The sequence below is a fragment of the Manis pentadactyla genome, chromosome 12 (genome assembly GCF_030020395.1).
Source record: "Manis pentadactyla isolate mManPen7 chromosome 12, mManPen7.hap1, whole genome shotgun sequence".
Lineage (NCBI taxonomy): Eukaryota > Metazoa > Chordata > Mammalia > Pholidota > Manidae > Manis > Manis pentadactyla.
Window position 1 is genome coordinate 15,532,880 of NC_080030.1, and position 72,089 is coordinate 15,604,968.

At 40.8% G+C, this 72,089-nt stretch overlaps 2 protein-coding genes and 3 pseudogenes across 2 annotated transcripts; 1 reads left to right on the forward strand and 4 right to left on the reverse strand.

Moving 5' to 3' along the window:
- Nucleotides 1-10,690: 10,690 nt before the first annotated feature.
- Nucleotides 10,691-11,434, forward strand: LOC130679737 (olfactory receptor 18-like). The gene is made up of 2 exons (XM_057489175.1): nucleotides 10,691-10,781; nucleotides 10,878-11,434. Exons 1-2 carry the CDS (start codon nucleotides 10,691-10,693, stop codon nucleotides 11,432-11,434), a joined length of 648 nt encoding a protein of 215 aa, XP_057345158.1.
- Nucleotides 11,435-18,737: 7,303 nt separating this feature from the next.
- On the reverse strand, nucleotides 18,738-19,665 carry LOC118921089 (olfactory receptor 18-like; annotated as a pseudogene).
- A 7,211-nt stretch (nucleotides 19,666-26,876) lies between these two features.
- On the reverse strand, nucleotides 26,877-29,400 carry LOC118921039 (olfactory receptor 7E24-like; annotated as a pseudogene).
- A 9,626-nt stretch (nucleotides 29,401-39,026) lies between these two features.
- On the reverse strand, nucleotides 39,027-42,109 carry LOC118920885 (olfactory receptor 18-like; annotated as a pseudogene).
- A 10,886-nt stretch (nucleotides 42,110-52,995) lies between these two features.
- LOC118920890 (olfactory receptor 7E24-like) lies at nucleotides 52,996-53,976 on the reverse strand. Its single transcript, XM_036902397.2, has one exon. The coding sequence runs from the start codon at nucleotides 53,962-53,964 to the stop codon at nucleotides 52,996-52,998; it is 969 nt and encodes a 322-aa protein (XP_036758292.2). The 5' UTR covers nucleotides 53,965-53,976.
- Between the last annotated feature and the right edge of the window lie 18,113 nt (nucleotides 53,977-72,089).

The following is a 72,089-nucleotide window of genomic DNA, read 5'->3' on the forward strand; positions in this document are numbered from 1 at the left end:
TGTTCATTATGATGTTAGCTGTGGGTTTATTGTATATGGCCTTTATTATGTTGAGGTACTTGCCCTCTATAGCCTTTTTGCTGAGAGTTTTTTTATCATGAATGGATGTTGAATTTTGTCAAATGCTTTTCAGCATCTATGGAGATGATCATGTGGTTTTTGTCCTTCTTTTTGTTGATGTGGTGGATGATGTTGATGGATTTTCGAATGTTGTACCATCCTTGCATCGCTTGGATGAATCCCACTTGGTCATGGTGTGTGATCCTTTTGATATATTTTTGAATTAGGTTTGCTAATATTTTTTTGAGTATTTTTGCATCTACATTCATCGAGGATATTGGTCTGTAATTTTCTTTTTTGGTGCGTCTTTGCCTGGTTTTGGTATTAGGGTGATGTTGGCTTCATAGAATGAGATTGGGAGTATTCCCTCCTCTTCTATTTTTTGGAAAACTTTAAGGAGAATTGGTATTATGTCTTCTCTGTATGTCTGATAAAATTCTGTGGTAAATACATCTGGCCCAGGGGTTTTATTCTTGGATAGTTTTTTGATTACCGTTTCAATTTCTTTGCTCATAATTGGTTTGTTTACCTTTTGTGTTTCTTCCGTGGTCAGTCTTGGAAGATGGTATTTTTTTAGGAAGTTGTCCATTTCTTCTAGGTTTTCCAACTTGTTAGCATATAGGTTTTCATAGTAGTCTTTAATAATTCTTTGTATTTCTGTGAAGTTTGTCTTGATTTTTCCATTCTCATTTCTGATTCTTTTCTTGTGTGTTGATTCTCTTTTTCTCTTAATAAGTTTGGCTAGAGGCTTATCTATTTTGATTATTTTCTCAAAGTACCAGCTCTTGGTTTCATTGATTTTTTCTATTGTTTTATTCTTCTCAATTTTGTTTAATTTTTCTGTAATCTTTAGTATGTCCCTACTTCTTCTGACTTTAGGCCTCATTTGTTCCTCTTTTTCCAGCTTTGATAATTGTGATGCTAGACTATTCGTTTGGGATTGTTTTTCCTTCTTTAAGTGTGCCTGGATTGCTATATACTTTCCTCTTAAGACTGGTTTCACTGCATCACACAGAATTTGGGGCTTTTTGTTTTTGTTGTCACTTGTTTATATATATACCTTGGTCTCTATTTTAATTTGTTCGTTGATCTATTGATTATTTAAGAGCATGTTGTTACGCCTCCATGTGTTTGTGAGCCTTTTCGTTTTCTTTGTAGAATTTTTTTCTAGTTTTATACCTTTGTGGTCTGAAAAGTTGATTGGTAGAATTTCAATCTTTTGGAGTTTACTGAGACTCTTTTTGTGACCTAGTGTGTGGTCTTTTCTGGAGAATGTTCCATGGGAACTTGAGAATAATGTGTATCCTGTTGCTTTTGGGTGTAGAGTTCTATAGATGTCTATTAGGTCTATCTCTTCTAGTGTGTTGTTCAGTGCCTCCGTGTCCTTACTTATTTTCTACCCAGTGGATCTATCCTTTGGGGTGTTGAAATCTCCTAAAATGAATGCATTGCATTCTATTTTCTCTTTCAGTTCTGTTAGTATTGTTTCACATAAGCTGGTGCTCCTGTGTTTGGTGCATATATATTTATAATGGTTATATCCTCTTGTTGGACTGAGCCCTTTATCATTATGTAATGTCCTTCTTTATCTCTTGTTACTTTCTTTGTTTTGAAGTATTTTGTCTGATATTAGTTCTGCAACCCCTGCTTTCTTCTGTCTGTTGTTTCCCTGAAATATGTTTTTCCATCACTTGACTTTTAGTCTGTGCATGTCGTTGCGTTTGAGGTGAGTTTCTTGTAAGCCGTATATACATGGGTCTTGATTTTTTATCAATTCTGTTACTCTGTGTCTTTTGATTGGTGCATTCAGTCCATTTACATTTAGGGTGACTATTGACAGATATGTATTTATTGCCTTTGGAGGCTTTAGATTCGTGGTCACGAAAGATTCAAGCTTCACTTCGCTAGTATCTTACTGCCTAACTTAGCTCGCTTATTGAGCTGTTATATACACTGTCTGGAGATTCTTTTCTTCTCTCCCTTTTTATTCCTCCTCCTCCATTCTTTATATGTTTGTTGTTTTATTCTGTGTTCTTTCCTGTTTCCTTTAACTGCTTATAGTGGGTAGTTGATTTTATTTTTTGCCTTTAGTTAGTATTTGGTTGGTCTGCTTTCTTTGCTGTGATTTATTTTCTCTGGTGACATCTATTTAGTCTTAGGCGTGCTCCCATCTATAATAGTCCCTCTAAAATACCCTGTAGAGCTGGTTTGTGGCAGGCAAATTCCCTCAAGTTTTGCTTGTCTGGGAATTGTTTAATCCCTCCTTCATATTTAGATGATAATCGTGCTGGATACAGTATCCTTGGTTCAAGGGCCTTCTGTTTCATTGCATTAAGTATATCATGCCATTCTCTTCTGGCCTGTAAGGTTTCTGTTAAGAAATCTGATGATAGCCTGATGGATTTTCCCTTATAGGTGACCTTTTTTCTCTCTATCTGCCTTTAAAACTCTTTCCTTGTCCTTGATCTTTGCCATTTTAATTATTATGTGTCTTGGTGTAGTCCTCCTTGTGTTCTTTCAGTTGGGAGTTCTGTGTATTTCCGTGGTGTGTTCGATTATTTCCTCTCCCTATTTGGGGAAGTTTTCAGCAATTATTTCTTTAAAGACACTTTGTATACCCTTTTCTCTCTCTTCTTCTTCTGGTACCCCAATAATACAGATATTGTTCCTTTTGGATTGGTCACACAGTTCTCTTAATATTGTTTCATTCCTGGAGATCCTTTTATCTCTCTCTGTGTCAGCTTCTATGCATTCCTGTTCTCTGGTTTCTATTCCTTCAATGTCCTCTTACATCTTATCCATTCTGCTTATAAATCCTTCCGAGTTTGTTTCACTTCTGTAATCTCCTTCCTGGAATCTGTAATCTCCCTCCAGACTTCATCACTTAGCTCTTGCATATTTCTCTACATCACCATCAGCATGTTTATGATTTTTATTTTGAATTCTTTTTCAGGAAGACTTGTTACGTCTGCCTCCTTCTCTGGTGTTGTCTCTGTGATCTTGGTTTTCCTGTAATTTTGCCTTTTCATGGTGATATAGTTTGCAGACCTGGCACGAGTGATGGCTGGAAGAACTTCCCTTCTTATTGGTTAGTGGCCTTCCTATCCTGGGAGAACAGCGAGCTCTAGTGGCTTGTGCTTTTCAGCTGCGCACAGAAAGGGCTTCTGATTCTTGCTTGGGTGCTATGGAGTTTATCTCCGCTGTTGCTGTGGGCGTGGCCTGGCTTGGGCTGCTGCTTCAATGTGGTGGACCCATGTTTGAGGGGGAACGGCAGGGAGGCTTTTTATCTCCATGAGAGTCCTCCATCCTCCCTGCTGCCCAGGGGGTTAGAGTGCCCAGAGATACCCAGATTCCCTGCTGCTGGACTAAGTGTCCCAGGTCACTTCCTCTGGGCCAGTGAGGTCCCTGTACCTTTAAGACTTATCAAAAGCACTCACTTTTCTTTGTCCCAGGTGCAGCGTCTCCAGCGACCCACTCACAGATATTACTATCCTTTTCCCCTAGTTTCCAGCACTTCACGCATGCACTGTGTCTGCACTCTGGTGTGGATGGATGGGCCTGGGTGTTCAGCAGTCCTGGGCTCCCTCTCCCTCCCCGCTCTGCCTCTGCCAGGAGTGGGAGTGTTTGGCGCTCGGGTCCTGCTGGGCTGGGGCTTGTATCTTATCCACTTCGCGAGTCTCTGGGTTCTTGCAGGTGTGGATGTGGTCTGGCTGTTGTCGTCTCTCTTCTGGTCTCCCACTTAGGAAGAGTTTTCTTTGTTGTATTTTCAAAAATATATCTGGTTTTGGGAAGAGATTTCCGCTGCTCTACTCCTGCCGCCATCTTGGCACCGCTCCCCTTTGTGCATACTTTTAATTTGGTCTTTTTTCCTATTTGTTTGGAGAATATAATCTCTACCTTGAGGAGTCAAACATCTAATATAATTTTGCTTCTTAATGTTCTTGGTCAGATTATTGATCAAGTAGGGTTACTCAGTAAATTCCTGTCCAAAGCAGAGTCTTTTAAAATAGAAATGGGACACGATTAAAATTGAGTTTCGATGAATAGTTATCAACTGAGATTTTCTAATGAAAACTGGGATGCAAGATTCCCTAGGGGTATATTCAAAAGTACCTATCCTGGCAAAGGTATTTCCAAACTCCTTGATTATTCTCATTTCCATTCCATCTGCCTTCCCTCCAATCATATCTGGTTATGTGACAAAGGGACAAATCAGGTATGATCATTCCTTGGGGGTCCCTAGTGAGTCACATCCATAGAGACATAAGTATCTGGCAGAGGCCAGGGGCTGGGGGAGGGAAGAGGGAGTTAGTGTTTCACTGGGAGAGAGTGTGACATCAAAGATGGAAAGTTCTGGAGATGAATAGTGGGGATGGGTGCACAGCATGTTAATATGCATAATGCCATTGGACTGAATACTGAAAAAATGGTTAATATGGGAAATTTTCATTTATACATGTATTACCACCATAAAAACATAAATAAAAAGTAAAATACAGTAAAATTTTTGTAATTTTCTTTTCAAAGTAGATTCCCAGAGTTCCCCTAGACACTGACTAGATAAGACTGAGATAAGGTGATAAGTTATACATTAACAAAAGCACCTAGGTAATACTTTTGATAAAGTTAAATTCTGAAACATTTCCCTTTTTCTCAATGTTTCTCAAAGAGTGTCCTAGGGACCAGCAAAATTTGGAACATGTAAAAAATCCAAATTATCTGATCCAAACCCTGACCTACAGAGACAGAAACTTGTGGTGGAACACAGAATGTTTTAACAGGTCCTCCCAGTCATCTGCTGCAGCTAATGATTGAGAGCCACTACCCTAGGGAATCCTGGGGCTCTTCAATGCTCAGCCACCTCCCTGACGGCAACAAGTTAGAAAATGCTGACATTTGTCCCCCAAAAAGGCTAGAGTGATTTTTCCCAGAGGAAAGGGACCCAGGGGAGAGGAATTACAGCTTGCCGCACTGTGTGTCTCCCAGGGTTAAGGAATTGGCAGGTCAGAGTCCCCTGCCTGTGTCGTCCCTGCCCTTGAGGAGTCTGACTGGGTCAGGAATGGAAGATTCACTGACTAATTTGTCTAACAAGCTTCAAAGAGGATTCAGCAACTGGGGAAAACAAACCCTGTAACACACGCAATTATAGTCACCGAGGCCCCCACATGCACACCGAAGACACTCATGCCTTCTCTGCAAGAAGTGTTGCTTTTTTGGGGAAAGAAATGCCTTCTTCACTACCTACTCTCCATGAGAAAATGAGATTCAGGGAAGTTGACCTCTGTGGTGGGCCCACATTGTGAAGCCTGCACGGACCAGTAAGTGTTGCAGGAAATAGGGAAAAGATGTGGCCAATGGAAAGGGCATTACTATTGTGAAGCGTGTGGTAGGGAACACTCTGTGACCTCTTTGGATAAGTCACTCTAGGGGCTAATTTCTTTGGAGGGTGAAGGTATAGACCACTTGATTGAAGTCCTCATTGGTTAGAGAATTTTGACTTTGGCCATAAGGTTGATGGAGTCAGTGGCGAGGTAGAGGAAGAGGTGACATCCACAGTCCTCCCTTGACATCATAGTTTACAAATTGATGCCCCCAGGTTCATAAAGAGATTTAGACGCTTTACTGTGAAATCTTGATCTCCAATTACTCTTTTTCCTATTCCCTGGCTCCAAACCTTGAGACCCTCATATAGGCTCAGCCTAGACAAACCCTTTCCAAGGCATTCGTTGCCACTCCCATTTGCTTGTGGGAAGGTCCCATTTCTCTAAAGGACCTGGTCTTACTCCTCCCACTTCACCCTTATCCATGGATCTTATTAGAAACTCCCAAGAGTGAAGGGTCTGTGTGCCTTGGTATAAAGGGCTTCAGGGTATAAAGACTGTGGATGGCTGGGAAACACAGAAATTTAAAGGCACAGAAAGACCTAACAAACATCCCCCGTGGACATCCTACCCTTTTACTACAAAAACATCCTAGAAGGCACTGAAACTCCCATGTTCCTTCTACACAGTTCCCCTTGAGCCCACGTGGGGTTCAGTGCTCATCCTCAAGCAGCAACAGGGGCTTCTCACAAAATGCTGGAGCCATTTCTTCACTTCTTCTGGCCCTTGTTCCTCTTCCCTAAACAGTAGGTCCCCTCCCCTGTAATAATATGCATTCCCCATGCCATCCCTCTACCCTCTGTTGGCCCTGCCCAAGATCCATCTTTCACGCTGGGCACCAGGGTAAACCGTGGTACAGATCCTGTCACTCCCGTGTTTGAGGTCTCTACACAGCCCCCGCTCTTTGCCCGTTATCCCCACCAAAGCCCCCAGAGGTGTGGTCCTTGGCCACCTCTCCGCACTCCCCTGTGGTTGACCCCATCACCTACTTCATGCTTCTGCAGGGCACTGACAGTGCTCGGGCCCACGCTGCTCTGGCCAATGTACCCTGCTCTCTTCTCTGCCAGCAAAGCCCCCACGCAATGACCCCCTGCTTAGCTTCTTGTCCGTGGATCGCTTCCTTCAGGAAGTCTTCCGTGACTCCATCCCTGCAAGTCACCTCTCTCCCTGCATTCTGCCCTTCAGACTGCCTTCAGCTTCTTGTCTAATTCAACGTCTTCCAACAGCAGGTTTCTGGATCCACCTCAGCCTCTGAAAGTCAGGCTCCCTGAGGACAAAGACCTCACCATTAATCTTCATATTCCCAGCAGCTAATGCTCAGCCCATGCCAAGGAAGAACATCTTGGAAGGACGGCCTCAGGACATTTTCAATGACTGTAACAGATTAATTTGATTCTTCTCTACTTCCCGGGATGGCTCCACAAAATTGCCCGCTAATGCTAGACACTAGAAACTGAACGGGACAGTCAATGACAAATGACTGTATACCCCATTTCTAATGTCTAACCTCTGCTCCTATGGTGAAAGGTAAATGGTAGTAAGGTAAAATGTGTGCTAACTCATTATTCATCATTTCAAAACACATTTGAATCCTAAGTCAGCTGCTTCTGTAACTGCACGTGGAACTTCATGAAGAAGTTGTCACTGCAGTGCATTTGAATTCTGGGAGTCTAGGAACACACCCTGCAGCAGCCAGACCCCCTGCATGGCCAGTCAGAACAAGGTTGGGTCTCATCAGCTTCTCTCCCTCATGTCCATTGTTTTTTCTCTGAGTATTTTTTAATTGTCTCAGTATATGTGTTTGGCTGGAGGAAGCAACATTTGTGTATCCCAGGAATAATACCGTCTCTGGTCAAACAACTACGTACTTACTCTCACCAAAAACATTTCCTTTCTAAACCTGGAAGACTTGCACAGACTGTATATCACATTCTTTAGGAGCACGATGTGCGGCTGAGAACATATCCAGCTTCAGGCGCTGCCCCTTCTGAACCACTGCTCAAATCAGCAAAGGCCATGGAAGTGTTTTTGAGCAATCTCATTTCTGGTGCTCATGAAATACTTGAAGCAGACTGAATTGCACTAGGCTGTTTGAATATGAGTCCAAACGTTGATGGTCAGACATGCAGTGATGCCTAGACCGGCACTAGGAAGGGTGACAGGAGACATTTACCCAGTATCTGCCTGTCACTGACTGTCCCGTTCAGTTTCTAGTGGCTAGCATTAGTGGGCAGTTTTGAGGAGCCATGCTGGGAAGTGGAGAAGAATTCGATTAGGCTGTTTCCCTTATTTAAAAACTCCTGGGAGCCGTCCTTCCGGGACTGATTCTCTTTAGTTGTGAAAAGTGGACAAGAACATGTTGTCTGTCGGGCTCCACCACGCAGCATATCCAGAGAGGCATGACTCAGTACTATTTTATCTTCCTGGTCTGTACTGTGCTTGGGAACCTGCTCATCATCCTGGCCGTCAGCTCTGACCCCCACCTCCACACCCCCAAGTACATCTTCCTCTCCAACCTGTCCCTGGCTGTCATTGGTTTCTATTATATGCCAAATATGGAATGATAGGTAGGAATTAAGAGAAGCAAGAGGAGAGTCCTTTGGGAAGCAGGAGCATCCCTTCAAGGACTGCACAGGTGAAGGAGAGGACAGTTCATCCAGGCAAATGGAATTGCTTCAGGGTGACCAGAATTCCACGTAAGAGCTGAGAAATGCTGAGGCATGAAGCCAGAAGGCAAGAGTGGAGCCAAGATTTACCAAGGAGTTTGGATGTTTTTGTGACGTGGCAGGAGGGTGCTCTAAAGATTTTAGGGAAGGGAACGATAGGTTTAGATTTCACTTTGGAAGTTTAGGTGAGGTGGCTGTGTGCCTTGACCTAGTAGGTTAGATCTAGAAGGAAATGAGATAGCTTTCCACTTTCCTAACACAGTGGACAACATAGCTCGTGTTAGGGCTTTTCCCACACATTCTCTTCTATTCTTAAAACAAACGAGGATGCAAGAGAAAGGACCCCATTAGTTGAAAGTGACAGGAATCTCTGACAAAACCATCCTACTTTAAAGATGAATCATGACAATTTTGTAAGAATACCACTCAAGTGATCAGAAGCTGCCAGAGATCATTATAAACTGCCCATCCCCAAAGGGTCAGAGTAAAATGTTCATCCATAGCTAATTTGGGCACAATATGGCCATCCTTATCATTCCAGAGAAACTATCTGCTTTATATACTTTTCATTATTGAGATATAATTAGCATATAAAATTATCGGACTTCAGGTGTATGTGATAACGATTTGATACTTTGATTTATTGCAAAATGATCACCACAATAAGTCTAGTTCACATCCATCACCAAATAGTTACAAAATTGTCTCTGCTAATGAAAACATCTACCATGTACTCTCTTAGTAACTTTCAAATATGCAGTACAGTACTGTCACTAGAGTCACCATACCGTGCATGATATCCTCATGACCTATTTTATATCTCGAAGTTTGTGCATTTTGATCCCTTCATGCATTTTACCTAACCCTACCTTCTTACTTTGTTTTTTATATCTAAGAAGACTGACAAGTAATGACAGCCAATGGTGACCTTTTTCCTTCACAGTGAGGGGCATTATAGAAAAGTGAGTGTGCAAAAGTACTTCTAACAAGGCAAAACTGGACACTGAAGTTTTATGGCCTCATGCTATTCCTTCTCCCTGGTACTGTGTCCCATTCTCCTGTGTCTGGGTACTGGACCCTTGGGACCTGGAGCAGAGAGTGGGGGGTAGGTGAGCTCCAGATGACATATCCTCAGCCTGATTCTATCATCTTAATGTGAGCACCTCGTCGGACTCACCTTTCAGGCTTACCTCCTGGGACAATTTCTCCCTCCCCCAATTATTTAATGAGCACCGTAGAGGATACCTCAAAATTCTGGGTGTGATATTTGTAGCATTTTATGGCACTGAAATTGTTTAAACCTGGGTCTCCATTCTTTCCGTGGGCATTTTCACCAATCCTATAACTTCACAGCTGAAGAGTGTTTGTCAAGTGATGAATATCCAAGAAACCCCTGGATGCGTCCTGCAGGATGCTGATGGGTCCCCAGTGTGCTGATCAGTAAGCATTTGTTCATCTGGGTTTATGATTTAGTGAGAACATTTTCTTTTTCTCTCTTGCTTTTTGTTCCCTTGAGAAGTATACATAAATTCCACCAATCTTGCAATATTCTTTCCAGATTGTTGATCAAGTCTCTCAAATCTTCTCACTTTGGAGACCTAGTTATCAGACCCTTTTCAGTGTCCCAGTCAAGAGGGATATTCCAGATCCAGTTTCTGAAGTTCAGCAGACCTCATGTTCCACATTTGTGTTAGAGCGATGATGGACCATTCTATTTTAAGGTCCAAAGTTGCTCTTCACTTTTTATATTAGATGATTCTAAATAAAGAGGATGAGTGAGTACCCAAGACACCAATGCACAGGGATTGATCAATATTATGAAGTGATGCATTTAACAACTAACAGATGTAGGATTCCTATGTTTTGTAGTGTGAAGGCTTTTATGCCCAACATATCACTTCAAGAAATAAAAAAGTAGAGAGACTGTAGTCTGTTCAGAATCTATTTCTTTTATTAAGGTATTATTGATATACACTCTTACGAAGGTTTCACAAGAAAACAATGTGGTCTCTACATTCACCCATATTATCAAGTCCTCCGCCCATGCCCCATTGCAGTCACTGTTCCTCAGTGTAGTAAGATGTCACAGAGTCCCTACTTGTCTTCTTGGTGCTACACTGTGATCCCCATGATTCCCCCACACCATGTGTACTAATCATAATACCCCTCAGTCCACTTGTCCCTCCATCCCCACCAACCCTCCACACCCCTCCCCTTTGGTAACCACTAGTTCCTTCTTGGAGGCTGTGAGTGTGCTGCTGTTTTGTTCCTTCAGTTTTGCTTCATTGTTATACTCCACAAATGAGGAAAATCAGTTGGAATCTGTCTTTCTCGGCCTGAATGATTTCATGTTCAGTGTCTATTTTATGCTCTTTCTCTTCCCCCATCATCCAGCTGATGGGCCAGTCCCATGTAACCAGGAAATCACACAACTGTTTCAGAATTTTTCCTTCTGGGATTTTCTCAAAACTCAGAGCATCAACCTATCCTCTTTGGGCTGTTCCTGTCCATGTACCTGGTCACTGTGCTGGGGAACCCGCTCATCATCCTGGCGGTCGGCTCTGACCCCCACCTCCACACGCCATGTACTTCCTCCTCTCCAGCCTGTCCCTGGCTGACATTGGTTTCACCTCCACCACAGTCCCCAAGATGCTGGTGAACACCCAGACCCACAGCAAGTCCATCAGCTACTCAGGCTGCCTCACCCAGATGTGCTTTTTCATGGTTTTTGGAGGATTGGACACTTTTCTCCTCACCTTGATTGCCTAAGAGCAGTTTGTGGCCATCTGTCACCCTCTGCACTACACGGGCATCATGCGTGCCCATCTCTGTGGCCGCCTGGTGCTCGTGCCATGGTTCTTCCCTGATGCAGAGTCTGTTGATGTCGTGGCTGTCCTTCTGCTCCAGACGGGTGATTCCACACTTCTACTCTGCACTCGCTCAGGCCCTCACGCTTGCCTGCTCAGACACACTCATCAGTCACATCCTGCTGTACATGGTGACTGCCTTTCTGGTCATTGCCTCTTCTCGGGAATCCTTTTCTCCTATACTCGGATTGCATCTTCAATATTGAAAATCCCATCAGCTAACGGGAAATGTAAGGCCTTTTCTACCTGTGCATCTCACCTGTCTGTGGTTCCTCTATTCTATGGGGCAGGGCTTGGTGTGTATCTCAGTTCCAATGCATGTTCCCAGAAGGGCATGATTGGCTCGGTGGTGTACAGGGTGGTCACCCCCATGCTGAACCCCTTCATCTACAGCCTGCAGAACAAGGATGTGAAGTGGGCCCTGGGAAGGCTCCTCAACCGAGCTACCTCATGTCTGTGATGGATCCACCTAGGCTGAGGAGTCCTGTGGGCAACCCGGACAAAAAGTGATTCTGACGTTATTTCTCTTGAATCTCTCATACCACCTTGTCCTTTCATCCAGGCCTGAGGGATTTATGAATGTCCTGCCTTAGCTTTTACTATTTTGAAAACAACTAAAATCCCATGAACTTCTTTCATGATATTTCTATTCTAACTATTGTCCAAAAATTATGTCCTGGATCTTTATTATTTCCATGCTGGTGAGTTCTAAAGTTCAATCTGAAGCATTTACTATGCCTTTGTTTTCTCAAAGGTTGGCATCGAGGGCTTAAACTGTTGATGTCTCATGTTAATTCATTTCTATGTGTTTCACGGTAGAAGTGTGTTGTTTATGTGTGTGTATCACTGTAACTCTGGGTGGGAAACCTAGCACAAAATACCTTTGAAACTGAAATCAGGCAACGGGAGAAATAAAGTGGAAGAAACATGTTTATTCCTACAAGCAGTCATCCACTGCTGCCCTCCCACGTGTCTCAAAACTCAGCCGCAGGAAAAGGGACCCCTCCCAAGCTCTGTAGTCCAGTTGTGCCCTTGGCCATCCTTGTAATTACCCTTTGGTAAGGAGATTGGCTCCTTCTCTCCACCCCTTGGAAATACCTATTGACATTGAGATGCACTAAGGCGAGGGAAGAGGTTCTGGAAGAATTGCAATTTTGCCCACAGCCCACCCTTCCAGAAATCTCACTTCATCATCTGCTTGTTCCCCATCTTCTGGAATGGGCCTTGCTTGAGAAAACTGGAGCATTGTAACCAGACTAATAGCATACAATAGGATACAATAGCAGCAGCAGTAAAATCATAACGATCCTCAAGCCGGAGGACCCTACTAGGTTCAAAGTCCCCTGCGGATTAAGTCCATGGCCCACCCATTCCACAGGCAGGCAGTGACTGAACAGGGAGGGAGTTCCGTTCAGAGCAATCATCATGCTGATGCTGCAACCAGGGAACGGGTCCAGGCCACTGGGGCCGTAGAAGAAAATAAACTTAAGGGCTATAAGATACATGTTTTAATGACACCAGCATAGGCAAATCTTGTCCTTCAGGTAGGATGCATGAAAGAGAGGGGTCCTGTGATAGGACAGTGGCAAGAAAATGGGATCTTGTCCTGGTCTAGTGTAGCAGACTTTCACCCCAATTAGGCCAAAGAGCCCTGATGGCTGCCGTCAGCCAATGCAGAAGAGCCGGATTCTCTGAGGTGCGAGGGTCACTTTGCAACCGCAGCCTGATGGAAGGATGGGTCATCGGGGAGGCCAATCTACTCATTTCAGAACCTGACATAGCGAAGTTTTCCACACCCATATCTCAGAGACGCATAAGCCGTGTAGGCAGAGGTTCCAGTGCCGTCTGCTAATCCTGGATGCTCGTGTCCACCAGCTCGTCCTGGCTCTAGGGGCAGAGCGTGGAGGGCTCCTCAACTTGGAGTGGGGGCAGCTCCTCTCCCTCAGGATCCCACAGTTGTGTTTTATTTTCTTACTTACAACCTGGTGGGCCTTTAATTCAAGAGAAGCTGGTGCCTTGGGCAGCGGCCTCAGCAACTGATCGGTCCTTGTCTTCAGCCCCTCATCCTCTCATGACATCCCCTCTACCATCTCTGGAGCTGAAGGCACCACATTCCTCTGCCTCCCCCATGGCTTCCCGCTGCCCCCAAGATGCTCCAGCTGCCTCCTCCCTCACTGCTGCAAAGGAATCTTACAGGTGCACAACCTGTCCTGTCGGTCCCTCCCTGGCTCTGACCAGCAGATAAGGGAGGAGACACGGTGAGATGTTGAAGACCTGAAAGGACCAGTCAGGGGACCTGGGGCTTTACAGCACAAGGGTGCTGCTGAGACGGCACCCTTCATATTTATTGAAGAAATAAATGTTAACAACAATAGAATTCTGTGGGGGGCTTGATACACAATCATTAACTAACTCTAAACTCAATTCTCGGCTGTCTCCAGTCTCCTGGGGTGCGACATTCTCAAGAGTATTAAAACCATGTGAGTGCAGCCACGTCACAGAAACTGCTTTGGCCTTGATTGTTCTGTTCCTGATCACGCCTAAGAAACTACAGGAAAAATAATAAAGTCTTATATGATCATATATTTGATTTCTATACTTGATTTTTACATTCATCCCACACGTCTTCTCAATAACTCTCCCTCTTTCTTAAGGGCTTCCCATAGGTCATCTCTCAGCTCCTCCAAGCAATGCTGAAGTGTCTCTCTCTCCTCAATAACCCTTTCCACTACCTCAGAGAAAGACATCCCACAATCCCAGCTGCTACATGGCCTCCCAGGGCCTCTAAGCAGTCTTCTGTCTCACTGAGGGCTAATTCAATAGCTTCCGGGGTCTCCACCCATCTCTAGTTCTGGGAAGGCCCCACCACTGCAGGAGGTGCTTTACCCTAGACCAGTTTCAAACCAGGGCTCCCCAACTGGAAGCCCCACAGATAGGGAGATTCTGGGGGAATATGCACCCTCCACCACTGCAGCCACTGGGGCCTCCCCACCACCCACAGGGAGGGTCTGGGCATCTCCACACCATCTCTAGGGGAAGCCCACCCAAGGTTCACACCCATGTAGAAAGATTTCGAGTTCAGAGGCCCAGCCAACTACTGCCACGTGTAACTAAATGGGGAAAGTCCCGGGGCAAAATACCTTTGAAACCAAAATCAGTCAAAGGAAGAAATAAAGTGGGAGAAACTCATTTATTGCCTACAGGCAGTCACCCACTTCTGCTTTCCCCTGTTTCTCATGACCCTGCTTCAGAAGAAGGTACTCCACTCAAGCTCTCCAGCCCAGATATGCCCTCACTCTCCCCTGTCATTACCTATTGGTGTGGAGATGGACTACTTCTCTCCACCTCTTGGAAACACTTATTGATATGCACTAAGGCCAGGTGAGAGGGTCCGGAAATATTGAAATTTTACTCACAATCACCAACAGTGTTATGTGTGGTTTTTTACTGAGTAAAATAGGATTAAGATATATATTAAAATATAATTGGTGTTTCAGTGGGAATTGTATACTAAGCCTATGCTAACTGCTTTCTATTATTTAATGTAACCTTTCTCAAGAGGAATGATTACTGCCCTCATTTTGGAGGTAAGGAAATTGAGACTCTAAGAGCTAGAAAAACAACTTTTCCAAAGTTACAGAGGGACGAAGTGGCAAAACCAGGATTCAAACCAAGAAGTCTAACCATAAGCAGAAATTCTTACCTAGCATCTGAACAGTTTCTCACATGAATTTTCATGTGTTTATTTCTATGGTGGATTTTACTGCTGATTGACAATATTTCTGATCATCCAATCTTATTGAATAGCCAAGGGAATTGCATTTCCTTTATCCCTTGAAATTAAAAGTGGTAATAATATGTTTTGATTTGTTCAAGAAAATAGGAGTGATGCATCCCTTCTAGGTTAAAACAATATAAGAGCTGGTACATTATTCCTCATGGCCACTCTTTCCTTGACACAGATATTGTGGAATCAGATCTGGGAAGCAGTCAACCATGGAGCATTATAGGTGTTTTCAATATAAAGTTAGGAATCTTAAGAACAGCTGTAAGAAAGCCGATGGAACATGGAGCTTTAATGGCAGCCCACAAGGAAGAAACAGTGTGGGTCTTTCTCAAAATATAAAAATTGAACAACCATAGGAACCAGCAATTCCACTTCTGCATATTTATCTAAAGGAAATGGAAACTCTATCTTTCAAAGATACCTGTATCCCTTGTTCGCTGCAGCAGTATTTACAGTAGCCAAGACATGAAACCAACCCAGGTCTCCATCAGTGGATGAATCAATAAACAAAATGTGATAAACATAAATACACACTGGGATATTATTCAGCCATGAGAAAATTGCAGATCCTACTATTCGTGACCATTAGTGACAACATGGGTGGTTCTTCAGGGCATTATGCTAAGTGAAATAACTCAGAGAAAGGTAAATTGGTAAATTGCATATGATCTCACATATATGTGTAACAAAAAAAAAATCAAATTCATACATACAGAGAACAGATTGGTGGCTGCCTGAGGTGGGGAGGAGGATGAGAAAAAAGGTACAAACTTTCAGTTATGAAATAAGTAAATCCTGGAGATATAATGGACAGCATGGTGACTATACATAGTAATACTGTGTTGTATACATGAAAGTTGCTAAAAGAGCAAATCTTAAAAGTTCTCATCACAAGAAAAAATAATTATAACTATATGTGGTGATGATGGATGTTAACTAGACATATTGTAGAGATCATTCCACAATATATGTATAACTGTCTAATATTTATGTTGCACATCTGAAACCCCTATGTTGGTATATGTTAGTTATATGTCAACTTTTTTACAAAGGTGATCCAATCGTTCCAGGGGGTGGACTATAGTGAATCCTATGCTTTGTTATCCAGATCCTCCTTCAGGTTTAAGGAATAATTGTTCCAGGTGTAAGGACATGACAAGGAGTCCCTTAAGGAAAGTTTGATTTCTGAAAAAACCAAACCCTGGGACCAACTTTCTGTGACGTTCTTCTTTTGAAGAATCTTTGGAGATCGCATTGGGTAATTCTAAAAAATTGTCCAATGCCATGGGCATGCACTGGTAGCCTGTGCTCAGCCAGTGGCTGGGAGCAGCCCAGGAATGACCTCAGTGCCCACACCCTGGTGATACAGGGGGCTGTCAGTGGTTCTCCCACAGCATCAAGTCTGGGTGGTGTGGACTTGGGTGGGGACGCTTCCTATAGCAGAGCACAGTTTTCTAGGAGGATGGCTGAGTGCTGTCAGATGGCAGCGACTATCACTGTATTTATATCTTGGATTTCAGTTTTTTATTAGTAAAGTATTCACACTTGAAGACCATACACCCAGTGTCCTCTGCAATATTTCTCAAGCTGTTTCAACTCAATCTTCTTAGAACTTTTTCTTCACAGCTCTTCTGTATTATTCAGCTCTCTATACACACCTACTCAGGGGTACTTGAGTGAAGAATGTTAGAAGAACAAAAATATTAGAGATATTAAATCCATGATTATTTACAGTTGTGTAGCCTCCAGCACTCAATACACAGAGCTCATAATTACCCAGATAGGTTCATATTATCTCAGCCCCAAAGGATTTCCTAATACAGCTTGAAGAGTGAGAAAAGGAATGCATGTCCGGTGAAGAGCCTGGGGCTCCCTTTCCTCCCTGTACCCCTCACTTCCTTTTGCTTAAGACACATCTCAGGGCTTTCTTATTTCATTAATTTACTATTGTAAAATGTATATAACAATTGACTTTTTTAATTGTACATTTCTGTGGTATTAGATATCTACACATTGTTGTACAACCATCCCCACCCTACATCTCCAGAAATTTTTCATCACCCCAAACTGAAACTGTGTCCCCATTAATCAATAAATTCACATTCTTCCCTCCATGCGGACCTACCAACCGCCACTCTATTTTCTCTATGAATTGGACTATTCCAGGTGCTTCATAAAAGTGGAATCAAAAGCATGTGTCTTTTGTGAATGACTCATTTAACTTGGAAGAATGACTTCAATGTTCACCCATTTAGTAGCACGTGCCGGGATGTCTTTCCCTTTCACGGTCCTTGCACTATTCCATTGTCTGTATAGACCACAGTGTGTTTATCCATTCATCAATCGATGGACACGTGGGGTGCTTCCAACCTTTGGTGACTGTGAATAATGCTGCTGTGAGCAACACTGTACAGTTATATGTTGTACTCTCTTTCAGGTATTTTGGGTATATTCCCAGAGATGGAATGCTGGATAGTATCATCACTCCATTTTTAATTTTTAATTTTTTGTATTTTTAGTAATGAGTTGGCATCTTGCTGGTTTTAGTATGAGGCTCCAATTAGCCTTCCCGAGTGAGCATTTCCCCTTTTCTCTGTACCTTGTAAACATTTCCCTAAGGTTGGATTCATCTGTCCTTTGGTAAAATTACAAATATATTTTTATTCATAGGTAGGGAATTTGAATACACTGATTAAATGTCTTTATTAATAAAGGAATATATGTTTAGCTATTTGTGGTTAAGTTAACTTCCTGAGCCAGTTATAATTGGTCATCAGTTCCTGGAATTCCCATTCTTCTTCTTATATGTTTGTAAAATATTCATATTTTTGTAACATCCAGTTACTGATTTACATCTCTATATTCATGTCCCAGTTTTATTCAATCATGATATTTGTATCTTTTCTTATTTTCTCACTCAGTTTTGAAAGAGATTTATAGGTTTTATTAATGATGTCAAGAAAACAAATTTTAGCTTTATTGACACTCTCTACAGTACTCTTATTTAATCAGTATTCATCTTTAACTTCATTATTTTATTCATCTAGCTTGGATTTACTATGTTGTTATTTTACAGACTTAGATTGGAAACTCAGCCTATTGCATCCAGACCATTATTTTTCTTAGGAAAAGTAACATTATAACGTGTAGTTCTCTCTCAATATATTAAATTGTTTTATATGTATGCATAAAATATGCATATTGTGTCAAATATATACTAATAAACATACATATTACTAAAACTTATGAGCAATACATGTGTGTGCTAATATACATATGCTAAAATGTGTACATGAACTTTAATCATGTATGTAGTATGACTCGGGAAAATGCATGAAATGGGAAGGATCATTTTCATAAAAACTTGGGAAAATATGTGTGCTCTGGAAGGTCCTCTCCATCTTTCCTTGGGAATATATATTCCACTTCCCTAGATATTTCCCAGCTGACACCTGTTTATTCAAACTAAGTATTAATAGTGTCCCTTTCAATTAAAAAAAAAACCTCTTTGGACAGGAAATTAAATACTCATCTGCTCACAATGTACTCAAGAACATTAAGGGGCAAGAAATAAGTAATGTCTTGATTTGAAGGTGGCATCTATACCCTCCTAACAAGTCTAAGCAAACGAGGGGAACAGGGAAGAAGTGGTGAGTGACAAGCAGGAGAGGGCTACGGGGGGCTGGTTTCTCAGGGACACAGTGAGACTGCTCCTGACCCAGAGCCCTGGGGCTGAGGGGGTGAGAGGGGTGCACTGAGGGATGACCGACAACCCTGGAGGGCTGGGTCCTGGGTGTGGGGGGACAAAATGATGTCCCATTTTCTTCAGAGTCATGCTGAGGGGAGCACCTGTGAGAGTGGAATGCGTGTGTGCACATAAACCACGGGACCGCTGATTCAGGCGTTTGGGTGCCATGCTGGGGTTTAGCTGCCTTTTCCAGTCTGTTGAGCAGAAAGGGCAGCACGGGCCTCACCATCAGGCTGCTGTGCGGACAATGCTCCACAACGCCCCCTTGAGGTCCCTGTTCCTCAGGCTGTAGATGAAGGGGTTCAGCATCTGGGTGACCACCGCTTACGCCACCGCGGCCACCGTATTCCTCCCCGGGGAAGACGAAGCAGCCAAAGTGAAGTACACAGCTAGGCCTGTGCCATAAAACAAGCAAACCACGGCCAGGTGAGAGCCACCCGTGGAGAAGGCTTTGTACTTTCCCCCTGCCGAGGGGACTCTCAGAATGGAGGAAACAATTCTATAGTAGGAGAAAATGATTCCTGAGATGGGGATGAGCCCAGAGATGGTCCTAATGAGAAATATGGCTGTGTTACTGGTGGAGGTGGCAGAGCAGGCGAGGCGGATAAGCTGAGGAACGTCACAGAAGAAATGAAGGATTTCACATGTGTGCAGAAGCCAAGTTTGGACACCATCAAGCAGTGAGTCTGGGAGTCCAGAAGGCTGATGAGAAATGACAGCAGGACTAACAAGCCACAAAGGTGGAGCCTCATGATGGCCGGGTAGTGCAGGGGGTGGCAGATGGCCATGAACCGGTCATAGGCCATCACAGCCAGGAGTAAGCTGTCCAAACACCCAAAAAGAAAGAAGAAGGACACCTGCGTGAGGCAGCCTGCATAAGAGATGGACTTGCTGTGGGTCTGGATGTTCACCAGCATCTTGGGGATGGTGGTGATGCTGAAACCAGTGTCATCCAGGGACAGGCTGGAGAGGAAGAGTACATGGGGGTGTGGATGTGGGGGTCAGAGCCGACGGCCAGGATGATGAGCAGGTTCCCCAGGATGGTGACCAGATACATGGACAGGAACAGCCCAAAGAGGAGTGGCTGCAGCTCTGGATCCTCTGAGAGGCCCAGGAGGAGGAATTCTGAGATGCCTGTAAGATTCTGAGGTTCCATGTAGGTGTGACACCTGTTGAAAAAAAAGATATAGTAAGAATAAGCAAAACAAGGAAGAGGTACTGAGCTAATTGTGTATCTTTTATATTTTTTATAAATACACATATACCATTAAAGTATACAATATATATTTTATAAATACACAGTGTAAAATATGTTGGCATTTACATAAATTGTATATTTTGTGAAATACAAGGTGTAATAAATATTTTAAATGCATAAAAACACTTTATTTTTTTGAATTTTCTTTTTTTAATTGAAATATAGTTGATACAAAATGTTATATTGTTTTCAGGTGGACAACAGAGTGATTAGACAATTTTATACTAGCTGCACACCATCATAAGTGTAAACACCATCGGTCAACATACAAAGACATTACGATATTACTGACTATATTTTGTACACAGTACTTTCATCACTATGCCAATTTACTTTGTAATTGGAAGTTTGTCCCTCCTTAACCCCTTTACATTTTTCCCATCTCCCCTCTTCAGCCCCTACGGTAACCACCAGTTCATTCTCTTTTTTTAATGACTCTCTTTCTGTTCTGTTTATATTTTACTTTCTGCATGTAAGTGGTATCATATGGTATTTGTATTTCTCTGCCTGACTTGTTTCACTTAGCATAGTACCCTCTAGGTCCATCCATGCTGTTGCGAATGGCAAGTTTTCATTCTTTTGCATGGCTGAATAATATTGCATTGTGTATATATAGACAGTAAACTGAAATATTAGCATTAGCAAATTTGTCTTGATATGTCTTCCCAGGTAGGGGAAAAAAAATACATAACTGAAACTTTGTGTTCTTTGTCCAATATCTCATCATTTCCCCCACACCCTAGCCCCTGGTAACCATCATTTGATCTCCCCTTTTATGAGTTTAACTTGTTTAGATTCTATATATAAGTAAAATCATGCAGTGTTTGTCTTTCCATGTGTGGCTAATTTCATTTAGCATAATATCCAATTTCATTTATGTATCACATGAAAGGCTGAATAATATTCCATTGAATGCCATATTATATATATATATATATATATATATGTATATATATATATATATATATATATATATACACACACACACACACACAATATCCATCCCTACATGATTCCACTTTTAGGCACTCCAGTTGCCCAAAAGCAAACACTTTTCATGAATTTGGTGAATGTATTTTGTTTTCAATACTGCTAGAATGCATAATTGTTTTATGTGCCCATCAAATGTTGCCTTCAACCTTACCTAAATATTATCATTGTACATATATTGTTCCTGAGTTCTGATTTGCAGCAACAGTTTTTTAAGACTCTCTGTGAAGTACATATATGTATTTCAAACACTTTGAATGATACATAATATTATTTGAAAACTAAATTTAATTAATCAATTCCTTACCATGATACATGTAAGAAAATTCTTTTGCCTCTTTCTTTAGCAGACAGTGACAACTTCTGTAAGACATATACATGGAAGGTAATTGATTTTCAAAAACTGGCAATGTGCAGCTTCACTATGAATTACCAACATGTGTTTTTCCAATAGAAAAGTCAGACAAATTCCACTATATGCTCTTGTTGTCAAGGCATAGAAAGAGAAAGATCTGTCTAGTAATGAATCTGTCTTTCCATGACAGGTCTTCATGAAAATTCACATATTGTACATGGAAGAATATTTCCACACCTCAGATTTCCAAAAATGGTTTACAAGATGCATGGCTGTGCATAGAAACTCTGTGATCTGCAGCAGTTGGGCAATAAAGGTCCCTATGAACCCTTGGCCCATTCCCCTACAGGTCCCAAGGGAAAGAATCAATGGTTCTGATTTAATTTGCTCATTTACAAGTAAGGCAGGTTTGAAAAGAACATAATCACTCTGCTTTGGTGAGGGGCACAGAGCCCTCCGATGGGAATCAGGAGGCCTTTCGTGGAGTCCTATATCTTTCACATACTAAATGCTGAGTGTGGGTAACTTTCTCCAACTCCCTGTGCTGGTGTCCCTTACCCAGACACCCAGAGGCTGACTCCCAGCTCTGGGACATTGGCAGCACCTAGCGGAGGTTAGCACTTGGTAAGAATTCAGTGATGGTTTTCAAATCACAATTTGAATCATTATTGGAGAAGTAGGCTTATAGCTAAAACACAATCCCAAGAACCGTTTAATGGTCTTTTATTCAAATTACATGGCAGAGAAATAGAAGTCTATTATATCCCAGGGAATTCATTCATGGATTGACCAAAAGTCCTAAAATGTATCTCAGCCCTGCAATAAGGTTTATTTCCTTGCTCTCTCACTCTTTTTTGACACTCTCATTTTTAAGAAAATAGCCACATTTTTTTAACGGAATACTGTTGATTCCATTAAATGGAAAATAACAGGGCTCCTAGGACATCTGTGACAGAGATACATGCAGTAGGGTGTTATCTTTCGTGTAGTGCTGTGGGACATCACTGGAGGAAAGGAAGACTCACAGTGTGTAGAGGCCGTATTGAGGCTCTGTTCCAGAGAACCAGGGATGCATCTAATAAATATTTAATAGAGATTATTGTCCTTGTTGCCTACACTGTGCCAGACAAAGTTTATGCTCTGTGGAATCAGAAATGAATGAGATTCTGTTTCAATCCAGGTGCTCAGAATGTACTTGCATAAAGCTCACAAAACTAAAATGTTTTCTTGAGGATATGAAGAAAAGGAAACCTTCATAATGCAGCATATTTTACTTGATTATATGGCATGTAGTGATAATAATAATAATGTCTAAAACATAATTTACCCTTACTGCATGGACCCACCACGCATTTGCTCACATATTCCATAGTCACTATGCTTAATTCCTAAAAAGTGCTGGTGAATCAACTGAAGATCAATTCAGATGACAATGCTGATGCTCAGAGATACTTGATATCTCAAGAAAAACATGCCCTGTGTCACAGTGAGTAATAAACAGATCAGACAGATTTAAAATTACATGGATCTCTGAGGCCCACGTACTGAGTTTAATCACTCTGTGTCCGTATGTACATAGGAAGGTTTAAGCAGAGGCCCAGAGCTCTAAATTTCCCAAGGTTCGCCTTTTCATTGTTTCCTAAGAATATAACCAGGTACTCAAGCTTCATGTATCCCTTAGAGATTGGCAGCAGTTAAACTACAAGAACGCAGTAGGGAGACAGTTGGAACAAACAGAAGGAGCACAGCAAAAGGGGACTTCCCCAAATTATCATGTTCCAGCACTTTCTGTGGTGGCCACCACATATGACCTCATGTGACCTACCTTGGCTGATACATCAGGGACGACACACTGCTCTCTGATGGGGTCTAACAGGGAACAACACCCAATGGAAGAGAACAGCGATGAGTGGGTCTCTGCCTATAAAAGACCAAAAAGAGAAATGCCAAGCTGAGTGAATAGCCAAGAATATTATCACATGTCCTGTGAATGGAGTCTGACATTTGGATTCAAACCTGACTTCACTCCTTTCTACCCAAGACACACAATTACGTTCCTGTCCTTCACTGTAACATGATAATACTCCAGTGCCAGTCTTTTTTGGACGTGGTTATGCAGGTTAAAGGTAACAAGCTACATTTTTAAAAACCAGCTCAGAGCTTGACACTTGGAAACCCTGGTAAAAGATTCAGCATAGTATGCTTAATATAATCATTTCCACCATCATGACCCCACCTTCCCAATCATTTCAGTGCTTAGTGGGCAGTAGTTCCTGATCTGGGGTGGGGCAGGGGGAGAGATGTCTGCCAGAGCTACAACCAGTGTGCGAGGAAAGCAAAAGCAAGCATGAGTTCTTGTATCCCCAACAGAACCAGGGATTTCAATCTCCCTGGCCTCTGAACTGGAAGGTGCCATATTGGTGCCCTTCCTTATGGCTGTTCCAAATGCTTCTCCTGATTAATAAAAAGAAGATTCTCTAGCCCCTACTCCATCCAGCGACCCCAAGTACTCACTGGGCTGCTCTGCGTCTCTCCTTGGGCATGACCAAGGGCTGATGGGACAACAATCCCTCTCCTGCCTGGAAGGCATTGGAAACGCAGGCCCTGCCCTCAAGACCAGCAGGGAGACCGACGCAGGCATGGACCTGCTCAGGCAGACAACGATTCTGGGAGGAGAAGACACGGCTGTGAGGCACACTGGACTGGAATCAGCAAACTGACATGTAGAAAGACAAGGGTTATCATCTATCATTGTGTGACCTTGGGGGCTCAGTGCACAGAGCTCATAACCACCCCGATGGGTCCCTGTTCTCTCAATCTCTGAGGACTTGCAGGTATTAATGGAAGAGGAATGGAGAAAAGTGAGTGTGCTTGGGAGAGTCTGGACCCTTCTCCCAGGAGAAAGTGCACTTGTCCTCTGCTCTTCTGACTTCCAAGTTACAGGGGTCTTATAACAATCATACTTTTTCAATAAAAAGGGAACAATACGTCACCTGAATCTGCAACTCCATTGAATTAATCGTGAGATTTAGAGAGACTTTAATCTCTTATCTTAGGAATCTACTATATTTCCTTTTCCTCTGTTGAGATTTATTCCTCCAAGAAGACCTATTTTCTTTTGTGCAGTCCTGGTTTGTGGTATACCTGTTAGAATTGGAGGTGGATTTTTAAAAATTTTAAAATATTTTTGCTGTTTTGAATATTTTGGACTTTCCGGTGAAACAATGCATATTGGAGAAAAGTATTATTCATTGGATGCAAGTCTCTAGATGTGGCGAACATTCAATCACTGGGTGCACACATGGCCTTGAATATGGATGTTAGCACTCATAGGGAGCATCTGAGATTCTCTGCACCAACAAGCCCTGACCTACTATCAGGAATTTCAACTCTGAGCACAAGACCCCAGAGATTCTCTCTTTCTAACAGACACTAACCTTCATGTCACCATCTTCTCAACAAAATTTCCTAGGGAAGAACTGGCACATGGAAGAACTTACTCTTTTAGTATTTCTGCAAGCCCGGCCACGGTGCTCCTGGCCCTGCCATAGGAAGTCCCCCTGGTTTCTCTTATGCAAACAGGTGCTTTCAACTTTGCCAGGAGAAGCCACCGCTAGTTCAGGACCAGTTCCATAAGCCTCTCTAGAGGATTCTGATTAGGCTCATCTGTCTCCAAATATACTTTCTTTAGAAACTTTGTATTTCAACTCTCAAGGTCTTTTCCGATAAGTGATTTTGGCTCATCTAGTGAAATAAAGGTGATGTATGATTTATATTATCGATTACCTTATCTTTGCTGTTCTTCTGCTCAGATTTCTCTGTATGAGGAGCTCAGAGATTGACTTCTCATTAACTGATAGTAAGAAAACTTGAATATTTACCCAATTAGCTTGCAAATGGTCCAAAGTGTTCTCCCTCTGTGTGTATAAATGGCAAAAGAAAATTTAGGAAGCTTACATGACCCAGTTTCAGGAGAATAGAAAACAATTTGAGAAGGAGGTTTGGGTGTCAAGACATTCTACAATGCACAGATAGGAAGAAAAATCTAATATTAAATTTTCATGATATTTAACTGAAGTCATTTCATAATGGGAGGAGCCAATTAGATACGATTTTCATAGTTAGTGAAGTTGTATCAATTTAGTTTCATGGTAAAAGGCAGAGTTCATTCAACCAGTTATGTGACAGCTTCTCAGAAAGCCAGATTGCTACCTCAGAAACTGCGTGAAGCATCTCTAAAGGAAAGGTTGATGTGTATGTGGGTGCCTGGGTGTGCAGCAGGAAACAGAAGGAGCTCAAAGACATATTGGTCTTAATAGAAGAAAAAGAAGCATGTATGAACTGGAATCCTAATGAGGCAGTGACAATGACAGGGAAGATGTTCCCTTTGCTGAGATCATGGTCCTTTGCTATCCTTGAGTAAAAAAAATGAAGATAGAGTGTAATTTTATCATAATGGCTTGGATGACAGCAGTTTACAGCCACAGTTAGAGCCACACAGCCACTGGATACGTACACCACTACTATGACCTCAGTTGTATACCCTTGACAAAGACTTATCATTAACTCACTTTTTTTATTCTGAGCACAATTTGTAACCTTCCAATTGCATCTCACAATGTAGTTTTATTCCCTATGTTCTGATTTATTAGTCACAGTTCAATCAAGAAAAAGAAGAGCCACACTGGTTATTTTAATGAAGGTAATTTAATATAAGTATGGCTAAATAGTTACTGGAAGATGAAAGGCACATAAGAAAAAATGTGGTCACACAGAGTCATCACTGAAGGATGTAGTGACAGCCCCATCGGCTAAGGGGTATAGGGAAGTGGTTGGGCATTAGGGCGTGGTGTCCTTTATTGACCATTATTGAAAGAACCTGAAAAGAAGCCAGGAAAATCAGAGCAGTAGTCTGAAGACTCCAAATCCCACCACAGCATCAAACTTTAAGTATAGAAAAGCAAGTTTGGAGCACAATCAGAATAGTTTTATAAACCTGTATGTAGACATGATCTGCTGCAGAGCTTGGAGGAAGATGTGAAAACATAACACCAGGACTGTTGAGAAAAATCACCTCAGCTGTTGTTAAGGCAAATGCTTTTACATCTTCTACTTTATGAGCTCTGACCACATGATGGTCTTTAGGATGAGACTGTGACCAGTAAATAACCCAAACACAAGTCTTATTTGAATGAAATGTCTGAGAAAATCCAAGAGTCCTGCACCTTGGCTATAACTTTGACCCAACGGTGGTGCTGTTAAAAATGTCCACACTTTTTCCACTCTCCAGTCCAATTAAATCTTAATACTTGGTGGTGGGACTCAGGAAGATGCTTTAAAGTTCATCAGTCGCTTCTAACATATAGGCTCTCCCGTGCAACATGCATCAATAAATTTGACTGAAACCAAAGTTTTATGGAAAATAGACATAGAGTGAAAATGGTTGAGATAAATTGGATATATATTTAGAAAGAGATTGTGAACTTCTGCAGGGTGCCTGGGTCATGGGTGAAAAATGCAGAAGATTCCATAGGTGTAATAGGATTCCACTCAGCAGTGATTTGGGCATACACGGGATCCCAGAGTACTACCTTAATCCCATCAAATATGTGTAAAATATACAATTTTCAGATAAGATAAACCAAAGGAATGAAGAACATGAGCTACAAAAACCATGTGACCAAGCAGGCGTGTTTGACAATTGCAGATGTTTGATTGTACTGTCTTTTCTAATCTCCAGACCAAAGAAAAAAATGATCGAAGTTTAAGATGGGGCTATTCTGTTGAGGAGCTTCGGTATGGCCCCCTTGAGGTCCCTGTTCCTCAGGCTGTAGATGAAGGGGTTCAGCATGGGGGTGACCATAGTGTACAACAATGAGGCCCCTGCACCCTTCATGGGAGCATGTGAGACACTTGAGCTGAGGTACACCCCAAGTCCTGTGCCATAAAACAAGCAAACCACTGACAGGTGAGAGCCACAGGTGGAGAAGGCTTTATATTTCCCACTTGTTGATGGGACTTTCAGAATGGAGGAAACAATTTTGTGGTAAGAGTAAAGGATCCCTGAGATTGGAACACCCCCAAAGATGGCACCAATAAGATAGATGAATATATTATTAGAGGAGATATCATCACATCTCTGCTTGAGGAGTTGTGGAGGGTCACAGAAGAATTGAGGAATTTCCACCTTGGTGCAGAAGGTAAGTTATGACACCATCAGGCAGTGCAGCTGGGAGTCCAAAAGGCTGATCGAAAGAGACAGCAGGACCAGCAGGCTACAGAGGTGGGGGGTTCATGATGGTCACATGGTGCAGGGGGTGACAAACAGCTACAGACCAGTCATAGACTATGACAGTCAGGACTACACTGTCTAAACCTCCAAAAAGTTTTAAAAAAGACAACTGGAACAGGCAGCCCACATAGGAGACAATTCTTCTGTGAGTTTGAATGTCAAAAATCATGTCTGGGACTGTGGTAGAAGTAAAACGGAGGTCAGCCAGGGACAGATGGAGAGAAAGAAGTACATGGGGGTGTGGAGGTGGGGCTCAGAGATGATGGCCAGGGTGAGGAGCAGGTTCCCCTGGATGGTGACCAGGTACATGGAAAGGAACAGCCCGAAGAGGAGGGGCTGCAGCTCTGGATCTTTTGTCAATCCCAGGAGGAGGAATTCCACGACACCTGTTAGATTTTGTGGTTCCGCATAGCAGAGACACCTTATGAAATAAAGATGGAAGCTGATAACAATGGAACCAGTTCCTGGGTACCCAAGAGTCTGTCTATATTTTGAATTCAAATGATTCACAAATAAAGTTTTCACATGTAAGGACCACGCCCCATTAACAAAATCTCTCATTTGTAGCAAACACATTCTTCTTAGAACTCCTTTCTCACTGGTATTTGTTCCAATCCCCTGTTTCTAAGTGTGTCCACTTTGGAAAGATTGGGCCAAAGAAATTAGAGGCACAAGGATATATAGAGATTTAAAAAGTCCATCAGTAGAGCAGGATCTTTAAATATCTCTGCAGCTATTGTTGTCCATTCCTCTGTCAGAGCAAAGTCCTGGGTCCTCGGGATTAAAAGGAGAAACACACACGATGCCCTGGTAGCACAGTGCAGAGGCTCATTCAAACCTGACTTAAGCACAGGGTATAGAATCCCCATAGAACAACCATTATCTTGGAGGAAGTCGCTAGTCCTAAACATACTGATTGGAGGCTTTCTGGAGTAATATATTTCTAAATATGAGCAGGATTAAGAACCCCTCCCTTGAAATAAGCTCAGTTATTAAAAAACTAATAATAACAAGAGAAAAAGAAAAGCACAGGGCTTTCCTAAGCCCCCAGTGTGTGCAAGCTGTATGGACTGCATTGCATTCCTGTGAATGAGAAGGGTAACCCATATATATACATCTTTTTTTACAGGGCCTACTCAGTGCTGGCCACTGTGTACATGCTGGGGAATAAGAAATGAATGAAACCCAGTAGTTTCCCTGTGGGCCTTCTGCTTGGAGTACACCTGGAAGGAGAAAGGAAAGCATTGAATAAGTACGTTGGTTTGTAATTTCAACATTTTATTGAAGCCACTATACCATGAATATGATGATTTCAGCAAGACACAAAAATTTATACTAACAGCACAACTCAGTTTGGACTAGCCACATTTCAAGGGCTCAATAGCCACTGCAAACTAAATTGTGTGAAGACATTAACATGCCTTATGTGCTGTGAATAAAGCCTGGCTACTCAGATCCAAACCTGACTTCTCCCATTTTTCCTCCAGATCATGGTACAGATTAAATAAGGATGTTGTGTTCATTTTGTCAGCTCTACAGCAATGTGTGTACCTGCATCTTAGAAATGATCAGTCGGATGGAAATTGAAGCTCCATGGCACAAAGCTCGGAGCCTGGCACAAGAAACCCTAACTAATGTTTGGTGATAGTGGGGGTACTCTATTATTATCCTAATCGTGCTCATTTGGGAGTGCTCAGTACTGGTTTGCACAAATCTATTTCCTGCTCTGGCTTGGGCAATGCTCATGGGAGCGAGACGTGGTAGTGGAGGAGAGCGGGATCCTGAATGAGGTTCTGAAATCCCCAACAAAAAAGACAATTGCAGGAACCTCATCGACTTCTGAGCTGAAACTTTGCACGTTGGAGCCCTCCCATCTGGCCACCTCAACCTCTCTCTCTGCTTGTCTTCTTGATCAGGAAACAGCTCCCGAAGCCCCTGCCGCACTCACCACCTGCCAGGTGACTCCCTCATCTGCACTGTACCTCAGCTGGGTCATGACTTAGGGGCCCGGATCCAGTGCCCTCTCCTGTGTGGTCAGCGAAGGGGCTGAGGCTCTGTCCTCAGGACTGACAGGAAGACAGACTTGGGCATGAATCCCAGTGTGCAGATGATGAGATATGGATGAGGCATGACCGAGACTGGCACCCAGATAAAGCTGGAGGCGCTGGGTAATTGTTTTCACGTCCTTGACCTTGGGAACTCAATGCACAGAGCTCAGCATTAAGTGAAATTTTTCCCTGTTCTCCCAAACTCTGAGGACATCCTGATCTTAACAGAAGAAAAGGATGACGTGAATGTGTTTATAAGTTTCTAGGCCCTACCTCATCTCAGGAGAAGACTCATGTACATTTCCCATCTGATTCCCAGTTTTAAGGATCTTCACATAATGCAGACTTTTTTTCAGTTTATTTGATGTCTTCCTGAGCTTGATATTTGCAAGTCCATTGTATTAATAGTGTAAACTAGGGGTAATTAGAACTTCCATAACAAAATCAACAGCTTTCTGTCTCCTGACCTAAGATCTGTCTCTAAGAGAAACTACTTCCCTTTCTTAGGGTTTTTTTCCTTTTATTTAAAGGACTGCCCAAGGTCTAATTTTTACCTTACACTGATGTATATTGGCATATTAGAAAACTACTGACTTTTATACATTGACTCATAACTCCCTACTCCTCTTGAATAACACAGAGTGTTGAACAGGACTGCCGTTAGGAGGACCGCTAGGCTGGAGATGCCTCCAGGTCTGCCTGGCTGAGGACCGGTTTCCCCGTCCCCCACGTGGGTGCTGGGAGGATGCAGGTGCTGTGCGCTGCTGTCCTGGGACCTTCCTCAGTGTCGGACCCGTGGGTCTGTCATAGGGAAGCTCCCACATGGCAGATGGTTTCCGTCAGAGCACGCAGAGAGGTGAGAGAAACAAGGGCCTGGAAGACGAAAGCCAGTCTGTTTTGTGCCCTAATCTGGGAAATGACACCCCATCAGTTCTGCAATGTTGTGCTTGTTGGAAGCCAGTCAGCAGGCCCAGGATACACCTGAGGGGATGGTCTCCACAAAGGTGTGAATGCAAGGGGTGTAGGCCCAGGAATCATAGTGGAATCTGCCTCATCCTCCATCAGAGCACTGGGCTCTAGGCACCAGAAGATGCTGGGGCTATCTCCCTGCTTCCCATGGTAACCCCAAATCCGTCACACCGCGCTGCTCTCAGAGAAATTTCCTGAAGTGTAACTGGCAGCTGGGTAGAAATTGCCTCTGACTTGGTATTTCTGCAGATATCAAGTTCCTTGTGGACACGCAGCCAGAAAAAGCCAGTGTGGTTTCTCTTCTGTCAACAGCGCCCCTCCACTAACATCACATCAAATTGCAGCTGTTCTGGCCCACATTCAGCAAATGTCCCTAATAGCTTCCAATTTCTGTCCATTCAGAAGTGTTTATTTGTCCAGAATATATTTTCTTTAAATTACTTTGGGTGGACAGAACCTAAAGTTTAAATGAATGTTCTTTTGCCCGTTTGGTTTTTCTCGAGTTGAAAAAGTGGGTTTGGTGGTAGTGATGGACCTTTTCAAGCTGCCGCATCCCACCCCTGCAGCCCTCCTGCTCCACAGGACTCTGGGTGAGGAATCTGGGGATTCATTTGTCATTAACTGATACAAACAAAATTTGACAAAACCTTGATGGTGAAGTAGGAGACCCCAGCCTTATCCCACCAACAAACATAGGCAAATAGACAGCTATCCATGAGCACAACAGCTCTGGGACAGCTCGGGAGTCACTTAGGAAATTCCAGTGACACATCAGCACAAAACACCTGGGAATAACCAGAATAGTGACACAAAAGGAAAGCAAGAACAGCTTCATTTGTCTGCATCATCCCTGGTTAAAAAGGCAGCATTACTTTCCCTCATACAAGTATACTTTGTGTATCATTTAGGTTTTCATAAATGGATGCGCAAATATAGAAATCTTGTAACGCAGTCATTTTTACTGGGTGTCTTCCCACTGATGGCTACGGCCTCATCACTGGTCAGGAGCATTCCTTTCATTCATATCAAAGTTCCTTATCAATGTAGTTGGTAAGTGATGTTATCTAGAGGGAAAAGTCACGGTAAACCAAATTAGTCTTTGGATGGGTTTTCAGAGATCCAAGACCATTACCAAAAAGCCGTGTGTGACACTTCTGAGGATAGGAGGATGCATTTTTTTTTTGTAGATAATTATTTTTTATTGAAGGGTACTTGACACATGGTATTACATTACATTAGTTTCAGGTGTACAACATAGTGATTCAACATTTATATACATGACAATTCTAGGTACCAGCTATCACCATACCAAGCTGTTACAATATCTTGACTATATTCATTACATCCCGGTTACTTATTATTTTACCATTGGAAGTGTGTACTTTTTTTTTTTTTTGTGAGGGCATCTCTCATATTTATTGATCTAATGGTTGTTAACAACAATAAAATTCTGTATAGGGGAGTCAATGCTCAATGCACAATCACTAAACCACCCCAAGTATAATTTCCGTCAGTATCCAATCTTTTGAGGCATAACAAACAAGTTCTTACATGTAGAACAAATTCTTACATAGTGAATAAGTTCTTACATGGTGAACAGTACAAGGGCAGCCATCACAGAAACCTTCAGTTTTGCTCAAGCATTATGAACTATAAACAGTCAGTTCAAATATGAATACTCATTTGATTTTTATACTTGATTTATATGTGGATACCACATTTCTCTCTTTATTATTATTATTTTTAATAAAATGCTGAAGTGGTAGGTAGATACAAGATAAAGGTAGAAAACATAGTTTAGTGTTGTAAGAGAGCAAATGTAGATGATCAGGTGTGTGCCTGTAGACTATGTGTTAATCCAAGCTAGACAAGGGCAATAAAACATGCACATATGCAGAAGATTTCTCTCAGAATGGGGGTGTGAGGTTCTAAGCCTCACCTCTGTTGATCCCCAATTTCTCACCTGATGACCCCCCTGCGACTGTGCCTGTCTTAGGTTGTTCCTCCCTTGAGGAATCTTACCCGTCTCTGGCTAACCAGTCATCTTCCGGGGCCATACAGGGAAATGTAAAGTTGGTAAGTGAGAGAGAAGCCTTATTGTTTGAAATGGTTAGCTTTTTATTTCTTTGCATATTTATGCCCTGTAGCTTCTATGCCCAACGTTTGTCTTGAGGTATCTTTACCACTTGGAAGAATTATGATACTCGGTAAATTTGATATGAGGCACGAATTCTATTTAAGGGTTGTAATTAGGAAGGAAGAAGAAAAGCTATAGAAGTAGCAGGTGGCAGAAAACATGGGAAGATTGATTATTTCTTTGACATATCTTCTTGTAGAGTAACTTCAGCATGTATAGGTTTTAAGCTACTACTTAAATTGCACACACACATTAACATAATAGGAGTACAGTTACATAACCAAAGCATACCTGTAATTACCAGCCATCTCCAGTGAAACCAAGAAAACCAGTTAGGCACCTTAGGCATTTGTGAAAACTTATCTATGATATGGTGGATATTGTTCAACTGAACTTGAACAGTCTGAGAGAAATCAGACAAATTAAAACAACCCATTCCTGGGGAATGTTCACATCCCTTATGTTCTTTTAACAGTAAATAGTCTGTAGTTGTAAGATTTTAGGAGGATACATATTTTGATGAACAAAAATGTTGCCAAAAGACGGATTCGTCATGACCAAAGACAGGGAACCATGGCAACCAAGTAAATACCAAACAGGTTGTCACTAATGAAAGAAAGGAGACCCCTTTTGCAGACAACATGGACCTTTCCTGTGCAGGATAAGGGACTGGAACACAAAGTACAACTTCTTCATGATGAAATTTGTGACTTAATTATCCTTGACACATCCTTAATTATCAGAACCACATGTAAACTTGGAATATGACATCAGTATTTGACTCGCAGTTGTGCAGTCTTTACAGAGACGTTTATTTAAAACCACTTTCATTTTATGAGCTTATTTTGCAATATTCCAATTGCACTCAACTCATATCTTTCTCCTCATGTTATGATTTGCCATTCAGGAGTCAGGCCATAAGAAAAGAAACAAAAGCCAATTATTTTAATAGCAGTAACTGTGTCTAAGGTGCTGGTCAAATGGCTACCGAAGGACAAAGACAAAAATGGAGCAACATGGTCACAGATGGAAGCCGAGAAACACCAAGGGCTTAGGGAGGTACAGCAAGTAGTGGACTTAACTTTAGAGTGTAGTGAAATTGCTTATCACTATTGGAAGTATGCAGCAAGAAAGCCAGATGGAAAATAGAGCAGTGATTTCAAGAGACTCATCCTAGCATCACAAGATAATGACAGAGGGTGAGTTTGTAGCAGAAAGACAATAATTTAATAACCAACACAAACGAAAAATCACAGTGCTGATGGACAATGTATTTGAGGACAATATTGGAAGAAAATGACATTACCTGGAGCTACAATAAACTCCTTCATAATTTAGTCCTTTAAGGTTGATCTCTTCAGGAACTCACAATTTAATGATCTTGGGTGTTTTTAAAACTATCCTCATTCTTAGGCCCACACTAGTCCAACTGAATCAAAAGGAGCACAAAAATTCTCAATCACAATATAAGTGGTCACAGGGATAGTAGTGCAGCATGGAAAATATAGTCAGTGATTCTGCAACATCTTCCAATGTTGGCAGATAATAACTGCACTAGTGGGCGTGAGGATATAATTATATGGGTAACTGTTGTACTACTGTGTTGTGTAGTTGCAACCAATATGAGATGATGTATCAATGATAAGTAAACAAAAAATAAATTTAAAAAATAATCTCTGAGAATGAGACCCAGCCATCAGTATTTACATGACTCCCCAGGGGATGCCAATAAAATTCATGGTTGAGGACCAGGAAGCTGCATCCTCAGACAAAACATAAATGAATACATTTCACAGATGAAAAATTTGGATGGAAAATACATGAGCAAATGTGGGAAAGGATGTAAATTTCAAGCATATAAAAAGAGGTTATTTCACCTGGATAGCAGGTTTTTGAGAAGAGTCTCTCATTCATTCATTCTGGTGACCAGGGATCCCAAAATATTAACCAATACAATTAAAGACAAATTAAAAGAACTAACACTCATCTATAAAACATAGACAGGAATGAAAGCCATGACAATGGAAAATACATGACCCAGGAGGAGAATTCACTGGTATATATGTTTGGCTTCGCTGATTATTTCAACCTACGTTCCAAAAAGGACTATACCTACTGAGATGAGCCTGTTTTGTGAGGAACCTCCACATGGAGCTTTGGGTGTCCCTGTTCCTCACGCCCAGATGAAGGGGTTCACCATGGAGAAGACCACCGGATGTATCCACAAGGCAACCTCACCCTTCCTGGGAGAAGGTGACAACGCTGATCCAAGACAATCCAACATCTGGTCCACAAAGTAAACAAACAATTGACAGGGGAGAGCCACAGGTGGAGAAGTCTTTGTACTTCCCACCTGCTGAGGGGATGCTCTGAATGGACTGAGAAAACTTATAAAAGAGAACAGGATCCATGAAATAGGGAGACACCCAGAGACGGCACCAAAGAAATACATGACTATGTTATTGGTGCAGGTGTCAGAACAGGTGAGGTTGAGGAATCGAGAAGGGGCACAGAAGAAATGAGGAATTTCCACATCCTTGAACCAGGTGGGTTTTCACATCCTCAAAGTATGCAGCTGGGAGAATAGAGGCTGATGAAAAAAACCCTTCAGCTAAGCCACAGAGGCTTGTGTTCATATGTGCAGGTAGTGCAGGGGGTGGCAGATTGCCGTTCACAGATCATAGGCCATCATGGTCAGGAGCATACCATCCATACATCCAAGAATAACAATATAGACATCTGAGTCAGGCAGCCCACCTAGGAGATGACTATGCTGTGAGTTTTGATATCCGCTGTCATCTTGGGTATCATGGTGGAGGTGAAACTGATGTCAGCCAAGTATAAGTTGAAAAAGAAGAAACGAATGGGAGTGTGGAGTTGAGGGTAGAGATGACAGCCAGGAAATAAGCATGTTCCCAAGCTTTGTGACCAGGTACATGGACAGGAACAGCCCTAAGAGCATGGGCTGCAGTTCCAGGTTTTACAAGAGATGCAGAAGGAGGAATTCTGAGACATGTGTTAAGTTTTGTGATCTGGTGTAGCTTTGATGATTTTTGAAATACAGTGGGGTGTGTTCAATAACAGGAAACATTGTAGTAAAAATGCACCTATTACTGTGTCTATATGTTGGTTTCATGCAGTTGCCAACCAATATAAAAGCCTGGAGCCATACACCCGAGTGACTTGCAATATTTAACAGTGAGATGAATCATATCTGCCTCGAACACTTTCCTCATTGGCTTCTTTATTTACATTTCTACACACATGAAATTTAGAGAATACTCAACTGAAGAGGATCAGGGGAACTAGAACACTGAGATAACAAATCGATGATCACAGTGAAAACACATCCTGCTTATTTAAGAAAAAATATACAGTAAGAACTATTCTTCACCCATTAAGAAAAAAAAGTTATTCAAACTTAAAGAACTTAAGAAGCAGTTATATATAACTTACTTTATTCAAATACAATGCTAGATATTACCTGCATTTAGAATATTTATAAGCATTTCCATTTTCTCACATTTAATGGGCAGGCATGAAGACAGGAGTTAGGGGTCAACTGGAGCATCTCGGATACGGCACACCAGACAGACTACAGCATCTAGAGAGACTCAGGTTGTGTCTCAAATTCACTGCACAACAAAATTTCCTTGGAGACAACCTGCCAAATAGGTAGAATTTCCTCTGCATTGGGTACTTCTGCAGACCCCACTATACTACTTCAGGACATGCTGGCTCAAGTTGAATCCCTGGTTTCTGTTACAGCAGGTGGGCCCTCCATCATCAGGCCAATCTGCAGTGATTGCATGGCCACATTTAACAAATGTCCCCAGGGGCTCTGATTTCTGCTAACCAGAGAGGAATCAATATACTCGAGAATGCGTTGTCTTCAGGTTTCTTCGTGTTTTCAACTAATGAGAATATAATAAAATGTGGGTTTTGGTTTATCTGTTTTTTCCCATTGTTTATCAAAGTGGGATATATGTGGATAGCAGGCACTTGTAACTTTCTAAATCCATTCCATGTAGCCTTCCTGACCCTGACACCTCTCTGCTGAGGAACGTGGAGATCCATTTGTCATTAAATGGTCGGATGAAAATGTGAATGTGTACCCATTATATACATCATGTACAAAGCCAGATTATATACAATCATCAGATTGGACATGGAGAGAAGGATGCTATTTTTCCTGTGTGTGGATAAATGACAGAGGGTATCTTTATGGGTTAGCACATGGCAGGTATGCAGAGGTGGGCATGAGGAGAGACTGGGTGGGAGATGTTTAGAATGATTAGTCCAGAGAAAAATGTATTATTAAACTGAACTTATTTTGTAGTAGACTACAGGAACAAACTGAATTCGCAGGACATGGACTATGAAAACCAAAGTTAGTTATGCTTGTGCAGTAAAATGTGATATATTCTCTTTGTTCTCGTCCCAATTTCCAATTCCCCTGCCAACGTGAGTGTCCTTGGCCAAATGGCAAGTGAGCATAAGTGGGCTGGGAAGGGAAGACGGTGAAAGTTTGAGCCTTTTAAAGTATTTGGGCAATAATAAAACTGATATGAAACTGAAGTCATCACACATTGGGAAGAGGGGATCAGATATTAGACTCATCACCAAAGATGAGTGTACAGGACATAGTGTACAAATAATAAAGATACTTATGTTCATGTAGTAAAATCCATAAATTACTTTGTGTTTTTCCCAGTTCCTCATTAAGCAATGTGTATCTTTGAAGGAAACAGGAATATTCTCACATTTGGTGTGTGGTGTGTAATTCAGAAATTACTGTCCTCATATTTATATCCCTTTATTGTACGTGGAAGTTATCAAAGCCCACCTTTTATTCTGTGGCTTAACTTTGATGTTTCTATTAAGGAAAAACAGATCCCATTTGAGGGTCCTGGTAATAAACACAGATAGACCATGCATTTCTTAGAAAGGCCTATGAAGGCAAGGGATTTGGAGAATTAGAAAAAAAATATGAAATGAGGTCAAATTGTTTCCACTTTTTCTTATGATAAGAAGAATGATTTATTCAGTGTTGTAGAGAGTAGCTTACTGTGCTATTTTTAATATATGATAAATGATAGTCAGTCCCTGCTCTTGACCTGGCAATGGCCTCATCATGTACACATAAAATGTAATGGCCAGGTAGGCACTCGAGATAAAGTATTCATGGTGTTCCAATAATTTATTTAAAGTATGTTGGACTCAGAATAGATGATAAGAATTGTATTGATATTTACAGTTTTCTTACCATGTACACATATGATCTGTTAAATCCAAGATGTCTTTAAGCATTCTGCCATGCGAAGAGCTTAAATGATGTTAAGGGATAACTTGAGCTTTTAGGACATAGTGAGTTTTTTAATTTATTTTTCATTAAAGTACACTTAATATACTATTATGTTGGTTTCAAATATACAACATAGTGATATGATAGTTACCTACATTACTAAAAAATCACCCACTAGTGTAATTACTCTTCGTCAACATAGAAAGATATTACAGAACCTTTGACTGTATTCTCTTAAGGCATCGCGATTTTACTGACCACTTTTGAAAGTACCTAAGATGAATCAAGATGGCAAATACAGCAGTGATTTCAAGAGCCTCACCCCAGCACCAGAAAGCAAAGTAAAGAATGTGAGTTTTTTGCAGAGACCGTAGATTCATAACCAGAACCTATTTCCAGCTGTATGGATTAAATAGAAGATAGTTGAAAATCATTATCAGGAATAATGGGAAAAATACATTGTTACTTAGTCCCTTCATGTCTTCCCCCTGAGAGCTCTGATCTCATTCAGTTCTTCAGCGTTTGTCCCTGGGCAGTTGGGACACTGCTTGGTATCCTAAGGCATCCAAGCCACCGTTGCAGAAACAATCAGAATTACATCAATCAGTAGGTCTCAATGTCGGTTCCACACTGGAACCATCTGGATGCATTTAAAACTCCTCATGCTCAGACCACACTCCACTCCAAAGAAATCAGGAACCTCTGGTGGCGAGACTCAGCTACCAGTATCGAGAAGTTTCCCAAATAATTCCAGTAAGAACCAAGGCTGAAACAAGCAAATGCATCTTCACACATAACCTACATACCGAGATTTATGAAGGAGCAACATGTATGGCGAATATACAAGAGCTGCTGGACAGGCGCAGACTTTAAACTTATGAAAAGTCAGTCGTTCATCTTCCCAAGATGCTTGGATCACCAGTGAAAATCCACAGAAGTACCCATGAAAATAATGGGATTTCATCACCCAGGAATTTTGAAACAACCCCAGTCCCATTAAAGATGTACCAATGGAAGCAATGTTCAGATTTTAAGCAAGATGAGGTGGAAACCACATGCTCTGCCAGAATGATGTGATGAGTGAGAAATAACTGGCAGGTGTAAGTGTTTGGCTTTCTGCATTTTCCAATGCATGTTCCAAATTATTGGCATGAGGGCTGAGATTAGACTCTTTTGCTGAAGAGCTTCTGCATAGCCACCTTGATATCCGTGTTCCTCAGGGTGTAGATGAAGGGGTTCAGCATGGGGGTGACCACAGTGTACACCACCGAGGCCACCGCATCGTTCCTGGGAGAAAGTGAGACAGCCCAACTGAGGTACACCCCAAGACCAGTGCCATAAAATAAGCACACGACTGACAGGTGAGAGCCTCAGGTGGAGAAGGCTTTGTGCTTCCCACCTGCTGAGGGGTCTCTCAGAATGGAGGAGACAATTTTGCAGTAAGAGAACAGGATCCCGGAGATAGGGAGATACCCGGAGATGGCACCAACAAGATACATGACTATGTTATTGGTGGAGGTGTCAGCACAGGCAAGTTTGAGGAGTTGAGAAGGGTCACAGAAGAAATTAGCAATTTCCACATCCTTGAAATAGGTGAGCCTGGAGACAATCGAAATGTGCATCTGGGAGACCAGAAGGCTGGTGAAAAATGATGCCGACATCAACAAGCCACAGAGGCAGGGATTCATGATGGCTGTGTAGTGCAGGGGGTGTCAGATGGCCACCAGCCAGTCATAGGCCATCACGGCCAAGAGAAGACTGTCCAAACATCCAAAAAACATAAAAAAAGACATCTGCGTCAGGCAGCCTGCATAGGACATGACTCCGCTGTGAGTTCAAATGTCCACTATCATATTGGGGATTGTGGTGGAGGTGAAACTGAGGTCAGACAAGGACAGGTTGCAGAGGAAGAAGTACATGGGGGTGTGGAGGTGGGGGTCAGAGCCAAGAGCCAGGATGATGAGCAGGGTCCCAAGCATGGTGACCAGGTACATGGACAGGAACAGCCCGAAGAGCACAGGCTGCCATTCCCGATCATCTGAGAGGCCCAGGAGGAGGAATTCTGAGACACGTGTTAGGTTTTGTGGTTCTGTGGATCTCGGACACCTTTTGAAAAAGAAAAGAGTGTTGGAAAAAAAGAAGCAGGTAAGTGGGTACCTGGGCCTGTGTCCATGGTTTGGGTGCCAGCAGTTCACAAGTAAATTGTCCACATGCCGGGTCACATTCTCCTTTCCCTTCAGCACTATTGCTCAGTGTCTGAAATACAGTTTTTCTAGCCCTGTTTCCTTACAGGTTTCTGAGCTTATTAACCCCTTTTATACACACTTACATTAGAGAAACTGAGATATAGAATATCAGAAGAAAAGAGGACATTTAGGGATAAATGAGCAATCCATGAGAATACCATAAAAGCACAAGCCTGCTTTTTCAAGGAAACACATTGAATAAGAAGTGTTCTTCCCCCTCAAGGATAAAGAATCATTCTAGTTAAAGGATGTTTTCATTAAAGAAGCAGGCTTCTGTCATTCAAATACAGTGGAACTATATTATCTGCATTCTCAATTAAAGTAACATGTTTGTAATAAGAAGGTGTTTATTCAATGTACCAATTATCCTCACGAATTGTCATTAGTCTTTGGTTTCCTGGCATAGACACAAACCAGTACCATTTCACTGCACCTCTTGTCCTGAGGGGCACCCCTGAAATACAGAGAAAAGCAGGAAAGAAGCAGTGTATGCAATCCGTAAGTACTATGTTGTGTTTCTGTGAACCAAGGAAGGATTTATTCAGTATTTAACTTTTTGTTATTGTTGTTGCCAGCGCTGTTCCAAAGATGATGTAAGCTCTGGGGAATCAGAAATGAATGTGACTCAGTCACTTCCCTCCAAGTACTCAGAATCCAGTTGTCCAGGGAAAAAAAGAATATGTTTTGTCAGATGTCCATTGAAAATGAAGCCACCCATCCGATCTCAATACTTTGGATGAATGCAATAAAGATTAGTGTATTCACTATTAAGAATAATAATCCCTATATTTTTTACCTGTTGTATGCATCCATCACATATTTAACCACATAGGTACTATTCATCATCTATTTAGTCCTTGCTCAATGGTATCAACTAGGAATCAACTGAGAAGATAATGCGCAGACTCAGTGATAACAAGAACTTGCTTCATGTAAGCAGTTAATAAGCATGGCAGATGGGACTTAAAATTATATAACAGAGGTGCATGCAGTTAACTTCTTAACTGTGTTAAAATTTAGAAAGATTAAACCAGAGGTTCACAGCTGTTAACCAGTAACCCACTTATGGGCATCTTCCCATAGGTTCTGGTTTCCTGAGTGCCAAGGGAACTGGAAAAATTGATATTCTGTTTCCCTTTGACATGGTGGAGGGCTAACTGAGAGAACAGAGGAGGAAGTGGACAGCCTAGGCAAAATCCAGGAGCAGGGGCATGAGAGAGATATGCCCTAAATTCATGAGCCAGCTCTTACTGCAATCCCGCCTGGCCATCTCAGTGATCTTTCCTATACTATATGCAGCAAGTGCCACCTTCTCCACCCACAGAGGCCTGCCAGTGACCTCCAAAGACAAGAGCACGGTGGGCAGAGGGCGTCTGTGTGGAGTAAGCAGAGAAGTGAAATGGCGTGTTTCATTGGCAAGGGATGGCCACTGGCTGGGCACCCTGCGTCTCCAGCTTGACTTTGACTCCAGCCCGGCTTCATCCGGTTCTTTCTCATGATCAGGAACAGTTACACTGACAGTCTGTCGTCCCTTCATCCTCTCTGGAAGAATAATATCAGGGCGCACATACCTTAGGGGTGACTACACAGATAACACAGAGCCCTCAATTCACAGCCTGGCCCTTGGGAATCTACTCAAGAGCCACAGTGTCACGTCTATACTCAACCAGCCTCATTCTACTTTGTCATCACCCTCATGATCACAATGGGATCCTTAAGGAACAGAGGGACTGATTTCTCAGTGTGGTGAGAGAGATGCCTGTAAGGGCTGGGAGCAGTGTGGGAGTGAGGCAGGACACTGAATGCAAGCTGATGCCCAGAAGCAGAAACGAGGACATACACTTCATGACTGTCTGCACTGACGCTGCATACTGGCACCCTTCCATCTGGCCACTCCAGCTGACTGCTTCTCCTGATGACTCGTAGATGTTTCCCCATCCCCCCTGTAGCCAGTACCCCAGCGGCACTCACTGGACAGAACAGCCTCTGTGCTGGGACATGACAAAGGAGAGATGAACCAGGGCCCTTCTGGTGCCTGGGGGATGCTGGCGGCTGGTGCTCTGTTCTCAGGACTGGCAGGGACCCCTTGATTCAGACAGTGACTCTGAGGAGAGAAGTCACACATGCAGACCTGTCCTGGGACCAGCAACCTGAAAGGTTATTTACAGCTGTGTGGGTTTGCAGGCTCAATGCTCGGAGCTCACAATTAGCCAAATGAGTCCGTGTGTTCCCTATTTCTGAGGATATGTTAGTTGTAATGGAACAGAGTCATAGGAAAAGTAGGTGTCCTTTGCAGGGTCTGAGACTTCTACATTTTGAGAGGAATCTCACCTGTACTCCTCTTCTTTTCTTTATTAAAAAATACTTGATATACAATGTATCACATTGGTTTCAGGTGTACAGCAGCACATTGACAATTATATGCATTACTAAGTGGTCACCATGAGAAGTGTAGCTACCGTCTTTAAACAAAGACATAACAATATTGTTAACTGTATTCCATATGCTGTACTTTTTATCCCTTGACTTTTTTATTTTATAACTGAAAGTTTGTACCTTTTTATCCCTTTAAACTGTTTTGACTGTCCTCTTACCAACTGCCCCCATGACAATCACCAGATTGTTCTCTGTATTTATAGAGTCCGTTTCTGTGTTATTTGTTAATTTGTTCTAGTTTTTAGATTCCAAAGATAAGTGAAATCATATGGCATTTGTCTGTCAGTGTCTGAATTATTTCATGTAGCATAATACTCTCTAGGTTTACATGTGTTGTTGCATTGCAAGATTTCATTCATTCTCATGGTTGAGTAATATTCCATTGTGTACATGTAGTACCACATCTTCTTTAGCCATTCATCTATCAATGGACACCTATGTTGCTTCCATGTTTTACCTATTCTAAGTGATGCCGTGGTAAACATAAGAATGCATGTACCTTTTTGAATTGGTGATTTTGTTTTCTTTGGATAAACTCCCATAAGTAGAAATGACTGGGGCATATGTTATTTCTATTTTTAGTTTTTTGAGAAATATCCAAACTGCTTTTCATAGTGGCTGAACCAAGTTACATATTCCTCTTTCTGGTTCTCTTGCCTGGGAATTCAGCCTTGGCAGGTTCCCTAGGAACTCAGCAAGACCGAGAAATGACAATGGAACATTCTTGGGATAAAAGCATTTATTACTCAGCTTTATTCTCCTGGCAATAGTTTGAGAATCTTCATCCAACAGTGTGCACGTCTGCAATGCTTCTCCACCTCTGTATCTTCCCAGGGCACCGGGCAGACCTCTTTCTATGGTGACTCAGTCAGTATGACTTATTGCCTACAGGTGTGGAAGCAGTAGCTAAGCAGTAGGTCAAGTATATCATAAGTAGTTTAGGTTCAAGTGAGGACTGGCCATAGGAACTTTAATTTCCCCTACACTGACTTTTAAGTTTCATAATTCTTAATAAAATATTAAGACCTATTTGTTAACATACAGTAACTTGTGAGTTTATCATCATCAAATGCATTCAAAGTACAAAGTAATTTAAGGGGAATTTGGTCTTGATGTAGAGTATCAAGAATCTAATAGGAGTGATCACTGGAAGATGGCAGCATGAGTAGTTCAGAGGAAATCTCCTCCCCAAAACATATATATTTATGAAAATACAATAAATAGAACTATTCCTGAAAGAGACACCAGTGGATGCAGTACAACTGACAGGATACATCTACATCTATGAGAACTCAACATCACACGAAGGGGGTAAGATACAAGCAGCGGCCAGGCAGGACCCGAACACTCCCCCACCCCAAAAGCCAATGGGAATAAAGGAGTCAGAATGGGGAAGGAGTGAAAGCCCAGGACTGCTAAACAACCAGTTCTAGGAATCCGCACCCTGAACGCAGACACAAGGTGCATGGAGTGCTGAATATTAGAGAAACGGAAAAGCAAAACCTGTGGGCAGGTCCCCGCAACCAGCAACCCTGAGACAAAAGAAAAGCAAGTGCATTCTGCAAGTCTTAAAGAGACAGGGACCCCATAGCTGGACGAAATTGTACCAGTACACTTAGCCAGCAGCTGGGAATAAAGGGGAAACTTAGGTGCCCTAAACCCCGGGGAGGTAGTACAACTCTGAAGCCCTTCGTGGCATTAAGCAGCCTGCCAGTCATTCCTCCAACTGGCACAGACCCCAAAACACCAGCCCAGTAGCAGGAGAGTGGCTGCGTGTGCCCGGGTTGGAGGAGCCGTAAGGGACTGGGAGCAGATCCATGCGCCAACAGAGCCAGATGAGACCAGGAGAGGCTTGTGTGAGCCTGCAGCAGCATGAGCGAACAGCCCAGGCTTGGCGAGCATGCACTGGCAGCAGTGAAGCCAGAGGAGCCCAGTAGAGGCCCGTGCGGAAGAGCCCAGTGTGCACCTGCAGTGGAGCCAGAGGGAGCAGCTGCGAACGCAGCAGCCGACTGGAATCCCAGCCCAACGCGCAGCCGCCCGGGGCAGACCCAAAGGCCACTGCTGCAACACAGCTTCCTGGCAGGGGTGCTTCTAGCATGGAGGAGCGCACCTGGCATGCCTGCCACTCCCCGCAGGCCTCCGCACTGCTCTGATGGAGACCACACACAAAGCAGCTTAGGGGACTAACCTGGTGGCTGCTCCAGGAGTGTGGGTTACTGTCACAGGCAGTGGAGAAGGGAAAGGCATCCAGCAAGCAGGAAAGGACTTTCTTCTCCCAGCTGACACACCTGTAACCTGCCTACAGCCACTGCTATCACCATGAAAAGCCAAAAAAATTTAGTCCAGTCCAAGGTAGTTCAAAAAACATCTGAGAAAATATCTGCAGAGGCAGACCTAACCAGTCTCCCTGAAAAAGAATTCAAAATAAAAATCACAAACATGCTGACAGAGCTGCAGAGATATATGCAAGAGCTAACAGATGAAGTCTGGAGGGAGATTACAGACGTCCAGAGGGAGATTACAGAAGTGAAACAAACTCTGGAAGGATTTAGAAGCAGAATGGATAAGATGCAAGAGGCCATTGATGGAATAGAAACCAGAGAACAGAAACACATAGAAGCTGATGCAGAGAGAGATAAAAGTATCTCCAGGAATGAAACAATATTAAGAGAACTGTGGGACCAATCCAAAAGGAACAATATCTGCATTATAGGGGTACCATAGGAAAAAGAGAGAGAAAAAGGGTAGAAAGTGTCTTTGAAGAAATAATTGCTGAAAACCTCCCCAAACTGGAGGAGGAAATAGTTTGCTCAGACTACAGAGGCACACAGAACTCCTGAGAGATGGGACCAAAGAGGACAACACCAAGACACATAAAAATTAAAATGGCAACGTACAAGGACAAGGACAGAGTATTAAAGGAAGCAAGAGAGAGAAAAAAGGTCACCTACAAAGGAAAACCCATCAGGCTATCATCAGACTTCTCAACAGAAACATTACAGGCCAGAAGAGAATGGCATGACATATTTAATGCAATGAAACAGAAGCGCCTTGAACCAAGAATACAGTATCCAGCACGATTATCATGTAAATATGAAGAAGGGATTAAACAATTCCCAGACAAGCAAAAGTTGAGGGAATTTGCCTCCCACAAACCACCTCTACAGGGTACCTTAGAGGGACTGCTCTAGATGGGAGCACTCCTAAAAAGAGCACAGAACAAAACCCCAACATATGAAGAATGGAGGAGGAGGAAATGAAGGAAAAGAAAAAATCATCAGACTGTGTTTATAACAGCTCAATAAGTGAGACACAGAGTAATGGAATGGATAAAAAAGCAAGACCCATCTATACGCTGCTTACAAGAGACTCACCTAAAACCCAAAGACATGCACAGATTAAAAGTCAAGGGTTGGAGAAAGATATTTCATGCGAACAACAGAGAGAAAAAAGCAGTTGTTGCAATACTAGTATCAAACAAAATAGACTTCAAAATAAAGAAAGTAACAAGAGACAAAGAAGGACATTACATAATGATAAAGGGCTCATTTCAACAAGAGGATATAACCATTATAAACATAGATATACCCAATACAGGAGCACCAGTATATGAGAAACCAATACTAACAGAATTAAAGGAGGAAACAAAATGCAATGCATTCATTTTGGGAGACTTTAACACACCACTCACTGCAAAGGACAGATCCACCACACAGAAAATAAGTAAGGATACAGAGGCACTGAACAGCACACTAGAACAGATGGACCTAATAGACATCTATAGAACTCTACACCCAAAAGCAACAGGATATACATTCTTCTCAAGTGCACATGGAACATTCTCCAGAATAGACGACATACTCAGCCTCAAAGAGAGCTTCAGTAAATTCAAAAAGATTGAAATCCCTACCAACCAACTTTTCAGACCACAAAGGTATAAAACTAGAAATAAATTCTACAAAGAAAGCAAAACGCCTCACAAACACATGGAGGCTTAACAACATGCTCCTAAATAATCCATGGATCAACGACCAAATTAAAATGGAAATCCATCAATATATGGAAACAAATGACAACAACAACACAAAGCCCCAAATTCTGTGGGACACAGCAAAAGCAGTCTTAAGAGGAAAGTATACAGCAATCCAGGCATATTTAAAGAAGGAAGAAAAATGCCAAATGAATAGTCTAATGTCACAATTATAGAAATTGGTAAAAGAAGAACAAATGAGGCCTAAGGTCAGCGGACAGAGGGACATAATAAAGATCAGAGAAGAAATAAATAAAATTGAGAAGAATAAAACAATAGAAAAAATCAATGAAACCAAGAGCTGGTTCTTCAAGAAAATAAACAAAACAGAGAAGCCTCTAGACAGACTTATTAAGAGTAAACGAGAGTCAACACATCAACAGAATCAGAAACAAGAAAGGAAAAATCACGAGAGAACCCACAGAAATACAAAGAATTATTAGAGAATACTATGAAAACCTATATGCTAACAAGCTGGAAAACCTAGGAGAAATGGACAACTTCCTAGAAAAGTACAACCTTCCAAGACTGACCCAGGAAGAAACAGAAAATGTAAACAGACCAATTACCAGCAAACGAAACTGAATCGGTAATCAAAAACCTGCCGAAGAACAAAACCCCCGGGCCAGACGGATTTACCTCAGAATTTTATCAAACACACAGAGAAGACATAACACCCATTCTCCTTAAAGTTTTCCAAAAAATAGAAGAGTAGGGAATACTCCCAAACTTATTCTATGAAGCCAACATCACCCTAATACCAAAACCAGGCAAAGACCCCACCAAAAAGGAAAACTGCACACCAATATCCCTGATGAATGTAGATGCAAATATACCCAATAAAATATTAGCAAACCGAATTCAAAACTACATCAAGAGGATCATACAATATGACCAAGTGGTATTCATCCCAGGGATGCAAGGATGGTACAACATTCGAAAATCCATCAACATCATCCACCACATCAACAAAAAGAAGGACAAAAACCAAATGATCATCTCCATAGATGCTGAAAAAGCATTCGAAAAAATTCAACATCCATTCATGATAAAAACTCTCAACAAAATGGCCATAGAGGGCAAGTACCTCAACATAATAAAGGCGATATATGATAAACCCACAGCTAACATCATGCTGAACAGCATGAGGCTGAAAGCTTTTCCTCTGAGATTGGGAACAAGACAGGGATGCCCACTCTCCCCACTTATTCAATGTAGTACTGGAGGTCCTAGCCACGGCAATCAGACAAAACAAAGAAATACAAGGAATCCAGATTGGTAAAGAAAAAGTCAAACTGTCACTATTTGCAGATGACATGATATTGTACATAAAAAACCCTAAAGACTCCACTGCAATACTATTAGAACTAATATCAGAATTCAGCAAAGTTGCAGGATACAAAATCAGCACACAGAAATCTGTGGCTTACCTATACACTAACAATGAACTAATAGAAAGAGAAATCAGGAAAACAATTGCATTTACAATAGCATCAAAAAGAATAAAATACCTAGGAATAAACCTAACCAAGGAAGGGAAAGACCTATACCCTGAAAACTACAAGACACTCTTAAGAGAAATTGAAGAGGTCACTAACAAATGGAAACTCATCCCATGCTCCTGGCTAGGAAGAATTAATATCGTCAAAATGGCTATCCTGCCCAAAGGAATATACAGATTCTATGCAATCCTTATCAAATTACCAACAGCATTCATCAATGAACTGGAACAAATAGTTCAAAAATTCATATGGAACAGCCAAAGACCCCGAATAGCCAAAGCAATCCTGAGAAGGAAGAATAAATTGGGGGGAGGGGAACTCGCTCCCCAACTTCAAGCTCTACTACAAAGCCACAGTAATCAAGACAATTTGGTACTGGCAGAAGAACAGAGCCACAGACCAGTGGAACAGAATAGAGACTTTCTTCTTTGATGAATTGTCTGTTTTTCAAAGGGGTATATAGTGGGGACTTGGTGAAGGGGGGAGCCTAGTAAACATTATGTTCTTCATGTAATTGTAGATTAATGATGCCAAAATAAATAAATAAATAAATAATGAATTAGAAGCCAAAAAAAAAAAAAGAATCTAATTGTATTTCCATTTTCCTGCTTCATAGTTTTGTCTCTAAGGACAACTTTTTACTATGGAAAGAATGCTTAACATAAGATATACTATTTAACACGACTTGGTAATAAATTATCATTGAGTGTAGGCATAATGCTGTACTTCTGATCTCTAGAGTTTATTCACCTCCCTTGACTGAAACTTTATAATATTTGATTGGTAACTCTCCAACTCCTCTTCTGCCAGCCCATGGCAGCCACCATTCCACCCTACGATTCTATGAATTTGACTATTTTAGGTACATCATATATGTGGAATCACGCAGTATTAGTCTCTCTGGGATTGGCTTATTTCATTAAGCACAATGTCTTCAGGGTTTACCCATGTTGTTGCAAATGCAGATTCACCTTTTTTGAATCAGGACAAATTATAATATGTAATCCCAGTTGATTTATTCATCTGTCAATGGACATGTAGAGTTTAGGCTGTTCCCAGTTCTTTGCTATTCTGGCTAGTACTGCAATGAACACAGGAATGCAAATATCACTTAGATATCTTGATCTCGATTCTCTTGTGTATATACCAAGAAGTGGGATGCTGGATTCTGTGGAGCTCTATTTTTAATTTTCTAAGGAAGCTTCATACTATTTTGCATAGTGGCTACCAAATTTTTAAAAATTTACACTTACAAAGACCTGAATGTAAGTCATGAAATGATAAAACTCTTAGAAGAAAACATAGGCAAAAATCTCTTGAATATAAAAATGGGCCAATTTTTCCTGAACCTCTTCGGGAAAGGGGAACAAAACAAAAAATGAACAACTGGGGCTACATCATGTTGAAAAGCTCCTGTACAGCCAAGGACACGATCTGCAGAACAAAAACGCATCCTACAGTATGGGAGAATATACTTGCAAATGACTTATCTGATAAGGGCTTAACATCCAAAATATATAAAGAACTCATATGCCTCTATACCCAAAAAGCAGATAGCTCTATTAAAAAATGGCTAAACCTTGATTCCACATATATGATGTGGCAGAAGATATGAACAGACAATTCTTCAAAGAAGAAATTCATATGCGCAACAAGCACATAAAAAGATGCTCCACATCACCAATTATCAGGGAAATGCAAATTAAAACCACAGTGAGATATCACCTCACACCAGTTAGGATGGCCAACATAGAAAAGAACAGGAACAACAAATGTTGATGAGGATGTGAAGAAAGGGGAACCCTCCTGCACTGCTGGTGGGAATGTAAATTAGATCAACCATTGTGGAAAACAATAGGAGGTTCCTTAAAACGCTTAAAATACAAATACCATTTGACCCAGGAATTCCACACTTACGAATTTACCCTAAGAATGCAGGAGCCAGTCACAAAAAGACATATGCACCCCTATGTTTTTCACAGCACTATTTATAGTAGCCAAGAAATGGAAGCAACCTAAGTGTCCATCAGTAGATGAATGGATAAAGAAGAAGTGGTACATATACACAATGGAATATTACTCAGCTGTGAGAATAAAACAAATCCTACCATTTGCAACATGGATGGAGCTAGAGAGTATTATGCTCAGTGAAATAAGCCAGGTGGAGAAATACATGTACTAAATGATCTCACTCATCTGTGGAGCATAAGAACAAAGCAAAAACTGAATGAACAAAACAGCAGCAGACTCACAGAACCCAAGAATGGACTAACAGTTACAAAAGGGACAGGGACTGGGGGGAAAGGGGCTCGGAAGGGAGGGAGAAGGGGAATAAAGGGCATTATGATTAACACACTTAATATAGTGGGGGACATGGGGAAGGCAATGGAGCACAGAAAAGACAAGTAGTGATTCTATAGCATCTTACTACACTGATGGACAGTGACTGTACTGCGGTATGTGGTGGGGACTTGATAATGAGGGGAATCTAGTAACCACAATGTTGCTCATGTAATTGTGTATTAATGATACCAAAATAAGTAATAAATAACAAATAAATAATTTTCACTTACATCGTACAAGGATTCCAATTTCTACACATCCTTGCCAACAATTGTGGCCTTTCTTTTTTATAATAACCATCCTGACAGCTGTGAAGTGACATCTCAGGGTGGTTTTAATTTGCATTTCCCTGATAAATAGTGATTATGAGTACCTTTTTATGTACCTGTTAGCCATGTATATACATTCTTTAGAGTAATGTGTGCTTCCATCCTTAGCATGATCATTAACCAGGTTATTAGGTTTTTTTTACTACTGATTCATAGGAGTTCCTTATATATTTTGGAGATTAACCAATTAGCAGACTTACAGTTTGCAGATGTGTCCTCCATCCCAGAGAGTGCCTGTTCACTAATGAGGAATCTGAAGTGCACTGAGGTGCCACAGGTACCAAATTTTTGCTGAGATCTAGATGGGGTGTGTCTTTAAATTCCATACTCTTCTTTTATCTGTGATGCCTCCCTTAGAACAAAGTTAATAGCAACATTCTAGATAGCTACTGTAGACTTGTTTGGCATATTTCCATCTAGGCTTTTCCCCATGCATTGTGTTTGTATTAGTAGCATTCATTCTGAATATCAAAGCTCAAAGAATGAAAAAAGAGAGTTTTACCTCTGGGGAGAATACAAAATGAGATGTCAAAGGAAACCTTGCTGAATTAGGTTCTCCAGAGAAAGAGATATATATACATATATATATATATATATATATATATATATATATATATATACACACACATATAATAGAAGAGAGATTTAATTAGGAAATTAGTACACAGGGTTGTGGAGAGTTAGCCAGCCCAAATTTTACAGGGTAGACCAGCAGGCTGGAAACAGTGAACCGTTCTAATTCAATCAAGAGGCATCTGCTGGCAGGGTTTCTTCCTCTACCATATCAGTTTTTTTCTATGAAGGCCTTTAACTGATTGGGTAAGACCCACCCCTATTATAGCGGGTTCTCAGCTTTACTCAAATTGCTTTGATCTAAATGCTAATCTCAGCCATAAAACACTTTCACAGAAACATCCAGAATAATTGGCCAAATATCTGATCACCAATGTCGGGCCAAACGGAAACATTAAATGAGCCATCACAAATACCTTGGTAAATTCCAAAATTTTTGTCCATTTATTTGGCTTTCAGAAATGGAAGTATGCCCTATCCATTTTTTCCAGAGTAGATCATACCCAAAGCTTTTTATATCACCTCATGAAAAACAAAGGAATCAAAACCCTAGTTTGGTCATTTTTGATTGGGGATAGTTCTTCTTATTAGGTCTGCATGGTTTTATACACTTTAAAGGGTGTTCCCTTCTCCAGTATGAAAGTTCCTCATCGTGAAGTTGATAGACAGTTTAGTTACTGGCCAAAGGTCAAAGAAATTAAACTAGTTATTAGACATGTTTTCAGAGATCCCCAGATCGCTGAACAAAGTACGTACAGCATCTCTAAAGGAAAGATGGGCACCCACGTAGTGGACACACATCAGAGGCACAGGCTGATTTCTCAGGATAAGAAATAGGGAGGAGCATCTTCCAGTTGAGCCCTATAGTGTTACAAGTGAAAGGAGGTAGCTACCTTTGCTGAAGTAAAGTACACAGGGGGACAGCATCTTATTACCAACACAGATATGCAGTTGCAAGGTACACAAGGAAAAGGTAGGTAGAGAAATATCAAGGATTTTGGGGAAAGTCACATTGCCCATCACCAGGGGAACCTTGTTGTCTTCCCTCGTCTGAGCTCAGATCACTTTGAGAACTTCAGCACCTACTCATGACCAGGAAAGGATTCAAACACATTAGATGTCACTGAACAAACTTGTACTTATATCAGTAGTTCCAGCCTTGATTATACATGACAGCCAACGGGAATCATTTTTAAATTCTCATGCAAAGACTACACTTAAGTCAAGTGAAATCATGCTCTATGGTGAAGAGGATTCATCCATACTTTTAAAGCTCCCCAATGTTTGTAACAGAAAGCCAGAGATGAGAGCCAGTTATGGGCAATCTTTCTCATAACATGCATCCAAAAGTTGTTTGGATGTGAATAGCTGTGAATTTTGGAAAGGGTTCAGGATTGTAATTATTAAAAAAAACCTAAGTTGTACATTTCTCCAAAATGCTGGGGTCACAAATGAGAAATAAAGAATGCTCCACTCCTGCACAATGATTTAATCATTCACTGATTGTATGAGGATAGGTTCCCACAAAACTGCCCCAATCCCGCTGATAATGGATCAAATAATCAATACTCAGATAGGAAACGCTGAGGGTATTGACAGGCCCAAGAACCACAAAAATCATGGAACCAAATGGGTACAACTTCATGCCCAGCTATTTGGTTTTACTGAATTTCTCAACCCGCACGCTGAGAAAGGTGGCATAGGCATTGAGATTTGGAGGCTCTCCTGAGGAGCCTCTGCAGGGCACCCATCAAGTCCCTGTTCCTCAGGCTGTAGATGAAGGGGTTCAGCATGGGGGTGACCACTGTGTACATCAACGAGGCCACCGCAAGCTTCCTGTGGGCACGTGACGCATCTGAACTGAGGTACACCCCAAATCCCGAGCCGTAAAACAAGCAAACAACTAACAAGTGAGAGCTACAGGTGGAGAAGGCTTTGGACTTCCCACCTGCTGAGGGGACTCTCAGAATGGAGGAAACGATTTTATAGTAAGAGAGAAGGATCCCTGACACCGGAACACCACCAAAAATGGCACCAGTAAAATACATTAATATGGCACTGGTGGGGATTTTAAAGCAAGCGATATTGAATGGCTGAGAAGGGCCACAGAAGAAATTAGGCAGTTCCACATCTATGAAGAAGGTGAGCTGTACCGCCATCAGACTGTGCAACTGGGAGTCCAAAAGGCTGATGAAAAATGACGCTAAAACTAGCAGGCCGCAGAGACGGGGATTCATAATCACTGGGTAGTGCAGGGGGTAACAGATGGCCACAAATCGGTCATAGGCCATGGCAGTCAGGAGTATGCTGTCCATACATCCAAAAACAATACAAATAGACATCTGAGACAGGCAGCCTGCATAGGAGATGACTCTACTATGAGTCTGATTGTCCAGTATCATCTTGGGGACCGTGGTGGAGGTGAAACCAATGTCAGCCAAGGACAGGACGGAGAGGAAAAAGTACATGGGGGTGTGGAGGTGGGGGTCAGAGCTGACGGCCAGTATGATGAGCAGGTTTCCCAGGACGGTGACCAGATACATGGACAGGAACAGCCCAAGGAGGAGGGTCAGCAGTTCCGGATCATCTGAGAGGCCCAGGAGGAGGAATTCTGTGATGCCTGTTAGATTCTTTGATCCCATGTAGCTGAGACACCTCCTAGAAAGGAAAAAATGGTTGAAATGAATGAAACAAGCACACAGGAAGCCAGCACAATATCTACATTTTGAATTCAAGCAAATCAAAGTTAAGACTTCAACCCTTGAAGATCATACACTGCAGGACCTTGAGCAATATTTCTCACTGGTGGCCAACTCATTTCCTTTTAGATCTCTTGCCTCATTGATTTCTTGTCTATTTAAAAGTTTCTATATATACCCACTTCAGAGACAATGAGCTAAAGTGTGACAGAGGAGCAAATGATTTAGAGCTGATATACTCATGACTGCACTTACATATCTGTCCCCTGCTTTGAAGAAAATAGATGGGATAAAAATATCATTCTCTGATAAAAAAAATTCACTCCAATTAAAAGACATTAGGAAGCAATCAAAAATACTTTAACTTATCCAACTGCATTACAAGACATTCCCTTAATCTGATGAATTTATAAACAATCTGTAATATTACCTGAATTCTAAATGAAAGCCAAGTTGTGTTTAATCAGTTACAATTTTGATATGACAGTTATCTAGATGGATTTTCATTATGATTTGGTTTTCTGATATCTGTCCTCAGTGGAATTTAGTGCTCACCCACCTATGTGAGTTGTGTTTAAGAGTTTTTGTAAACATTAATCCTAATATGAAGTTTTGTATGCAGCACTGTTTGTATCAACTCTACAGCATGTCAAGGACAGCCTTTGTGCATTGATAGAAATATTTAAACATTAGCAGCAGGGAAAAAAGATGGTGGCATGAGAAGTGAGGCAGAAACTTCTTCACAAAACAACTTATAACACAAAAGTACAGCAAATACAACTACTCCTGAAAAAGCTACCCAAAGAATGAAGAACAGAATGCCTAAATCTGGGGAAAAGAGTAGAGCTCATGGAGAAAGGTAAAGTAACAAATCCATGATCTGGCAGGAATGAAGCCCTCCCTACCCAACACCAATTCACAGGCAGGAGAAAAAGAAATGGGGCGGGAAGGGACTAGAAGCCCAGGACTGCTAAACACCCGTCCCTGGAGATCTACTCCTGGAGCACCAACCCACATTAAATGGTGCTCTGGAGATTAGTGGGGTTGGAAAGCAAAGGCAGGCTGAATACATGGAGAGACAGAGATTCCAGTTGCTTGTACATAACAGTACCCACAACCTGCTGCTCCAGAGCAAAAGAAAGACAGGCACTGTTTGCAGATGGCATGATAATATACATAAAAAGCCCTTAACAATCCACCCAAACACTACTTGAACTTATAACTGTATTCAGCAAAGTTGCAGGATACAAAATTAATACGCAGAAATCTGTTGCATTACTATACACTAACAATGAACCAGAAGAAAGAGAAATCAGGAAAACAACTCCATTTACAGTTGCATCACAAGGAATAAAATACCTAGGAAGAAACCTACCCAAGGATGTGAAAGACCTATAACCTGAAAACTACAAAACACCCATGAAAGAAATTAAAGAAGACACCAATAAATGCAAATACATCCTGTGCTCACGCATAAGAAGAACTAATGTTCTCAAAATGGCAATCCTGCCTAAAGCAATCTACAAATTCAATGCAATCCCAATCAAAATACCAACAGCATTCTTCAACAAACTAGAGCAAATAGTTTTAAAATTCATGTGGAACTACAAAGACCCTAAATAGCCAAAGCAATCCTGAGAAGGAAGAATAAAGCTGGCAGGATTATGCTTCCCACCTTCGAGCTGTTCTACAAGCCATAGTATGAAAATAATTTGGTAGTGGCACAGGAATAGATCCATAGATCAATGGAACAGAAAAGAGAGCCCAGATATAATCCCACATATACATGGCCAATTAATATACAATAAAGGAGCCATGGACATACAATGTGGAAACGACAGCCTCTACAACAACTGTAGCAAAACAAGAGAGCTACATGCAAGAGAATGAAACTGGACTATTGTTTAACCCCATACACAAAAGTAAACTCAAAATGGATCAAAGAACTAAAGGTAAGTCATGAAACCATAAAACACTTAGAAGAAAACATAGATAAAAACCTCTTGAATGTAAACATGAGCAACGTTTTCCTGAAAACATCTTCTTGGGAAAGGGAAAAAAAGCAAAAATGAACAAGTGGGACTACATCAAACTAAAAAACCTCTGTACAGCAAAGGACACCATCAGCAGAACAAAAAGGAATCCTACAGTAAGGGAGAATTTATTAGTAAATGACTTATCTGATAAGGGGTTAACATCCAAAATATATAAAGAGTGCACATGCCTCAACACACAAAAAACAAATGACCTGATTAAAAATGGGCAGGGTATCTGAACAGACACTTCTCCAAAGAAGAAATTCAGATGGCCAACAGACACATGAAAAGATGCTCCACATCACTAATTATCAGGAAATGCAAATTTTAAATGCAATGAGATATCACCTCACACCAGTTAGGATGCCCAACATCCAAAAGACAAGAAACAACAAATGCTGGCGAGGATGTGGAGAAAGGGGAACCCTCCTACACTGCTGGTGGGAATGTAAATTAGTACAACAATTGTGGAAAGCAATATGGAGGTTCCTCAGAAAACTGAAAGTAGAAATACAATTTGACCCAGTAATTACACTCTTAGGAATTTACCCAAAGAAACCAAGATCCCAGATTCAAAAAGACTTATGCACCCCTATGTTTACCGCAGCCCTATTTACAATAGCCAAGATATGTAAGGCACCTAAGTTTCCATCAGTAGATAAATGGATAAAGAAATGGTACATATACACAACAGAATACTATTAAGCCATAAGAAGAAACAAATCTACCATTTGCAACAATGTGGATGGATATAGAGGGTATTATGCTTAGTGAATAAGCCAGATGGAGAAAGTCAAGTACCAAAAGACCTTAATCATTTGTGGAGTGTAACAAGCAAAACTGAAGGAACAAAACAGCAGCTGACTCACAGACTCCAAGAAGGGACTAGCGGTTACCAGATGGAAGGGGTTGGGGAGATCAGAAAGGGAGGGAAGGAGAAAGGGATTGAGGGGCATTATAATTAGCACTCACTATATAGGTGGGTCATGGGGAAGGCAGTACAGCACGGAGAAGACAGTAATGACTCTACAGCATCTTACTACATTGATGAACACTGATTACAGTGCGGTGGGGGGGACTTGATAACATGGGGGAACATTGAAACCAGAATGTTGCTCATGGGAAAACTTCATTAGATTATATATCAATGATAACCTTAAAAAATGTTTCAGTACATTTCTAATTCTAAAATTTATTGAGCATTGTTTCATAATGAAATCAGCACTTATTTACAGTTGAGATTTTACAACCAAGGCATGTCCCAAAACTGACTGAAACCCAGCCTTCTTAAACTAGATTGAGAACTTCAATGGCAGTCCTTCATGATCGTGGGGTCTACAATTCTCAATTGTAGGCAACTTGGGTCATAGTTCATCCTGGCAGGTAACAACATGATTTAATTAGAAGAAAAAGCAAAGAAAAAGTGTAATTCAGAGAATAATATAAAAAAGCCTGAATTGTAAATGGAGGTAAGAATGGAACCCAGTTTATAGGGTCATTTTGAGAAATGAAAGGAAATAATAAATATAAAGTGCTAAGACCACTGATGGTCACTCCCAATCGACCATTATAATTAACTGGGGATCTTTTAAAATATACTGAGGTGCTGGCTGCAGCCTAAAACCAGTTAAAGTAGAATCTCTGTATGTGAATCTGTTCATAAATCTACTGCACAGTGAGAGCTGGGAACCACTGCCTTTGAATACCACCACTTAGTAAATTCTCCATTAATGCTATATATTAGTAGTATCAGGAAAAACCACTCATCATATCAAACATTAAAAATGTGAGCATTCAGTAATATCTGCTTCATAGCTTATTCTATAGAGATTTGAAATATTACCAATAAAATTTCAGTTTTCTTGCACCCCCTTCATGATCTCTTTCCCCTGTATATACGTGTCTCTCAAAGGGAACCAGTGTCTAGAATTTTACAGGTATATTCTCTTGCCAATGTTTCTGTGGTGTCAGGATTGATAAAAATGTTAAAATGCATTTCTAATTCTAAAATTTGTGAAGTATTGTTTCCTCATCCAATGAATACTTTTATTTAAAGCTGAGGATTTACAACTAGTGAAGGTCTCAACGGTCTTCCTGAAAGCTTAGCTTATTTCCTTATTCTGACAATCTTATGCAAATTCATTTACCTCTCCACATAATACAAGTTAGAATGTGTATGATATAAATATGAAGTATAGATTTTTGCATTGCTCAAATCAGTGCACATTTAATTCCACTATTTGTTGTCTTCATAATTTTCCCATTTAAAAAATCAGATACATTCAACTACCTATTCTTACTGCTGAAATATAGAATCAGGTATATTCCTGAAGTCTGTCTAGTGATCATTATTCCATGAAGGCTCACCTAAAACTCTAAGCTTGTAGAGAAAATAATATTTGTATATCTCATATTTTCAAAGTAAGATGGAAAAAATATTACTATTCTTGGAAAACCTATGAGCCACAATAGGCACGCCAGACAGACCCCAGTGAACCACTTTTTCCATTCCCAGATTCGCAGGTGACTTCAGTGGGTCCCGAGAAGAGAAACCATCTGGGACAAAGGTAGTCTGAGTCCGACATCTTTCACTAAATTTGGAGAGTGTGTAAATATCTCAACCAGTTTCTGATGGCATTTCTTACCTAGAAATGGGAAGAATAATATCCCTGAAATTTCGCACTTAGTATTGTTATGGAATTTTAATCAGAATCAAATTATTATTGCAGCAGTAGGTTACTGATAAATTTAACCTCAAGAAATACTTAATGGCTTTTATTTAGTTACATGGCAGAGAGATCAAAGCATTTCTCATACCAGGTAATTAGAGCATGGCATGACTTCATATCATAAATGTGGAATCCTGTACATGTGTCAGTCTATGATGGCAAATTAGTCTTCCCTTTCTATTTCTCCCACCTTTAAAATTTTCATTGTTTAAAATCTCCACAAGTTTTTGACACTTGAATATATTTAATTGATATCTGAGTATATAGTGACATATACTTTATAAAAGGAAAATAATAGGCTCATAGAAAGTTCATGCTGTAGAGACACACCAGTCGTGCTGTATCTTGCCCTGTCCTTTGGGATATTGTGGAAAGGATATACTTGTATAAGGGAAAAATTAAATGTCCTGTCAGACAAATCCATACGTTCAGATCACAGGATATTTTAAACAAACAGTATGAAGCTAGACTGTTAATAATAATAATAATATCTGAAATTTTCTCTGAACTTTCTATGTACACAGAGATGCTAAGAACTGGCCCCATATCACACAAGAGATAAGAAATAGAGCAGACAGAATGAATGTAATTTGTGAGTGTCTTATGCCCATATGCTAAGCTCCTCTTCACACTGTTTCCCTGCCCTTCACAAGGCTTAACACAGACGTCCAAGGGTCTTAACAAAATTTAGTTAAGGTAAATCATTTATCTGAGTTTGGACTCCTGAGAATGGAACCCAGCACCCTGACTGAGAAGGGCTACAGTACAAGCTGAAGGAAGAAGACACTTTAAGGATGATGGCAGCAGTGGCGAGAGAGAGATCTGCCTTAAATAATTATCTGCTGATCCTTCTCTGACGCTGGCCTTGATCTCCGCTGTCCTTCCTGTGGCTGATGAAGCAAGGGGATCCAGTCGTCTCTGCGAGGTCCACTGGGAACCGCCAAAGGGCAGAGCACGGTGACCGGGGCGGTCACTGCCCGGAGTGGCCCAGCAGGTTGAACGACATGTTATGTTGGCAGGAGAGAATAGTGTGCCTGGTGTCCTGTGTCTGGATTTTGGGTGGCTAGATTCAAACTCTAATTCATGCATTTCATCCCATGGTAAGATATATTTAAATGCTCTGCTCCCTTGATCATCTGTAAAATGACAATAATGTGCATTCCTCTTTTGTGGGGTGTGATTATGCAGGAAAAATGAAACAATCTCTAGACAACGGCTAGCTCCTGGCACCTCAGGATGTACTTACGGAAGACTCATGATGCCATGCTTTCTGGATTCATCCTCACCTCCACTTCATGATTTCTGAGTTCTTACAGGACAGTTTAGACAGACCTGTTTCCTGTTATAGTGGGAGTAATGCCTATGGGGCCTAGAAGCAGGGTTGGAGGAAAGCAGAACTCTACTAAGAGTTCTTGGACTCCCTCCAGAACCAGGAACATTAACTTTAAAGCGCACAGAGGTGAAACTTTGCACACTGTTGCCCCACCAGCGGTCCATCCCCATCCCAGATGTCCCGCTTCTCCTGGCAATAAGGAAACAGTGTTCCCCCAGTGCCCCCTCCACCCAGTCTCCCAGGGCACTCACTGGGCTGCGCTGTGACTCTGCCACTGCATGACCAGGGAAGGCCAGTCTGCTGTCCCTCTCCTGCCTGGTGTGCAGTGATGGTGGTGGCTGTGTCCTGAGGACTGGCAGGAAGACAGACTCAGGCTTGCCTCCTGAGGGAGATTACTACACTGGGAGGAGGAGACGTGGGACTGTCAACCTGAAAGACTGGAGATACAGGCCGATTATTTATGCATGGCCTTGGGAGCTCCATGCACAGGACTCATAATTAGCTAAATTGGTACATGAGTTCTATTTCCTTAAGGCTTTGCAGTTTTCAGGAACCGTGGGAGGAAAGTCAATGTCCTCAGTCCAGCTTAATTACTTCTGAGTCCTACCCTTTCCCCGAGGCACGTGTACTTGGACTACTCTAGTTACACATCCAAAACAGAAGCTCTTCCTGGCAAGCTTGGATTATTTTAACTTGCAAATTCTATGGCAATTTTGATTTACTGAAATGACACTGATGAAATATCAGGAATATTGCTGTCTTTACTGTTAACATTTACACACTAGAACCTGAAAATATTCCTGTATTTGGACATTTTTATTTCTGCAAGGAGAGCTTCCTACTTTAACTTTTTTTTCATATTTTTCTTTGGGATACATACAATAAAGTGCACAAATCTTAAATGTACAGCTCAATGGATTTTAATGTGTGTACACTTATGTAACTATCACCCAGATCAAGATATCAAACATTCTCACTTGTTTTTCTCTGTCACTGGTTTCATTTGTTGCTGATTTATATTGACCTCTTTGAAAACAAATTGTATATTGCCATTTTCTAACACTCTTTGTTCTAAGAGTATTTCTAGGTGTTTTTTTGAGTACAATTATATTATCTGAAATTTATCATTGTGGTCTTTTTCCTTATTGCTATTTCTGTCCAAAAGCACAGGCTACCTCCCCTTGAACATTATGCATTATGTAACAGTGATAGAAAAGACATCTGAGTATCTGCTCTTGCTATGATGAAAACAATTCGAAGGTTCTACCATTTAACCTGATACTAATTGTTAGTATATGTATTTTGTTATTTCTATTCCTGTTCTACTAAGATTTTTAATCTGAGTGGGTTTTGATTTACTAAAATGCCATTTTAACATCTCTAGAAATGTATGTTTTGCTCTCTGCCCTTTTAATATTATGACCACAACATTTACTTATTGATGCTTTAATGTGTGCTAAACACTATCACAAGCATTTTACATATATTTGATCTCCTCATGACAGTAACCCCATAAAGGAATGTAATTATGATCTCAATAATATTGGACAGAGGTGAGCAAAATTTTCCCACAGAGAGCCAGATAGCAAATAATTTAGGCTGTGTAGGCCACCACACATCCTTTGCTATAACTACTCAATCACATCGTGATTGCACAAAAGTAGCCCCAGATAACAGGTACATGAATGAGCAAGTCTGTCTTCCAATAAACATGTTATTTATGCACACAGGCAACAGTCTGCTTTTGACTTACAGATCATAGGTTGGAATAAATTTATAAGTTAGGTGCCCAGATCCACAGCTTGACCTTGTCCAGGATCATGAGGATAGAAATGGAAGGCCAGTTTTGAATTCTTAGAGTTCTTATTTTAAATAAAACTATGTAGAAGTTATAATCATGGTGATCACATTTGGTGTGAACTTTGCATGCAATCAAAGTTTTATCATATTAGGTGATCCCCACCGTGTGCTAACGATGTAACCCTGGACAGCTGAGCTCCCTTGTGCCTCTTTTTCACCATGTCTATGATGTTAGTAAGCGTTTGCCTCATAAAGTTTTTATGATCAAGTAAGTGAATACATGGAAGTTACAACTTAAAACAGTGAGTGACAGAGAGACAAAGCTCATTAAATATTAAATAGTGTTTTCTTCTGTCTCTTCTCTTATGTCAAAAAACCAAGCTAACCCTTCCCTTAGAACATCTCTGAACTAAATTTGGTCCTTTAAACTCTTCTCAGTCTAAAAAGCTAGGACAGTTAGGCAATAATTTATGATTGCACAAAAACGATGTGGTCCTACCTGCAAGCAGCCATACCTTTAGCGTTTCCTTTATGCATCTTTGATGGTACTGGATGGCTTTGGTTTGGTTTATGGCCAGGGATAATATAACTGCCTTAAATGAAAACAAAAACTTTCTGACTCCTTGTCTGTTTTTAATACCTGGCAGACATTCTGTTAGCCTCAAAATATATTTTAAGATTGAGGAAGGCAACAGAAAAGGGACTAATTTAGAAGCTTCACTGGATAATTTGGCCTCACCAAGGAAGGGGCTGGACTTAGCTTATCAAATTTTACAAGAACTTAAGAGTGTGTATGATAAATTACAGGACAGGTCTAATCAGAGTGCTGCAGCCTATATATCCTAATAGCAGAAAACACATAACAAATGTGTTCATTTTAACATATTTTAATAAAAGTATGAGTCATTTTGAAGTGTCAGTCACTATAAAGAAAAGGAAGGAATTCAGGACTAGTCATAAATTTGACTATCAACTACTGAGAAGATGATGATATCATAGGGATCCATTTTGATAACAGCAGCTTGCTAAGGAGGAGTTTTATTTTGGACAAGTTATTCTAAAGATGCCTATTAGATATCCAAATATATAGCTGGAGCTCAGAGAGTTCTGAACCGGGTATTTAAATTTGAGAGTTGTTAGCCTGTATGCGTATATCAATTAGCTATTGCTACAATTTGCTGCAATGGCTACAAAAATACCAGAGCAACATGAGACATTATTGAGATCGCAGATCTGTGGATTGCCTGATCTTTCTACCGTCTATTGGATGGTTCACTTATGTGTCTGTGTTAATGCCGGAGTGCTAGTTAGGATGCCTAACTGCACCAATGAGTTTTGAGCCTTTGCTCGCATTTCACTAGCTAACATTTGACTGGCCCAAACAAGTCACATGATAAAAGGCAAGAATACATGGGTAAAGAAGTGGTAAAATTAATCTACAACATGGGAATGAAGGCTATGGTCCTCAGACCGTGACATGAGACCACTACAGAGACGAAAGTGTCTATTAACCCAGGAATCCCATTTGAGCATTCCAAAATTGCAAGGTCATAGAGACTTTGCTTACCAGACACTGAGAAGTCTTGCTGTTCCCTAGGTGATGAAAATGAAGACATTCCAGCTTATTATGGCTCAGGGTTTCCCTTGGATCTCAGTAGAGATGGAGGCTGCCATGGAAATGGGCTAGCTGTACACCATGCTCTCTCAAGTTTAGCACCACTGGCATCTGGGCCACAGAGCTCCTTGTTGTGGGCGCTGTCTGGTGCATTCCCAGAATTCCTAGTCTCCTTCCAATAGCAGGCCCCCTACCCACAACTATGACATTAAAAAATGTCTCCAGACTTTGCCAATGTCACCTAGTGGGTAAAATTCCTCATGGTTAAAAACCACTGCTGTGCACACTGTCTTAAAGAGCCTTTTATCTTGTCCAGAGCAGCAGACAAGTGTCGCTAGACTCCACTCCACATTCCTATTGGTAGTTGAATACCATATTCCTACATGGCATTCCATGTATGAAGTTACAGGAACTTTGAGAAACTTCACATAATATAGATACAATTATGTGTGCCTGCATTGTGCATTTATGGACCTTCTGATTCTCCAAGCGCCAGTGACTCAGAACCACTATTGTTTTACTCAGGCTCTTGTGTCTGAAATTTGGAGGAACAAATAATGGACCTGAAGGGTTGGAAAGTACCCCAGGTGGTTTTTTTCTTAAATTTTAGCACATGTAATTTTCACAAAATACACCAATGATGAAATTCCTGGAACCCCCAGGGGCATCCGTGCCTTGAGGCATTTCCCCTGCTGCTTCTCTGCCAGTGCTGCACTTGCCCATATTCACCTTCTTTCCCTTTCTAATATTCATCAGCCTTTAGTTTAAATCTTTTCTCAATTTCTGAGGCACCCAATTTAAAATTATTCTCTCTCGAGTCTTCTCCATCCACCCCCCAGTGTATTTTTCCTTAGAGCACTTGTTTTAGTGACTGCTGCTTTCCCTGGGATTTGAATCCCATGTGCACAGTGAGTGTTGTCTGGCTTCTTCATGCCTCTGTCCTCAGCACCTGGATACAGGAGGCAGTTGGGTTGGTTCTTTCCCTTTTTGCTCGACATTCATGTCTCTACTTATTGATTTGTGTCTTTTTTCAATGACAGAAAATTCTTGGAATATCAAAATAAAAAACCAATACCTAACTGGTCATGATTTTTTAAAAGTGAGCAATAAAATAAAGAGCACAGCTTCAGGCACAGCTTGGATGGATCTCAAGGGGATTATGATACGTGAGAAAGTCTACCTCAGATTACACACTACGTGACTCCATTTACATCACATTCTTGAGATAACAAAATTAGAGTGGAGGACAGACTAATGGCTGCTGGGGCTGGTGGTGTAGAGATGTGGGTCTGAATGCAAACGAGTAGCCTACAAGAGCTATTTTGTGGTGATAGAGAGGCAGTTCTGTACCCTGTGGCAGTGGTTCCATTAATCTACACATGCACTAAAACTGCAGACACACACATGTGCACACTCATGTAAAGCTGGTGAAATCTGAGTAAGATTTGTAGATTTCCACAGGTGGAAACAGGGTAATGGATTACATGTTCTTCCTTGTGCATATTTTTTCTACAGCATACTGTGAATCTATAATTATTCCACAATAAAAAGTTTAAACACACAAACATCAAAAGGTCCAGAAAGTTTAATGGCTTTTCTAAGGTCAGAGAGATAATGAGTTAAAAAAGTTAAAAAAGGAAGACTGGAAATCATGTGTCTTGATTCCCAGTCTTCCCTCCATTCCTCCAAGGAAACCCTTGTGACTCTAACAGTCACATAAAAAGTTTTTCCGCACATATCTCAAATGCACTGCTACTGATAATGTTAATAGTAGCAAGTTCTGATTGGATGGGTTTAGAGGCCAACTGGACATACTAAAAGACAGGCAATTATATAAGCATCTGACTCAAATACCTAGAAAAATAGGAGAAAATAAACCCAAATACAAGAGAAAATTTTCTTTTAATCTTCTTAATTTAAAATTAGAAAGCAGAATAAACTGAAAGTTGGTTGTTCAAGTAAATTAATATATCTAACATCCCTTACAAAGAAGGAAGAGAACACATAAATTACCAATATCAGGAATAAGAAAGGATATATAGTTGGTTTTCAAATATTAAAAAGAAATTGTAAGATATCATGAAATTTATGGCAACAAATTAGAAAAGTTACGGAACGAACACATACAACTTAGCAAACTAACAGAAGCACAAATAGAAAATTTGAATAGAGTTTTGTCTATTTATATGTCTGCTATAATTCACCTGTGAAACTATATTACAAAAGCTTCCTGTAAAGAAAACTCAAAGAAAGATTCACTGGTGAATTATTCCAAACATATCAGAAATAGATAGTTCAATTTTTATACAAAGTGTTTCAGAAATATTTCCAACTCCTCCTAAGAGACAGCATAAACCTAATTTAAAAAACAACAGACAAGTATAATAAAAGACAAACTTCTCATGAACACAGACATGGAAATAATTTTTTATGTTAGCATAATGAAACTAGCAAGAGGAAAAAGCAAATAAACTCATACATATCATGTCCAAGGGTGGTTCATTCCAGGAAAGCAAGATTCTTTACCAATTTAAAATCTAGGATTGTAGTAACTAAGAACATCAACAGACTAAAGGATTTTTTTTCTTTTAAGATCCTGATACATGCATAACACAGAGAAGACAAGTAATGATGCTATAGCATCTGACTACACTGGTGGACAGTGACTGTAATGGGATATGTGGGGGGGACTTGATGGTAGGGGGAGTCTAGTAACCATAATGCTGTTCATGTAGTTGTACAGTAACGATACCAAAACAAACAAACAAATAAATAAATAAATAAATAAGATCCTGATACATGCAGAAAAGGCATTGGATAAATTCAATCTCTCTACATGATAAAAAAAATTGGCAACCTGGAATTGAATGTAATTCCTTTCACTTAATACAGATTATTTATGAAAAACTTACAGCTATTATTACTTAATGGTAAAATACAGAACTCTTTCCCCTAGATAAGGAAGAGGGCAAAGATGTTCATTCACATCATTTATATTCATTACTGTAAAGCAATGAGGCAAGAAAAGTAACAGTTTAGAAACCAAGTAGACTTTATTTGTATTGACAGGACTGTATACACAGAAAATCCAAAATAATTCCACTGAATAAATAAATGGATTTATAAATGTCCCTGGTTAAAAGATGTACAATGTAAAAAGAGAATTTGCAATTATATGTGCTAAACCAAAAATAAAAAAAAATTTACAAAGCAAAACACACAACACACCCAGAAATAAATTTAATAAATGTATTCAATCTCTATTAAGATGACAAAACACTGTTAAGAGAATTTAAAGATGGCCCAGGTAAATGGACAGTTGCATTAAGTTCACTTGGAAGACTCAATAGGACAAACATGTCAATTTTATTCAGGCTTGTCTATAAAGTTAATGCAATTCCAAGCATAGGCTGAGATTTATTTGTGAAAATTGATATGAGATTCTAAAATCAGCATTTCAGAAACAAATGGGGGATAAAGAAGGCAAGGCAATCTTGGATTAAAAAGTTGGAAGTCTCTACTATCAGATCTCCAAAACCCTACAGATCAACATCACGATTGAGCAGCCACCTTGAGCACTCAAGAAATGTTCACAGACAGCATCTAACCTTTCTGACCTTTCTGAAAGGATTTCTAGAACTGTTTAGCCTTGGCTGAATTCACAGACTTCATAGTTCCCTCCCATTGTTAAGTAAGCACAACTGACAGTATAATTACCTCTATTTCTATATCACACCTGCCTACTGCTGCCCCTCCCCTCTCTACACATCACAATGGCCAGGACTCTATGATCCCACTGGTGCAGACTCTGGTTTCTGGGTGAGCATGTCAGCCAGTCCTAAACATTCCTCTGGCCACAGGGATTGGATAATGGTTGCCAACTGAGCCAGTCACATTCAAATGTAATAATATTTTTATAGTTCAAAAAGACCACTGCTCTCTTCCCCCTGGACTTCAACATGAAAAGAGAGCAGCCTGGATCTGGGGTCCACTGGAAGGAGAAATATCCTGCCAGGAAAAATAGCTAATGTAGGAAGAGGTTCAACCAAGACATGCAGATACATTTCAGCCTCAGGACCCGGCCTTACCTGAAGCTAATGAGACCCAAGGCCTTTTTAATACTCAAACCAGCAAATTCGTTTTAGATTACAACTGAAGAATAAAAAGACAAGCCAAAGACTAGGAAAGGTTATCTGCAATATATGTATATATAATATAAATGTTATTTTATGTATATATATATAATATATAACATTTTATATCTATATGTATACATATGTAACTACATAGGTACATACATACAACAAAGGACACATAACAGAAGGAAGCACTTCAAATAAAAAAGGAACCAAAAATGTGTGAAATGCTTCAACAGGTGCCCTCTTATAAGTAAATATCCAAGGATCCAACAGGCACATAAAAAAGTATTAACATCATTGTGTATCAGGTAAATGCAGATTAAAAGCCAAAATGAGATATTAGCATATCCTCTGCTCAATGGCTAAAATTAGGTGCTTTCCAGGTATGTGGAACAACTGGCAATTTCATGCATTGCTTTTGTGATTATAGGTGGAATTAACTTGTTTGAAAAACTGGAATACTTACCAAACTAAACAGAGTCTCCCCTATGATTCAGTCATCTCCTTCCTACATACAAAACAGGTGCCAAGAGAAATAAGTGTTAAGTCTGTTGAAAGAGGAATTAAAAGGCAAACCAGGCATTATGTATGGTAAGAAAAGAAGGGAAACAGATTAACTCTACAAATTGTATTTTGATATCTGTATGAAAATAAAGAATAAGCAAACAATATTGTAACAAAAGCCAAAGTTGTGGTTGCTTCTGTGCCACAGTTCTTGAGAAAGCAGATGAACGAACTTCCTGGAGTCCTGGAAAAGTACTTATCAGGGTGCATACATATGTGACATTCCATCGAGTTGCAAACTATAACAGTTAGTGTACTTCATGCATGTTGCATGCATACTATACACAGGCATAGTGTATGTATGCCTTAATAAAACTGGAAAAAGTGATTAAGGGAAAGTGGTACAAGTGTATTTTTAGACAAAAAGAGAAAATATAACAGAAAGAAAGACAGTGCAGCTAAATATACCTGAAAGCAGCACAAACCAACTAACTTTCATCTTACATGGAAAAGTAGTCAAATCTTGTTTGAAGGTGTCAAATAGAAATATTTCACCACTGAAACAGGATGGTACCTGTCTGATGCTTACCTCAATGATACCTAATTTCCATCACTGTTCACAGCTCCTCCTGCTTTTGAGATAACAGTGCATTTGCACAGCTGTCTTTCCCCTTGAGCAGAGTGAAATGATGAGACTGTACTATGTCAATGACAACAATCCTGGCCCAAACTGGGGTTAACGCTACAGAGTCACTTGATTTGACAAGGAGATGGTAATACCAAACTGCAGCGTTAGTATTTGACAGAAAATCTAAGAAGCTGTGTATGGCTGTGATGGAGAAAGTCAAGGATATGCCTGTGCAGTTGCTGCCTCTGCGGGAACTGAAGTCAAGCACTTAATGTGCTGTTTTCAGCCAGTATTGACTGGTGGGACTAATAATCAGGAAAACAAGCTGGAGACTGGAGCCCACAGGCCCCTAAGCATCTTTTTCCCTGTCTCATGACCCCACTAAACTAAGAATGGCTTCCTTTCCTCTGTCTTACAATCCCTCTGCAAACTATTGTTTCAGACAAGGCTAATCTGGAATTGCATAAGAAACGATCCTGGGAAATGCAGTGTCCCACGTTCAAATTAACCCACAAACCAGGTCAACCAACTTTACTTCTACCTTTCCCATCACAAGGCCTCTTTTTAATCTCAGGGAAACATCCAGCCCACTTACTGGCCATGAGAAAGGACAAAGAACAAAAAAACTGATAACCCCAGGGAGGACCTCTTAGTAAGAAAGGGGGGAAAATATTAGGCAATTTGCAGTATCTGCTGTCTGGCAGATGAAATTACCAACTACTAAATGAAATGAAATCACCAACTACTAAAGAAATTTCAAATAGCAAAATGTCAGCACTACAAAGATTACACACCTATGAAACAATGAGTTAAATAGAAACAAAAAGACTACTCCTGCCTACATATGAAAAACTGTACTTCAAATCCCCCATAGGTCCAAAAGTGTCCACTGTTTTGGGAATTACACATATACCTGAACCAAAACACGTACCTCATAATTAACCATATATGGCTAGAGCTGAAAAGGTATTGGAGGGATATATATCACCTTAAATATACTATAAAAAAGCACTGAAAATCAATGAGCCAGCGGCCCACTTTAAGGGTGGACTTACATGTACAGTAAGGTGGGAGGAACTAATAAAGGCTTTGCCACATTCCTCACATTCATAAGGCTTCTCTCCACTGTGAGTTCTTAGGTGTTCAGTGAGGGAGGAAGAGCGGCTGAAGGCCTTCCCGCATTCCTTACATTCACACTGTATCTTTCCAGTTTGATCTCTCACGTGTACTCTGAAGGACGAGGGACAACTGAAGGCTTTTCCGAATTTTTTACATTCATAGCATTTCTCCCTACTTTGATTTTTCAGATGTGTATTAAGGGAGGTGGGAAAACAGAAGGCTTTTCCACATTCCAGAAATTCATACGGCTTCTCTCCAGTGTGTTTCCTCACATGGATACTTAAGGACGAGGGACAGTTGCAGTCTTTCCCGCATTTCTTACATTAATAGGGTTTCTCTCCCGTATGTGTTCTGACATGGATGGTGAGTTTTGAGGACTCACTGAAGGCATTCCCACACTCTGCATTTGTAAGCCTTCTCTCCAGTATGAATTCGTGTATGTTTTATAAGGTGAGAGGAAGAACTGAAGGCTTTTTCACACTCCGTATATTCATATGGCTTATCTCCACTATGAATTCTTTTGTGTTCTGTGAGGGATGAAGAATAGCTGAAGGTTGTCCTACATTCCTTACTTTCACATTTTGTCTTTCCAGAGTGATTCTTCATATGCACCCTAAAGAATGAAGAACAACTGAAGGCTTTGGTACATTCCTTACATTCATAGGGTTTCTCTTCAGTGGGAGTTTTCACATGCTTCTTAAAACAAGTGAGAAAGTGGAATGCTTTCCCGCATTCCTTACACTGATAGGGTTTGTTTCCTGTGTGAGACTTGATGTGATTCTTAAGGGATAGACAATTCATGAAAGCCTGTTTACATTCACAGCATTCATAGGAATTTAAATCAATGGTTCTCTTCAGTATATTAAGATGTGAAATTTGACTGAAGTTTTTTCCACATTGGTTTTCTTCATTACATTCATAGATGTTCTCCACCACATGACTTGTTTTAAAAGTAAAAAGCATATTATGAGTAATAAATTTTTACCATTTTCAGTGATTATGTACGTTGTCTGCCCTGTCAAGATATAAAATCAAAGCTATCAAAGAAGTCTGTTCAATAGCCAATGTTTTCTTGAGTTTTTGACTTACAGGATTGCTCTGATAATAGATGTAGGAGTTCCATGTAGCTGAAATACCTTTAGGAAAAGAAAAAAAGTGTGGGAATAAATAACAACCAATAGTCATGAACAAACTAATAAAGTTCTGTTTGCTTTTTCTTGTGACTTCTTTTGTCTATGAAGTTTTCAGAGCCCCAGCCAGAGAAACTAAGATGGGTAAAAGAAATAGCTATTTTCCTCCCATGCATTATGTTGTGAAGTTGCTGTAAGAAATCAAATTAAATAACAAAAATGAAGGGTTTCGACAGTAGTTCTCAATGTTGGTGGATCATTATAATTAGCTGTTGGTCTTTAACAATTGACAGCTGTGTTGGCCACAATCTAGAACCAATCAAATCAGAATCTCCACACATCAGATTCTATCATTTAACATGGTCAGAATAGAGAACCATTGCCTGAATATCTCTACGAACTTAATAAATGCTCCATTAATATTACCTATTATAATTATTATCATTATAACCCTAAGTCATACTAAATTCATATTTTATAACATTAGCATCAGAACTCATATTTTTTATCAATAAAACCTGAGTTTTTCTTGATGTCCCTGCATGATCCTATTTCTCTGTACTTCAATGGCCCAAAAGCAGACACTATCATGAATTTGGTGGATTTGATTTCCATTTGGCATTCCCATAATATTAATAGATATTCCAAATATTCTAAAATGTGTTCCATATATATATATATATATATATTATTCCACAACATATTCCATAAATTTCCAAATATTGACTCGCGGACCCACAGTTTACCTGAAAGTTTACCAGAATATTATCATACTACACATGTGGTTTCCTGAGATGGTCCTATTTACCACGGTATTGTGGTTTAATAGTGTCTCTGCCAAGCACACATATTTCAGACATTATAAATGATGCCTGCTCTTACCTGAGGGTTGGACGTCACTTTCATTTTAAATTTCTAACAACTCTCTTAATACAATGTTTGTGCCTATCTCGGTAACACAAGTAAGAATTTCTCTAAGATACATTCAGGATAGATGTTTCAGTTGGAAAAACAGTTACATTAAATTTTACTACT

What these genes read in the sequence shown, in the direction of transcription:
- LOC130679737 (XM_057489175.1), top strand. Translation starts at nt 10,691, where the DNA reads ATGTACTTCCTCCTCTCCAGCCTGTCCCTGGCTGACATTGGTTTCACC. An exon ending in GGTGAACACCCAGACCCACA is followed by an intron (nt 10,782 to 10,877) that starts GCAAGTCCATCA and finishes TGATTGCCTAAG; the next exon opens with AGCAGTTTGTGGCCATCTGT.
- LOC118920890 (XM_036902397.2), bottom strand. Translation starts at nt 53,964, where the DNA reads ATGGGATCAAAGAATCTAACAGGCATCACAGAATTCCTCCTCCTGGGC.